This window comes from Akebia trifoliata, chromosome 12, assembly GCF_017979445.1.
Source record: "Akebia trifoliata isolate Shusen 1 chromosome 12, ASM1797944v1, whole genome shotgun sequence".
Lineage (NCBI taxonomy): Eukaryota > Viridiplantae > Streptophyta > Magnoliopsida > Ranunculales > Lardizabalaceae > Akebia > Akebia trifoliata.
Window position 1 is genome coordinate 11631233 of NC_141386.1, and position 61504 is coordinate 11692736.

Consider the following 61504-nt stretch of genomic DNA (forward strand, 5'->3'; position numbering starts at 1 on the left):
CATTTATCCGGCTCAGACTGGCCGTTGACCAAGAACCCAATACTGAGTTCAACTAACGGTGAGGTCGACCGTTTGACGACTACAGACTAAAAGTGATCACTAACTAGCCCAGGAGACCCCCGCGTCGTCGAAGCCTATTAAGAGGCAATGCATGTGAACCCCGCCTATCTCTACACTATACAGAGACCGTCTTTACACACAACGTTCCCCAGAAAATAAGTAGGAGAAATTCCCGGATTTCATAAGCTGTAATATGCTCTAAGGTATCCCATACTACCGAAGAGCATATGACATCTAGTGTTATCCTAGATTGACTCGCCGCTTCCGGATACACAGCAACGCGTCACTCTTTATGGGTTTTCTAGAAACCTTTACTGGTAAACAAAATAATTTATTTTGTATATAATATATCATTTCTTTTTAATCAAAAATACAAACAAAGTCTGGTAGTACCCTCCAGTGACAGTTATCTGTCATTTCCATCCATCAACCATCTCATCCCTCTATCTATCTATCACGTTTTACGTGGCATGGCCACTACGTAGAACTGGAGGCACTGTCCCATCAATCAGTCGAGAACATACGTTCTCTCTATCCATCCATCAATTAAATCGATCAATCTATCATCTAATTTCCTACATATCTATTAAAGTAATTTTACTTTTAAAGCAATTCGAAATCCATAAAGCATCAACCAATTTCATTCGATGGTTTTGATTGAGTCGAGAGACTCGAAAACAAAGATAAAACCATAAGCTGAAAATCTATGAAAATTTAACTAAGTGTTGAAAAATAATTTTTTTTTCAAAGTCGAAATTGAAAACTAACTATTTATTTATTTATTAAAGAACTTAAAGTAATACTTAATTAGTTTTAATGAAATAAATGTAGGAAATGGGTATACATACTATATGGAAGCAACACAAAATAAATTAGAACCAAACTCAACATTCGGATACTTTTCCGAATTGCTGATTTTTCGTTATTTTTCGGTTGAAACTCAACCAAAATCGATTCAAATATTATACTAACTATAAAATGATTATATTATATCAAATGAACTAAAACCAATCATAAATAAGCATGCAAACATGATTCAAATCATTCAAATATGTATAAACTTAATTAAACAATCGATTTATCAACAATCATATGGATTTTCTATGAAATTATCGCATAACTAGAAGGTAGAAAGGAAGGCAACCTACCTCAAGCTAATTTCAACGGTTGAACGAACTTTAAAATCGCCTCCGGCCAATCTCTAAAATTTTCTTCCGGCGAAAATCAGATTTCTTTGCGTCTACGCGTAACCGTCGGCGAGAGGAACAACTTTCCTTCTTGCGCCTAAGCTCGGATCGTTCTCGTTTAGTGTAGATCTGAGTTTCAAATATTGAAGGAAAAGAGTTGAGATTTGTTTGGAGAGGAGAATAAGAAAAATCTGATTTTTCTAATAGAATTTAGATATTTATATCACTTAAGTTGGGACATACTTGTCATTTTGAGAATTGTTTTTCCCGAATACCGAATTGGACAAACTTATACTCTATTTTGGATGATTTTTCGACACGAATCTAATGGTATGATCGGTTTCTTCAAATTACGTCTCTAAGGTGTCGTTTACCTATTGAAAAAATATCTAATGCGAAACTCGAGGATTTGATAACTTTTAAATCAATGCACGGATCTAAAATTCTTTCCTCGAGATACATTTTAGGATTTCAGGTCATTACATGAGTACTGCTGATCGATGTAATGTGAGTTTTAAAATGTTTAGTTGCTCATCCCTGGCTATATGTACCAGTTAATCGTAGTTTTCTTCTGTAAAATTTTGTTTATTTTAAAATGATTCAGTATGTTTATTCGTTCATGTTAGGAGAGGTTATTGACAGAAATTGTTGCTTCCTTACTGGGTAACCCTTGTTACTCACCCTTTCCTTCTCTATTTTTTAGTTTCAGATCTAAAGCTTGGCGAGACAAGTATAGAGCACGAGTGAGAATCATCTGGTGGGTCAAATAGATAGCCAGACTTTGTCACTTGGTGAGTATTGGGGCTACACCCCTCTAATGGTGTTAGTTTGTCTAGGTAGTATTATAGATGTTGTTCTGAGCGTTAGGACTTTTGTTAGAGTGAGAAAATCTCTGTATAATCCTGTATATAAATTTTCTTCTTCCGCACTCTGATTTATCGTACGATATTAGATGTATATAGGCTTCCGCTCGTTATTACATTATGTATGTAAATGCAGGATTGTATGTCGTTTATCAGGTGCAGATTGAACGCCTTGGAATGCTAACATAAACAAAGGAAACCATGTCGAAATTTCGAGGTGCTACATAATACCTCGAGATCTGACATGGGGATTTGTGTTAGCGTTTGGCAGGGCGCCACACTATCTCCCCCAAACCTCTAAACTAGAAATTTAAAAAACTACATTAAAAAGCATGAAAGTAAACTAAATAGAAAAAAATGATTGAAAATAAAAAAATGGGAGAGTGAAAGAAGGAATATTAGATGTGGAATGGAGGGCTTGAACCCCTCCTTGGTCTTCTTCTTCCTTTTTTTTCTAATTTTTTTTATTCTTGAATTTATCTTCTAGGGATTTTGAGAGAATAGAAAAACTGACAGAAGTTTGGAAAAGATTTGGATAGAATATTGGATCATCAAATGAGTTCTTCCATTTTCCTTAGAAAGATCTATTTATAGGATTCTAAGAGGCCATTGGAAATAAATTTGTCTTAAATATTCAAGTTTCCAATAATTTCACTAAAACCTTCATGAAAAACATCAATTACACCTTCCAATGTTGGCCTTGATGATCATTATCCTCTTGCTAGGTCTAACCAATCTTAATCACTAATGGATAGGATGGTAAAAACCTAAAAATTCTAAAGAATTCTTAATGAGGTTAAAATGGTCCGAAGACCTTGGCTTTGAGTCAATTTTGAGGGAACCAAGCCAAATGGCATGTAATTAGATAATAGATTTTTGGTCTCTTTAGTCACTACACTTGAAAGAATCTCCAACAAACCAGGAATTAAAAGGTTATCAGGCACCAATTCTAGAGAATTCTCTAGGGAGGACAATGTAGTCATGTGCTTTAGAAGATAATCAATTTACTTTCAATACCATGAAAGCTCCTTGATTTTTGAAGAAGGTTAGAAGGGTAGAAGAGGGATTTGCTTTTGACAAGTCCCAACAAACCAAGGTTAAAGGAGGTCATTCGCCTTAAGTAGGACCAAGCAAGACCTTGGGTCAAGATTAGGAGAATGAGTGGTTTACTAAAAGACCCTAGGTCTAAGAAATTATGAGGATTTTAACGTGGGTAAAAGTGAAATTAAGAAAGGATTAGGAAATAATTTTTCTTGTGAAAATTCAAGCATAAATGGGATTTGGATGTACGCTAGGTACGGTCAAGGAAAATTAAACCTAAGCATCACCAAAATCAAGGTTAGAACAAAAAATGGCCTGACCATATGTATCAAACCTCTAGGATATTTTTATATTTGGCCATTTGATAGGTATGACTGAGCAAAACCCAATTTTTTTTATTAAATATTATTTTCTTGATTGGTTTGATTTGGGTCCAGTTGATTACTCGAAATTCTCTTAATTTGACCCTCAATACTTGATTCGAACAAATTCTTGGACTCGTTCATTCAAATTGGGGTGTCTATAGTTTCTATTGTTTAAAACAAGATCTACGACTTTTAATCATCAAATCATACCTGAAACAATTTAAAAAAAAGTCCTAAATCAAAATCATAATCAAGATCATAGATCAAAATGAATTTCTATAAAAAAAAATTATACAATTGGAAGGTAAAAGGGAAGAGATCCTACCTAGTTGTGTCTTCTATTAAGGATTGACTCCAAACGATCACCTTTAATTTGTTCGATCTCAAACATTTTTTTTTATCAAAACGTATTTTTTCTTGGATTGATGTGAAGTCTTCGACAAGACGAATTTTTTCTTCTCTTTTGTCGAGCCTTAAATCCCACATTATGATCTTCAAATCATGGTTGCTAGTTCTAAAGAGGTTAGGATTAAAGTTTTAGTCTGAAAAAGATGTTTAAAAAAATCTGTAAATTTTCTCAAACTTTGGTATTTATAGTGACCTAAGAACGTAAAGGTCAGTTTCAAATTTATTCTATTTTATTTAAAAAGTGAATGTCCCGGAATTCAAATTTTGCAAACTTATAGTCTATTTTAGATAATTTTTTTATACAAACCTAATGGTATTCTCGGATTTTCAAGAATCATTTTCTAAATTGATGAAGAGAAATTTGAGAGATTAAGCTAGTTAGGATTTCATCTTCCTCCTCAATTTTCCATAATTTTCTATAATTTGAGAGAGAGAGAGAGAGAAATATTGTCCTTGAATTGCAAATCAACGGAGTTTATCTTTAATTGTCTTTCTTATTCCCTCCTTTATCTTGCAATAATAGTTGGCTAGATCCTTCCATTAAAGAGGTTGATGAAGCCAAGCGCAAGAATGTTTTAAGTTTAGTTTCTTCTATTTCAAGTTCTTCTGAAATAATTTTAAAGGTTTATTTGCTTTCCCTCTTGCTTGCTTATGTTTTTCCTTACTAGTTATGCTTAACCTAGATGAATTAATATTAAGATAAGTTCAAGTTAATTCATGCTTAATATTGATATCTAGTTTGAAAACTAAGCGATCTATGGTTAGAAACATGGCTTGTTCTTTAATGGAAACCTACAAGGATTTATTTTTCGACCCAAGAGCATTAAGTTGCCAAGATAGATTGAGAAAAGAGAAGACCTAAAATGGTTTGGAAATTATAACTTAAATTCTTTTGTTCTTGGTGGATTTACCTTCTCTAATGACTTGCTTTAATTTATAGTTTTTCCAAAATTTAATTTTGTTATTATCATTTTGTAATCCAACAACTCTTCTAAATTTGTTTTAAATTCTTTTGAAACTTGAAACTTAACTATGTCTAATGTTTAGAGTGTTCCGCACCGTCCCTCTGGATTCAACCCTTACTTGTCAAAGCACCTAAAGTTTAATTTTATTTGTTCTTCTTCTAGACATTGTGATCGTTGAGACACTAAAATCTAGAATTAATAGTAGGGTTCTACACTAATGAAGTATTGGGACAAACGTTGCACCTCGACCGAGGAAGTAGTAAATCAGTCATGTTTGTCAAGCCCTTATGGTTACACCATCATATTCGTATTATTTATTTTCTTCATGTGTTATGATTGTTGTTGGATTTCAGGAAAAATGGATAATTGCTTATTTACATACCCACATTTTTGTTCTTAATGCTAACAACGGCTCTACTTATGTTTTTCACTTATTTTTGGAAGCTGGCAAAAACTTTAGTATGATTAATTATGCAACATTTGACCAACTGTTGACCATCTTATTTCTATTGGCTAACTCCCTTGTTAGTCATCTTTTCTACAGTATCAGCTGTAGTGCCCAAATAATTGTTTGGTGAGGTGTTAAATATAGAAGATGCGGTTGAGGAGGACCAGCCTCTCGAATAGTCTGGGTAGGATAGGCGTGAAGGGCAATGTAATGTACTTTTTCTTAATGAGATTTTGACGCAGTGAGTGATGTTTTTTTATTTTCTTTTGGGCCTATAACATCGATAGTATAATAGCTTTTGGGTGTCGTTAATGGTTAGTCTTTATCGTTGTGAATCTCTGATTTGCGAACTCTGGATTTGTGTGTACCAAGGTGGGTCGTGACTGACAATTTCAGTATCCACTTACCGAACGTATTTTAAAATATTTGGTAAGACCCTACCGAATGGTACTGAAATTTTCTTACTAATTATCATCCTTCTTTTTTTTTTTTTGTTCAATGAGTGTATATTCTCCATTTATTAATAAATTATTTATGGATGCCATGCATAAATTTTTTCTTCATTTAAGGATCTTTTTGCTCACAAGTTCTTGAGCCTCGCAACTGACAAGAAAAATTCTTGTACAAAAATGAAGAACTTAATTGACTACAAGAGGGCTTGAGCGAGTGAAGAGAGCTTAAACAACAAGTGACGAAGATGGGTTGATCAACATGATAGAGATGAGAGAGTATTCGTTTTTCTTGTTTTTTTAAATAAATATAGGTGGGTGAAACCAGTAAATGGCTGAGACGAGCAAAAGAGTTTGGTGCAGTTTTTGGAATGTCAGTCAATTTAATAATTTGGTCAAGTAAATTTATTTACTTTTTTTGATCTTTAATAAAAAAGGAAGAGACCTGATATCTTTAACTGTTCTTCTAGGGTTTCAAAAAGTTTGGTTTTAGACTTGTAGCATTTTTCTATAAAATACATACTAGAGTTCATTTGTGCGTACGACACCAGCATCCTCTTTGACGATAGGGGGTAAAAAAAAAATTTGAAAAAAAGAAAGATAAAAGATGAAAAATAGCAAAATTAAAAGAATATTATAGAAAAAGAGGGAGGAGGAGAGAAAAGACAATAAAGATGAAGAAGTTAAGAGGAATGGGGTGGGTTAATGTGGATCCCACTCTAAAAGTGTATCGGAGGGGACGTTTATCCCCCATAATTGTAATTTGAGACGAACCTAACTACTTTATTGAATATATATTAAAATTTGTTCGTGCGACACAAGCATCCTCGATAGAGTTAAGGGTGTAAAAGTGAAAAATAATAAAAGTTGGAGGAATATTATAAAAAAATATTTGAAGTTAAAGAGGTAAAAGAGAAAAGATAGTAAAGTTAGAAGGGTATTATTGAAAAGGGGAGGAGAAGAAAACTAATAAAATTGATGAAGTATTATAGAGAAAGGAGAAAAAAGGCAAGGTCATCTTTTTTAGGATTCAGGGATAAAAGAGGAAAGAAAGTGACATTAAAAGGGTATTATTGAAAGGCAATTGTAAAATTGGAGTGGGATCCACTGTTGTGTTTTATTATATAGATTGTCTATTTATAAAAGACCATCCTCACAAGATGTAAACCAAATATTTCACTAAAACTTTACTTTAATTTAAAGAATTTAAACTATTCAATTAAATTATTATTTTAATATACAATTTTAGTGTTATGGAGGTACTGATAGCGTAGTTGGTAAAGTTTTTGGGTGATGATACCAGAGACCTGGGTTTAAATCTTGGTAGCACCAAGTTACTAAATTCATTAAACACAAATTTACCAATAAAAAAAATAGTGTGATGGAAATAAATTACATCAAATTTAAATCGAACATGTCGAATCTTAAATAAGAATACAACTCGATAAGAGAGACCTGATCTAACCATAATATTGAAACGATTCGAAATGACATAGGTATAATCTTAGATTTGAATAAGAGAAAATTAAAATTGGTAAACCTAGGCAGGTCAACCCACCTGAGACAAATACTTGATCTTGAGTCTAAAAATCATATGATCCTCAACATAATTACTAATTCACGAATTATGCCCAATTTTGTTTTAATGATACTAGAGAAGAATAAAATTTCCATCCAATTCAACATCTTGAAAAAATTCACGCTTTTTTTTATCTTTTTTGAATTTTTCACGATTCATTTTTCTTAAATTATAAAAATCAAGAAAACTTTCTGTAAATGAGTAAAAACACGCATTAACCCTTGTTTTCATATATAAAAAAATTTAATTTCAATAGAGCGTGACAATATGTTCATTGTTCTTTCTTTACACTTAGAGGCTTCATCATTAGACAATAACTAACTATGGTTCATTATCAAATTTCAAGATTATTGATGAAAAAGTTAGTTTTGTTCACTCCTTCTATCTCTTTTCTATTCTCTCCCTACATTTTTTTGAAGAAGAGTCATGGTGACTAGTTAATAAAGAGAGTATTATTAATTATTTTTGTTCACATTAATGAAGATTTGTGTTAATAGTACTATTAATAGTACAATGAGAGTTCATCTCACACAGTGATTTTAGGATTCTGGGACTGCTTTTCCTTTGGTCGAAGATGAGTAAAGATTTTGAGGGACTGTGCTTCCAAGATTTTGTGTTTAATTGGGAAGCTATTTGTGAGTAGTACTTTTTCTCCATTGGGAGTGTATTTGTTTTCTCTCTTTTTTCTTCTTTTTGTTTTTGCCTTGTATTTGGGGGCTAACTCAGCCTCCTCTTCTCAGTTTCTTTATTTATATAATTTATAATTTTCAAAAAAAACTAATACTATTAATCTTTAAAAAAAATAATTATGTTCCTAGTTTAAATTTGTTCTATGTTATTTTAGAATAAGAATAGAAATATTTGATAAATGTGTAGAGATGTGCAAGTGTTATTTCTTTATAATAAGACTTAAACGTTTGAGAAACATGCATTGAAGTATCAGGTGTCATTGATTTTTAGGAGAACTTTATATATTTCAATTGTGCTCTTTAGCTTATGTTCAAAATTAAGATGTTTATTCATATCTCAAGTCAATCATAAAGCATATAGTTCATCAACATGTGAACACGAAAGTGGACAATAATTGCACAAGTATAGACAAAAAATAGATTGACCACATAAATGTTAGAAAACTTGAATTACAACAAGATAAATTAAAGATGGACGCTAATGGTATGCTTTTGAAAAATGAGATATAAAAATAATGTCTTAAATATATTAGGGAGTTCTCTAAATATGCAGATATGGGTGTAAAGAATTTAATATGTATACACAAAAATTTAAAATAAAATAAAAATTCTAGAGTGTTGAACATGAATTATTCCCGAACGATTCTCGTGTAACCATTTTGACCAAATTTTGAACGAATTGCTAAATGTATATTCTAAATCATACACAAATGAATCCCATAAGTCTAAAGATTACCCATAGCCTGAGCTCATTACAAGAGTTGGGAGATGTCCCAAGCAGGGTTACCCAATTCGTTGGTGAGGAATCGAATCCGAATGAGTTAGCTGTATGATTCGCTTTCGGTTCGTCAAATGCAGGAGAACAAAGGAACTGCAGTTTACTTCAATTTTTTTATCCCCCAACATGTTTTATAATATTTGAGATAACCCCCTAAAATTTCAAACTGATATCATGCCTCTTTGACCTTGGTCTTTTTCAATAGGCTGATGAAAAATGACTAAATTTTTCTTTTCAAAATTTAGAATTGGGTTTATTCTCAAGTGGCAAACCATGAACATTTGAAGTGAGGGAACCACGATTCAGGTAACATAGGTCCCTAGCGTTACACGTGAAAGAAATTGAGGTTTCCAGTAGAGTGACACAGCTAGCAATTGAGGCACTGATTACCCTAAGCAATGTGATGAATTTCAACAAGTGGGGAGGCCATGCAATGAAGATTAGATATTTTATGTACTATATAGATAAAGGTTCTATGGACAAGAATGGGTGAAAAATATTACATGTAATTGTAACAACAATCAACTCTGGTAAATTTGGCTCCCAAGCCTGAGAGTTATTTGATTGTATGCAATTAATTAAACATAATTTCTACAGAAAATCGTAAGTAATGGACGACTGCCCCTAAAGTCTATTCTGTTAGTAATACTAATGATTCTTGGCAACAATGATAATCATGTTATTGACTTTTAATGTACACAGTTAGATTACCCCCCAAATGTTTTACACAATGTTGTCCTCCTTGCTTGGCACAAAAAATAAATAAACCCTTATTAACAGCACAGTGAGGGTCTAACATTCGTTCAAGTTAAAGACTTTTTAAGTCCGACCCATTCCAAACCCAATCCCTATGGGAAAACAAGGGTTGGCCTTGGCCTATACGGGTCCAATATGATGTCCCTGATACTTTTTAGTCATTTGCTTCCCTTTGCTGTCAAATATTTTTGTTCTTCATGAAAATTGGCGTATAATGTATAATCCAAAGGAAAAAAAAAATCAATCATCCATTTAACTAACACATTATTATTCCCTGAAATTTAGATAGTCTCATTACAAAAAACTTTTTTCATCTTACGAGAGCAATTACAAGGGCAGAGGTTGCACTAGAAATATCTATACTAACAAAGGAGCTTGGACCCATACAGCTCAATTGGTTAATGAATTGCAATACAACTCCAATGTCTTGGGCTCATGTCCAATTTACCAGTCCCAAAAAAATCTCTATAGTAGCAAACAAAATCCAAATAATAGGTTTGGGTTTGGAGTGAAAGATTCCAGGGGTAGAGCCTGAAGCTTAGTTCATTCCTTGAAATCATCCTTATCGTCGGCTGGAATTGGTCTGTTCCTCCAAAACACAGAAAGAGCACTACCACCAAGCTTCAAAAAAAGAAGATGATGATAGAGTAGAGGGAACATTAATTTTTTTTAGAGGGAAAATTAATCACACTCCAAGCTTTAGAAACTAGCACAAGGACACTAGGAAAGAGAAGAATTGTGGATTTGACGTATTAGTTAGGAAGTCATACCACCATGCAAACAACACTGACTGCCGAAGGGACTGCAACCAGGGGATTTGTGAAGTGTTTCTGAGCAAGTAAAAACCCGAGTGCAGAGCTCTGTGGAAACAAGTGAATAAACAACAATACCAAGCATTTTGAAACTTTGAATCCAAAGTTCATGAACATATGGGACCCAAGCAAACACATATGTAACAGTCACATCCATTGTTTTAAAAGGGTAAGTGAAGTCTAGTGTTGGATTCTGACACTTCATGGACCCCAATGTGATGTTTCCATTATTTTTTCTTTATTGTGGGATATTGATTTGCATTTATTATAGATTTCATAACGTATCCTTCTCAAATAGTAATTTTCTCTGTAACAAATATAACGTTAGATGTGTGTATTCTCTTTTCTATAAGTATATTATGTGATCGACATAACATATCAAAAGATGAGTTCCATCACATAAGCGACCATTCATATTCTTATTATAGAAACATATTACTTTTTCTAAATTATTCAAAGCATAGTCACAAGTCCATGGATCCTATTTTTCACACTTTGTTGAATCCAACACTACTACATACCTACGTAAGGCTTGACACCATATCAGTATCAATGCAACAATAGCTAAAACCGTAGGATTTTAGGAACGTGCCTGTTAAACGCAGCAGAGATCGGAAACCTAGAGTTGTGTCAAATTTGTCGTTCGCCAGAGATTGGAAAGTCAAAACACCCGTTACGTAAACACTACTAGAGCAGTCACGAAGCTTCCACGCCTTAAACCTCTGGGGTCCTTGATAGAAACCCAAAAACTTATAGAGCTTCGAGAGGAGAAAAATAGAGAGATTTTTTTTCTGATTTCATTTTGGGCTGTGTATCACGTGCGAGTCTCTTCTCCTATTTATAGGAATAATAGATTTGTAGATCGCAGTCTCCTAATCAAATAGGGATTAAATCTCACTATGACTCCCAAAGGAGTCCTAGTGTGCGTGTATTACAGAATGGGCCCACATGGACACCCAAAATAACCAACATCTTTGACTCGTCCATAGTGGGGCTCAATAATAATCTCAAGCTATGCAAGTATTCTCTTCATACAAAGGATTAAAGTGTGCGACCAATGGGAGTTTGTCTTCAAGAAAGTATTATGCCAAGTTTCTATATACCTGACAAAACACATCTCATCTCTTATAATTTACACATGCCCCAAACTTATTTGACCACATTGGACTGAGCATTTTCCAAACCCCTCATGAGACTAAGCTCAGAATAATGCTCAACCCTGTACACAATACACAAGCTTCTTTTCAAAACAAAATAATTTGTAAATCTATACATGTGGTTGAATATACAATAGTATAGAAAAGCTTTTTGAAAATAGAAATATATGTACCGACACAAGCTCCAGTCATTGTGGATAATTTATCATCAGAATGTGATGCTAAATAATCTTCCTCTAGTCCTCACGTTTCTTAATTTTGGTTAAGTTACTTTCTCAGTCATGTTCCATTAGACCTTATTGATCCTAGTCATAGGTAACATGCTAGAATTAATAATCATTGACCTCTACTTCACAACATAGTTATTAGTTACTAAGGGCACAATGATTACCTACTTATTCAATATACGTAAGGAAACAAGGAATCATTCACTTACTCAAGTAAATAAAAAAAAAAAGTCGAAATAAATAGCACATGTACTATGACCTATATGTTATAATGGAGCTCCTCAAGAGTTCGTCAGCCTCAACACCATATGGATCTGAGTCTAGTCGCACTGTAAGCACCTAACCTGAACTTCTCAATCGAATTATTTACCAAAACACTTGATTAAAGTTCACATCCGACTTCCTCAGGCTATATGATTTTGTTAGTTTACGAATCATGTTCGATTCCTATGAATCTCATCTCGACAACATTTGAGGCGATACCAATGTAAGGATTTTAGGAGCGTACCTATTAAATGCATTGGAGATCGAAAACCTAGAGTCGTGTCACGTTTGTCACTCACTGAAGATGGGAATGCCAAAATACATGTCACATCGACACTACTAGAGTAGTCACGATGCTTCCATGCCTTAAACCCTTAGGGTCCTTGATAGAAACCCAAAAACTCATAGAAATTAAAGAAGAGAAAAATAGAGAGATTTTTTTTCTGATTTTGTTTTGGGGTGTGTATCACATACGAGTCTCTACTCCTATTCATTAGAACAATAGCTTTGTAGATTGCAATCTCCTAATCAAATAGGGACTCAATCTCACTAGGACTCTAACTCCCAAAAGAGTCCTAGTGTGCGTGTATTACAGAATGGGCCCACATATACACTACCTTAAGAGTGAATTCTTTACTTACTAAATGTGAGTTTGTCATCTAAGTTACCATAGTCGTCCAAGCAAAAAAGAAAAAGGTTGAGGAATTAGTGGTGTAAAATATCAGAATGGATACTACATAAGGTACCACAGAGTCAAAACTGTAAATCATGTCCCTGTGAGAAAAATCGAGTACCAAAAATTCTCAATATGTAAGGAATGATCCAAGTCACCCAAGGCTAGCTCAAGCATAAGGCCACTAAGGCCCCACGATGATAAAAGGCCCCAAAAAAATTTCCCCCTAATTTTCTCTTAATAAACTGTATTGCTGAGATTCCCTAAAAAAAAAATTTGTTTAAATAAACCCTCTACATTCTAACTTCTATGTTGCAGTCTATAGGGTGTCCTATTCTAAAGCAACATATGGTGTCAACATGGCTTGTTTTAATTGAAGACTAAATAAATCAAACTGCTTGCTACTTTAAATATTTTGGTTAAGAGTCCTATGTGTTTTAAAGTGAAATCAAAATCAGCCACAAAGACATCATTCTTATTCTATAGGATGGAAATTTCTTCCAAAAAAGCAATTTTCTTTTTACCGTCTTCGAATCTTGGAATTAGGGTTATATATGATTAGATCTCCTATGGATTCTCAAAATGCCAGTTCCAAAAAACCACAAACTCTTTTAAGTACTCATCCACTCCCACCACACATTGAAACATCCAAGATTTTAAAAAAAAAATTGAATGTCCCTTTTAGGTTAAAAAATAAAATAAAAAATGACTCAAATACTATCCAAGTTGGAGGTCTCCCAAAAAAAGTTGTGTTAGTTTCCAAAATTTTAAAAAGTCTAGATCCACTTTTAAGATTTAAAATATATATATCCTGAAGCCCCTTCTACATTAGAAGTTCAAAAATTGAATATAATTTCTTCTGGTTTTACATTATCTCCTCTCTCAAGTTCTCACCCTCATCTCTCAAATCTCAAATACAAACTTCACTTTCTCTTATATCCCTTTTCATAAACAATTAAAAGAGCTATTTAGATATTGCATTTTATCCAGATCATTAAGGCAAAAATAAGGCATTCTTATAGATGTAAATTTAATATTTAAATTATTTTTTATATTTATTTTTTCATCATCGTTTTGCGTAATCCCTAGATTCAAATGTGTGGTAATACTATTTATAAGACATACTCTGATTGGGGTTTTTTTATAAGATAGTAGGTGATAAAGAATTTTTAATGAAATCTCGTATCTATGAAAATAAAATAATGATTTTAACAAAATAGAAAATACCCATTATTTCATTCATAAGAAAATATGGAAAAAATTTGTAGAATTTTTTTGAATTTTGAAAATATATTTATTATTTATTATTATACTTTTGAATATTAAAACAATTAAATAATATTAGACATTATCTATTAAAAATGATATATTAGCCATACTTGAATATAAAAGCTTAATTTGTACTTTTATATCTCAAAAATTAGAAAAATAAATTTTCAATAGTTTTTTTTTATTACTAATTGGTATTATTTATATTAATATACTAAATAATAAAAAAAGGCCTTGTTTGAGGTTTTGCCTTAGGCCTCAACTTGTATCTAGCCGGCCCTAGGTTCATAGTCAATTAAGTTATGATATTGAGATTTTAATCTTTGTTCACACATATCTATCTACACCCTTCTCCTATAGTATTCTCTGTGCAGGAAATAATGGTGAACCACCTTGAATTCCTAGGTTATCCCGAAAAGGATAAATAGGTGCTATTGGCACCCCAACTTTTACTTATTACACCCCAATTAAAAATTAAGAAAATAAGTGAATGGTTGAGAATAAGTAAAAGTTGGGTGCCAATAAAAGCTCTCTGGTTTTTCTTGTTGGCTAGATTTTTATTTTTTGTTTTGGGTTTAGGATTTTATATGAACCCAATCATAATTGTAAACAACTACTGAAATTGTTTGAACGAGTGTCATAATATTTTGTAATGTTGAGATTATAATTTGAGCCAAACCTTTGTAATGTTTAAAGAGTGTTTTAATCTTTAATTGGGCGGTGATAAATAATTTAACAAATTGGGTGTAATAAGTAAAAGTTGGGGTGCCAATAGCAGCCTTCAAATAATAGAACATAAATACTGCAAAGAAATAACTATATGGTTCACACAAAATATTGTTGTGTAAAGATACCATGAATTTGTGAACTAGATATAACATAAAATTGAAGTAAGATTCATTTGATCCTGATTAAGAATGGAATTTCGATGTTTATTCAGAGAAAAGACAAATAAAATACCTGCATTCCACATTCTATGGAAATAGTACGAGAAGTGGATTCACTGAACGATAATTTTGAGATCCAATAACCAAGAGAAAATGCAGCAGCATGAAGGAGAGCAACTGGACCTATTAGTTGCAACCCTTGAGTCTTTAAGACATCTGAAACTTGACCAATCTTCAGATATTTACAAGCCAGCGTTAGGTATTTAATATTGTATGAGCTACTGTACCAAATAATAAATTGGATTAGCATCATAAGTACAAAATAATTTAAACTATAAATTACTTCATTCTCAACTTCGTGAACTTACCGGGCTCGCACAAAGTAGGGTAGTCAAGATAATACCAATTAATGGCGTGACTGTGATTATTTTCTCGGTGAACTTGGGGAAATACTCGTTTGCCAAAACTGGAAAATAAACAAAAAGTTAATATTTTTACATATACCCATTTCAGTACTCTTTATGATAAGCAATGATGTGTTTTAGATGAATGCTGATTTTCTCAAGAACTTCAAGCATAATTCTACTAATAGTCTAAAACAACTTCAACTTACCTCCAACAACAGTTGGCACCAAAACAACCTGAAAAGTGCTGATAGAAAGACCCTGCAGAGATAACAATGCTTAGTTTTAGTCAGTGGGTGGTAGGCTGGGATCAGAGTGCTTTGGTAGTTTGCCCTTAAGAGTGGTTTTCTAGGAGAGATTCTATTGCCAAGCCAACTTTTGCTAATGACACCCCAATTAATCACCAAAGAATTAGCACACATCTTGGGGTGGCATTAGCAAAAGTTGGTGGGGCAATAGAAGCTCTCTTTTCTAATGGTAAGTTGGACTTAACCACATAAAAATGCTCTAGATAAGTTTTGAACCCACAACTTCAGTTATAAAGGAAGAACCAAAACCTTAGAGCCTAGTAAACAAGTATTTAGGTTCTTCAATTTTTTAGTTTCATGTGAGACAAAAATCAAAGACAATTCATTTATAAATGAAATATTATGTATCAGATGTACTTACTGCTGCATCGACTGGAACAAGTTGACCAGCAAGAAGTTTAGTAAGGAGTGGTGTCATAATAATAGCACCAATTGTTGAACAACTACAAAACTCCAAAACAACAGAAAGAGTAGCAATGAGTGCCCTAAAGACAATTAGAAGGAATCACACTTTATAAAGAAATCAATCAGAGGAGAAGGAAAACTTTAAAGCATTGACCTTGGTAAATATATTGTGATCATAGAAGCTTAAAAAGTTATAATGCTTTAGTCAAAAGTGTTGGAGATTTTCTCCATATCAAGCTGAACAAGAAAATGGATCTAGGATTTGAATATCAAATAAAACATTAACCTAATGAACAATAATAAACAACATAAATACATGGATATGTTTTTCCAATCGTAGTTTCTTATTATGGTAACTTCGATCATAATCTATGCGAATAGGTGCTATACCTAGACTCTCGATAGGGTGGTAATGTGTACCTAACTGGAAGACTTATATTATAGTTCCTGCATTTTGTACTTTACAGCGCAAATCTTATAAGATCATGTACTAAGAAGTGACCATCTTTAACAACAATAAATAGACAATGGTGTAAATAGGTCAACATGATACCAGGAGCACTCAATGTTAAAAAAGCTCATAATTATATCACAACTATCATATAACTGATTCTATTATCAAGCAAAACACTATAAGTTTATAGCTACAAATTAGTTGTAATTTATGTCCACAAGTTGAATATGCCAATGTCACCATCATCAAATCCTTATCAGCTTGTCCCAAAAAAATTCTGTCATACATGTCTCTGACACTTTATCCTGCATATTTTGACAAGTAGAAAAAACCTTATTTTTCTTTTGTCATTCTTTCTATTGGCATTTAACATAATACTTACATTGTTCACATTGGAGTTTGCTCTAATTCTCAAATCCAATTAAGAAAAGAATTTTGTTGGCCGATTGGCCGGTGGACAATGGATTATACCTGGATTTTCTTGAAATCAAAGTTGCAAAGGTTTTCCTTGTTTCTTAGGGACCAGTTTTCAGTTTCACTCTATAAATAAAGGGGTTGGGACAAGAGGGAACCCGAGTACTCCAAGATATTGTAAAACTACCTACAGGAGAGAGATTCCATTGGGAATCATTAATGCTCTTTAGTTGAGTGAAGGGGTTTTAAAGGATTAGGACGGTTTCTATGTCTTGTATTTTGCTCAATTTGCATAGTGGAAGTTCTTGATTGCCAGAGCTCATGGATGAGACCTTGTGGTTAGTCTTTTCACTATTTTCTCAATTTCTCTACTATTATTTTATTTTGGAGTCTTGGTGTTATTTTGTTGTGTTGTGATGGGTTTCCAAAACTGGTATCAAAGGCCAGGTGAACAAGAAATCAAAGTGAGGTTTTGATATGGTGTCTATCGAAGCTTGGTAAGACCTTTGAGAGGATCACATGGTTTGCCTTTTCAGGTTTTAAAAATTCAGAATGGTTGCAAAGGTTTTGAGTGAAAGGTTCAAGGTGGAGGACACCAGTCAAGCTAGTGTTAACCTAGAAGGACTTACACATATAGAAAGATAATTGGAAGGAAAAAAGTTAGGGAGCAAGAATCAACCCACAAGAGAAAAAGGAGATAAGAAACAAGGAGAGGAGGGGAGGAGAGAGAGGGTTGAACTTAAATTAGTTCGGCCCCTCATATTATAAAAGCATGTGAGGTCCGCTTAAACTTAAGTAAAGACGTGAGCCCACGATTAAAAAAAAAAAACTCTAACACTCCCCCTCAAGCTGGAGCATACACATCATAGATGCCTAACTTGGAACAAAAAAGAAGAAAAAAGTACATGAGATAAAGGCTTAGTAAAAAAAATCTGCCAACTTATCACTAGACTTCACATAGGGTTTGATAATTTGTTTCGGCATGAGTAAAACCCAAACAAAGTGACAATCAACTTCGATATGCTTTTTGCGCTCATGAAATACAAGGTTGCTAGTGATAAAGATGACCGCTTGGTTGTTACAATACATCTGTATAGGTAATGGAGCATCAGCACCCAGGTCGCGAAGAAGAGAATGAACTCACAATATCTCAAAAGCAGTGTAGGCCATTGCACGATACTCAGCTTCAATACTAGAGCGGACCACCACATTTTTCTTCTTACTACGCAAGTAACAAGATTTCCACCAACAAATGTGCAATAACTAGAGATGGACCGGCGATCAAAACAACTCTCAACCCAGTTAGCATTAGAGTATCCAGAAATAGTCAACCACATTTTGCTTCTTACTACCCACCAACAAATGTGCAATAATCAGAGGTGGACTGGCGATCAGAATGACTCCCAGTCCAATCAGCATCAAAATATCCAGAAATAGTCAATGAAAAGGAAGGACGGTACAAGAGACCCTTTCTAGGAGCACCCTTTAGATAGTGGAGAATACGACTGACAACTTTCCTATGAAACCATCAAGGGGTATGCATAAACTAATTGACCACTCCCACAGCATAAGTAATGTCAAGACGAGTAACTATAAGATAAATAAGTTTGCCAATCAACCATCTGTACCTCCCAGCATCCTAAAAAATTTCTCCATGTTCAGCATTAAGCTTAACAGAAGGATCCATGGAAGTATAACCAAGACGAGATCCCAGAGTACCCATCTCAGATAAATGAGTCCAACACGTACTTGCATTGACACAAAGTAAGACCTTCCTTGGAATGTGCAATCACAATCCCAAGGAAATAACAAAGAAGGCCCTTAAGTCTTTTGCGTACAATTGAGTACCCAAATGAGTCTTCAACTGAGCAATACTCATAGAGTCACTGCCAATGACAATGATATCATCCACATAGATACACAGGGTAAAATGACGAGAAAATACAAAATGATAAGTAGAACATTGAAACCAATATCAAATCAGCACAAAACTAAATTTATCAAACTAAACATGCTAAGACTGTTTCAGGCCATACAACGATTTCTTCAACCTACACATCACACGTTTTTTCCCTTCAACAACATAACCTAGGGGATGATCCATATACTTCCTCTTGTAAATCATCATGAAGAAATGCATTTTTTGATATCGAGTTGGTATAATGGCCAATTAGAAATTATTGTGACCGATAGAAGAATTTTAACAGAATTTCGTCAAGCAACAAGTGAAAAAGTCTCACAATAATCCACACCATAAGTCTGAATGTACCCTCTAACCAACTATCGAGCCTTAAGTCGATCAATAGATCCATCCGGTTGATACTTCACTGTATACACCTAATGACAATCAATAGTGATTTTCCTAGAAGGAGGAAGAGTAAATTCCCATGTCTGATTCAAATAAAGTGTATGCATCTCGTCATTCATAGTAAGTTTCTTTCTAGAAGAAGTCAGAGCTTGACAATAAAAACTAGAGACGGAAACAGTGGACAACAAAAATGCAAAGGAAACATATATGAAAGGCGATGGAAAAAATACAAAATTTGATACAGGATGCTTTGTGCTAGAACGAATATCTTTCCGCAATGCAATAGGATGACAAGGGAGTTGTGCGAGGAGGTGGGAGGTCCTCAGGAGAGTCAAGTGATAGGGTCGGAAGGTCTTCAGTAGAGTCAGGTGATGGTGTGGTTGCGATTGGACTATATGATACAATTGGGCAATGTTGAGAACGCTGATAAACCTGCAAATGTGAAGATGACATTGAAAGAGGAACTGTAAGCAAAACTAACACCCTCGGGTAAAGAGACGCAATCAAAATCAAATTGACAACCTAAAGTAGAGAAGAAGGGAGTGGACTCAAAAAAAGTAACATCAACACTAGTATAATACCGACGTCCTACAGGATCATAACAACGATAACTCTTTTGAATTCTAAAGTACCCAAGAATGTAGATGAAGGAATACACCCAAAGACACGTGGAACAATAGGGAAGGGCTTGACATTAGGATGAAACTAGGAAATAAGAGTCTAGCCACCCAAGACAGGTGTGGGAACCCGATTAATAAGGTAACAAGCAGTAAGAACTGTATCTACCCAATAAGGTTTAGGAACATACATATAAAACAATAAGGTACGAGTGACATCCCAAAAAAGATGAAGCTTACGCTCAGCAATACCATTCTATTGGGAAGTGTGGGCAAATAGTCTGATGGATAATACCATGGTCTCCACAAAAATTAGACATACAGTTTTGGGCATACTCAAGGGCATTGTCAAAATGGAAAATTTTAACATGTCATTCAAATTGAACAAATATTTCATTATAAAATGTTAAAAAGATTTTGGGTAGTTTAGAACGATCCTTCATTAAAAATATCCAAGTCCCTCGAGAATAATCGTCCACAAAAATGACTAAATAAGAAAAATCAAAAGTACTCTTTATCTTTTTAAGACCCCAAATGTATGAATGGACTACATCAAAAGGACTCAACTGACGACTCTCTAAACTAGGGAGAAACTACTACGGTGATGTTTGCCTAACTGACAAGCCTCACATTCCAAAACTAAAATAAAACTCAACATGGGAACAACTTGACATAATTTATGCAATGACGAGTGACCCAAGCGATACTACCACTGTAAAGGAGAGACTACAAAACTCAAAGTAGGAATTAATTGATCATGGTCTAGAAAATACACTCCATTATGCTCATGCCTGGAACCAATCACCTTCTTTATCCTGAGGTCCTGAAAAACATAGGAGGTAAGAGAAAATATTACAGAACAATGCAGTGATTTTGTTAGCTGACTCACAAAAAACAAGATTAAATGAAAACTAAGGAACAAATAAGCTAGAAGTTGGTGTCATGAAATTGGTGGAATGACCAATTTCAAGCACTAGTCGAGAAGAACTATCAACTAAGACAATATGAAATTTAGAGGAACGAAAATTAGAAAAGATTGAAATACCATACATGTGAGAACTAGCTCCAAAATCAATAACCCAAGATAAAGGGGATTAAGCAGTTAGACAAGCAGATTTACCTGTATTGGCCATGGTTGCGGTTGGAGCAAATGAAGGAGAGGGTAGACCTAACAACTTCTGGAGGATTTGATTGAGCTAAGCGTTAATGTTGTCTTGAGATGCAGAATCGGTAACCATGGTCTTGGGAGCAGAGGGTTGAGGAATGGAGACTGAAGACATATCAATAGATACTTGGTGGGCATAACCAGGACTTCAAATTTTCCCAATAGTAATCCTCTGTATGCCCAATCTTTCCACAATAGTTTCACTTTCATCTGGGTTTATCATTACCATGGCTAAAGCCACCACCCCCACCATTATGTGTGCCACTACGGCCACTACGATTACCACCCATGGGAACTTGGGCATCTATGGGAGCAGCCCTCTATGTGTACTAAAAGGCAAGTCGAGAAACTACCCAACAATCAAGAACCACCAGCACTAATAATCCACAAAAAACTGCGCAAAAACCCTGTAGAAAAAAAAATACCTCCGCTAAAAGTCAAAGAGCGAAGAGATTTGACAAAAAAAAAATACCGTAACACATCAAAGAGCAAAAACACTGTTAAAATAGTAACAATAAGTGTAGAAAATAACTATGAGAGGGCGGCAATGGTAGATTACAAACCCAAACTGCAATTTTTAAGAAAATCAAAAATCCCAAAAAGAGTCAAGAAACAACCTAAACACCACCAAACACAGAAAATATATCTGTAAAACTCCCAAAACTGATCATGAAGCCCAAACAAACCAACCACAACATATCACAACCACCAACAAGACACTAGATATGTCACGCCCCGAAATCCCAACACGAATCCCTATGATTCATCGGTTAGAATCTCGAAGTGTGAGGTAATCAATCACACAATCTGACAGAACATTCATAAATAATAATACTTATGAAAAGAAAATATACGCAGCGGAAAAAACATTTAACTAACATCTATACGAGAGTCTAGAGTAAGCAGAAAAAATCGACAAACACTGATATAAGTCAAGATCTTTAATCTCATAATTCATTAGATTACAAAAATTTCTAAACTAACATGTTTCTTATCTACAACCAAAAACCGCTAGGATCCTCTACTAGTCCTCAAAGACATGGCGGCGGCAAGACATCAATCTGATCCTCCTCAAGGACCTCCTCAAAAGACTCCTCAAAGAACAGTTCTTCAAAAGTTGAATAATCTGAAAGGGGAAGGATAGGGTGAGTAACAGGGGAATGTTACTCAGCAGGATGAACGCCGTTCTAACAACGAGTCATACATGCACGAGTAATCAGTTGAACAGTTAAATAATGTAAGTTTTTCATAATGTAACATACGATAAATGTCTAAGCATATTCAATAAACAGTTAAATAATTTCAACCTATCATTTCCATCATTTAAAGTAACCTATGCATCTTTCAAATAAAAACATCTATCAAGCATCACAAAATAAGAAAAGATACATAATAAGAACACGGCGGTGTAATCGATAAGGGAGCAGAGGAACACGCCGATATAACCGCCTCGGCTATGGCAATACGATATTCCAAACTTAACCTCCGATGTGGAATCCCCTCGTTATAATCTGATTTTGTGGCCGGTCTAACATACCACGGTTGGATGACCATTTATCCGGCTCAGACTGGCCGTTGACCAAGAACCCAATACTGAGTTCAACTAACGGTGAGGTCGACCGTTTGACGACTACAGACTAATAGTGATCACTAACTAGCCCAGGAGACCCCTCGCGTCGAAACCTATCAAGAGGCAATGCATGTGAACCCCACCTAGCTCTACACTATACAGAGACCGCCTTTACACACAACGTTTCCCAGGAAATAAGTAGGAGAAATTCCCGGATTTCATAAGCTGTAATATGCTCTAAGGTATCCCATACTACCGAAGAGCATATGACATCTAGTGTTATCCTAGATTGACTCGCCGCTTCTGGATACATAGCAACGCGTCACTCTTTATGGGTTTTCTACAAATCTTTACTGGTAAACAAAATAATTTATTTTGTATATAATATATCATTTCTTTTAATAGAAAATACAAACAAAATCTGGTAGTACCCTCCAGTGACAGTTATCTGTCATATCCATCCATCAACCATCTCATCCCTCTATCCATCTATCACGTTTTACGTGGCATGGCCACTACGTAAAACTGGAGGCACTGTCCCATCAATCAGTCGAGAACATACGTTCTCTTATCCATCCATCGATTAAATCAATCAATCTATCATCTATTTCCATCACTATTCTAATAATTTCCTACATATCTATTAAAGTAATTTTACTTTTAAAGCAATTCGAAATCCATAAAGCATCAACCAATTCCATTCGATGGTTTTGGTTGAGTCGAGAGACTCGAAAACAAAGATAAAACCATAAGACATAAAAGCTGAAAATCTATGAAAATTTAACTAAGTGTTGAAAATTAATTTTTCAAAGTCGAAATTGAAAACGAACTATTTATTTATTTATTAAAGAACTTAAAGTAATACTTAATTGTTTTTAATGAAATAAATGTAGGAAATGGGTATACATACTATATGGAAGCAACACAAAACAAATTTGAACCAAACTCAACATTCGGATACTTTTCCGAATTGCTGATTTTTCGTCGAAACTCGACCAAACTCGATCCAAATATCATATTAACTATAAAATGCTTATATTACATCAAATGAACTAAAACCAATCATAAATAAGCATGTAAACATGATTCAAATCGTTCAAATATGTATAAACTTAATGAAATAATCGATTTATCAACAATCATATGGATTTTCTATGAAATTATCGCATAACTAGAAGGTAGAAGGGAAGGCAACCTACTTCAAGCTATTTTCAACGGTTGAATGGACTTTAAAATCGCCTCCGGCCAATCTCCAAAATTTTCTTCCGGCGAAAATCGGATTTCTTTGCGTCCACACGTAACCCTCGGCGAGAGGAACAACTTTCCTTCTTGCGCCTAAGCTCGGATCGTTCTCGTTTGGCGTAGATCTGAGTTTCAAATATTGAAGGAAAATGGTTGAGATTTGTTTAGAGAGGAGAATAAGAAAAATCTGATTTTTCTAATAGAATTTAGATATTTATATCACTTAAGTTGGGACATACTTGTCATTTTGGGAATTGTTTTTCCCAAATGCCGAATTGGACAAACTTATACTCTATTTCGGGTGATTTTTCGACACGAATCTAATGATATGATCGGTTTCCTCAAATTACGTCTCTAAGGTGTCATTTACCTATTGTAAAATATCTAACGCGAAACTCGAGGATTTGATAACTTTTAAATCAATGCACAGATCTAAAATTCTTTCCTCGAGATACATTTTAGGATTTTCAGGTCATTACATCCTCCTCCCCTTAATAAGAATTTCGTCCTCGAAATTAAACATACCTCAATCGAAGAATAATTCTGGAAATTGAGCACGCATCTCCGTTTCTTTCTCCCAAGTCGCTTCCTCGACATTGTGATGTCTCCAAAGCACCTTAACCAACGGAATAGCTCGTGACCTCAACATTTTCTCTTTACGGTAAAGAATCTGCACTGGCCCCTCTTCATACGATATGTCTTCCTCTAGATTCAAGGACTGCCAGTCAATGACGTGGGATGGGTCCGGTTCATACTTTCTCAACATCGATATATGAAATACATTATGAACCCTTTCTAACTGAGCAGGTAAAGCCAACTTGTATGCAACCGTGCCAACTCTGTCTATGATTTCCAACGGTCCTACATACCTCGGCTTTAGTTTACCCTTAATCCCAAACCTACTGATTCCTCTTCTTGGAGAAACCTTTAAGAACACAAAATCACCGATTACGAACTCTAACAGTCGTCGACGATGATCTGCATAACTTTTCTGCCTGCTCTGTGCTACCCGCAACCTTTCTCGAACTGTCTTAATCTTCTCAGTAGTCTCCGAGACGATGTTGGGTCCCAACAGAATATTATCTCCGACTTCTGCCCAACAATTTGGCGATCTGCATGGCCTGCCATACAACGCTTCAAACGGTGCCATGCCTATACTAGATTGGTAACTATTGTTATAGGCAAATTCAGCTATTGCCAAGTGATTCTTCCAGTTACCTCCAAAATCTAGTACACAAGCCCTCAACATGTCTTCCAATATCTGAATAACACGTTCTGACTGCCCAAGTCTGTGGGTGGAATGCTGTACTCATCTTCAACTTCGTACCAAATGCAACTTGAAAACTCTGCCAGAATTGAGATGTAAAACGTGGATCCCTATCAGATACAATAGAAACTAGGACTCCATGTAACTTCACAATCTCTGAGACATAAATCCTGCTCAGCTTATCCACAGTGTAAGTCATCTTGATAGGTAGAAAATGAGCAGACTTAGTAAGTCTATCTACAACCACCCATACAGCATCAATCCCATCACTGGCCTTCGGCAACCCACTAACAAAATCCATAGTTACGTGCTCCCATTTCCATTCTGGAATAGGAAGTGGTTGCAATAACCCTGCAGGTCTCCTATGCTCAGCCTTTACTTGCTGACATATCATACAACGACTCACATACTGGGCAATGTGCTTTTTCATTCCTGGCCACCAAAAATTTCTTTTCATGTCCTGATACATCTTGGTACTCCCTGGATGAATAGAAAAATGCGACTTATGGGCTTCATCCATTATGTCCTTCCTCAACAAGGCGTTGAGGAACCCAAAGTCTACTATTGAACCGTATACTACCATCATCATGAATCCTCCAACTCTGCTCACCAAAGTCCTCTGCTTTCTCCTGGTACCCTTCCAATTCCGTATCAATCTTCTGCGCTTCAATAACCCTTTCAACAATCTGGGGTTGTACTCTCATGTGAGCTACATAGGATTTCTGCTCATCTGTTTCTGAGGGAATGTTGAATGCATAATCGGTTGCAGTTTCTAGCATTTTCCATTCCTCAATCTTTATGTGAGCAAACACCCCATCTTTCTTACGACTTAAAGCGTCTGCTACTACATTGGCCTTACCAGGATGGTAATGCAATGTAAAGTCATCTTTCAGGTATTCCATCCATCGCCTCTGCCTCATATTCAATTCCTTCTGCGAGAATAAATACTTGAGACTCTTGTGATCTGAATACACTTCGAAGGTCTCCCCATACAAATAGTGTCTCCAAACCTTGAGTGCGTGCACTATAGCCGCCAACTCTAAATCATGGGTCGGATAGTTCTTCTCGTGGATCTTCAACTGTCTCGATGCGTAAGCAATTACTTGACCATCCTGCATTAATACACACCCAAGTCCCGTATGAGAAGCATCAGCATAAATGATATATTTTTCTCCTGGCTTAGGGACTATCAAAACGGGTGCCGTGGTTAGTCGAGTCTTCAACTCCTGGAATGCTGTTTCGCAACTATCGGTCCATTCAAACTTGACCCCTTTCTAAGTTAACTTCGTTAATGACGAAGCTATCTTCGAGAAGCCTTCTACAAACCTACGGTAGTATCCCGCAAGTCCAAGAAAACTCCTGATCTCAGTAACTGTAGTAGGTCTCTGCCAGTTCATAACCGCTTCAATCTTCGACGGGTCCACCGATATCCCATTCTTGGAAACCACATGACCCAAGAACTTCACTTCATCTAACCAGAATTCGCACTTGGAGAATTTAGCATACAACTTTTCTTGGCGCAACCTGTGAAGTGTGACATTCAAATGATCCTCATGCTCAAATTCCGTCTTCGAATAAATCAAGATATCGTCAATGAAGATGATAATGAAGACATTCAAGAAATCCCAAAACACTCGCTGCATGAGATCCATAAACACCGCAGGTGCATTAGTCAAACCGAATGACATTACTAGGTACTCAAAGTGCCCTAACCGAGTTCGGAATGCTGTCTTCGAAACATCCTCCTCTTTGATCCTCAACTGGTGGTATCCCGATCTTAGATCAATTTTTGAGAAGTACTTGGCACCTCTTAGTTGATCAAACAGATCATCAATCCTGGGGAGTGGATACTTGTTCTTTATCGTCACTTGGTTCAGTTTTCGATAGTCAATGCATAATCTCATTGACCCATCCTTCTTCTTTACGAACAAAACTGGAGCACCCCAAGGCGAGCTGCTCGGACGAATGAAACCCAAGCCTGTCAACTCTTCCAATTGACTTTTTAGCTCCTTCATTTCTGCTGGGGCCATTCGATAAGGTGGAATCGATATGGGTCTAGTTCCTGGAATCAGTTCGATTGAGAAGTCAATCTTCCTGATTGGGGGTAACCCAGGTAACTCTGCAGGAAAGACATCGGAATAGTCGCATACTATTCGGATTGCTTCCACCTTTAGTGACTCTTCATTCACCTCACTAACGGTAGTATTCATGCTATACAAACTATCCCAATCAGTCCCATTCCTAGATGGTTCTATCACTCGGATTACACGATTCCGAATTCCCTTAAACTTGAATTTGAACTCTGGCTGTCCCGGCACACCAAACTTAACTGTCTTGGCATAACAATCTATAACCGCATGGTATGCAGCTAACCAGTCCATGCCTAAGATGATGTCGAAATCTCGAAGTTCTAAGACTATCAAGTTCAGTTCAAATGAACTATCTCCTATCTTGAGAATGCACGAGTTACACACTCGATGTGGCATTGTTTTGTTTCCCAGGGGAGTCATCAACGAAAGTGTCCTATTGGTGTCTGTTGTAGAAAGTTCTAACTTTTCTACCATGCTAGAAGATACAAATGAATGTGTGGAACCTGAATCCATCAATACATGTGCTAAACAGTTATATAACATAATTATACCTTCCACCACATCCTCTGAAGCTGTAGCGTCAGCTTGCGTCATAGCATAGACCCTAGCCTGAGTCATCGAATCACGGGTCTGCTGGGGGATTTTGGGGCACTGTCTCCTCAGATGTCCCAACTCTCCACACTCATAACATCTAATCGGCTCTCTACTGGCCTGACCCGTAGGTGCCCTCTGACGGTAGTGGAGGTCTAGCAGTCTGAACCTGAGGCCTCGAAGTCTGTCCCTGGCCTCTAGTCATCTGACTCTGCGAACGAGTAGCCTGACCCCTGCCCTGCACTGGTGCTACTGTCCTCTGTGGAAACTGGCCTGTAGATACTGGGGGTCGGAAACTGCTCTGACCCTGTGGTTGGCTGGTCCACTGCTGCCCTGAACTACTGGGCCTGTAAATCATCTGTCTCTTGGCTGGTGGGGGTACCGTCCTCATCCCAACACTCTGCTCGTGAATGACCTCATCTGCCCGCTCTAGCCTTTGGGCTCTTGTGACCACTTCGGAGTAGCTAGTAACCTCGAAGGCTGCCATCCTACTCCTGAAAGTGACTTTCAACCCTCTAACAAACTTCTCTGCTTTCATCTGGTTGGTGGAAATCAGCTCGGGAGCATAACGAGCCAATTGGGTAAAGCGGGACTCATACTGGTCCACGGACATGTTACCCTGTGCCAACCTATCAAACTCCATCCTCTTTCTGTCCCGGGAGCTAGCGGGAACATACTTCTCTAAGAACACTTTCTGAAAGATCGTCCAGTTGTTCTGAATCTCTGGTTGGTTGTCTTTCACAGAAGTCCACCAATGTGCTGCACCCCTCTGAAGCATAAAAGAGGCACACAGAACCTTCTGAGTGTCTGAACACTCCATAGTGCACAAGTATTTATCAGACTCCTCCAACCATTCTTCCGCCATTACGGGGTCCGCAGCTCCATCAAAGCTGGGTGGCCTCATACTCCTATACTCTCTCAAGAGAGCACCCGCAAGACCCTGATATGGTGGTCGCACCAACTGCACGTCTCGGTATCTGTGCTGGTGGAGGTGGGGGTATACCCTGATCAGGTGTGGAGTCAGGGGTGTGCTCCGGAGCAACCTCAGGTATATGTGCACCTGACTGGTTCTGGCCCCCTATCATCCCAGTCAACTGTCTCATCAAGACTGCCTGATCCTCTATCATTTTCATCTGCCTTTCTTGTATTCTTTCCTGGTTCTGGGACATCGCAGTTATGGCTTGCATCATCAATTCCATCTCTGTTGGTTGTCTAGCCTCAGATGTCCCTGCATCTGTGGGTTGCGGCCTCTTGCCTGGCCTACCTCTGCCTGCCATCTAATCAAATCTGCAATTGAAAATCTTTATAATTTCTCCAAATCAAAAGACATTTCATCAAACTTTAGGCAGAGTACTAATTACACATCAACATTTATGCATTCAAACATATTCCATTTAATACTACTTAGTCCATTAATTCATCAAATATATTGTCTCATACTTCATATCCTTAAGGAATTTCCTATTATTCCTAATCCTATCTCCAATCTAGACTCTAACAGACTTCTAGACACAGAAGAGCTCTCGTCCCATCCGGAACTAGTATTGAGCTCTGATACCACGCTGTCACGCCCCGAAATCCCAACACGAATCCCTATGATTCATCGGTTAGAATCTCGAGGTGTGAGGTAATCAATCACACAATCTGACAGAACATTCATAAATAATAATACTTATGAAAAGAAAATATACGCAGCGGAAAAAACATTTAACTAACATCTATACGAGAGTCTAGAGTAAGCAGAAGAAATCGACAAACACTGATATAAGTCAAGATCTTTAATCTCATAATTCATCAGATTACAAAAATTTCTAAACTAACATGTTTCTTATCTACAACCAAAAACCGCTAAGATCCTCTACTAGTCCTCAAAGACATGGCGGCGGCAAGACATCAATCTGATCCTCCTCAAGGACCTCCTCAAAAGACTCCTCAAAGAACGGTTCTTCAAAAGTTGAATAATCTGAAAGGGGAAGGATAGGGTGAGTAACAGGGGAATGTTACTCAGCAGGATGAACGCCGTTCTAACGAGTCATACATGCACGAGTAATCAGTTGAACAGTTAAATAATGTAAGTTTTTCATAATGTAACATACGATAAATGTCTAAGCATATTCAATAAACAGTTAATAATTTCAACCTATCATTTCTATCATTTAAAGTAACCTATGCATCTTTCAAATAAAAACATCTATCAAACATCACAAAATAAGAAAAGATACATAATAAGAACACGGCGGTGTAATCGATAAGAGAGCAGAGGAACACGCCGATATAACCGCCTCGGCTATGGCAATACGATATTCCAAACTTAACCTCCGATGTGGAATCCCATCGTTATAATCTGATTTTGTGGCCGGTCTAGCATACCACGGTTGGATGACCATTTATCCGGCTCAGACTGGCCGTTGACCAAGAACCCAATACTGAGTTCAACTAACGGTGAGGTCGACCGTTTGACGACTACAGACTAATAGTGATCACTAACTAGCCCAGGAGACCCCTCGCGTCGAAACCTATCAAGAGGCAATGCATGTGAACCCCGCCTAGCTCTACACTATACAGAGACCGCCTTTACACACAACGTTTCCCAGGAAATAAGTAGGAGAAATTCCCGGATTTCATAAGCTGTAATATGCTCTAAGGTATCCCATACTACCGAAGAGCATATGACATCTAGTGTTATCCTAGATTGACTCGCCGCTTCTGGATACATAGCAACGCGTCACTCTTTATGGATTTTCTACAAATCTTTACTGGTAAACAAAATAATTTATTTTGTATATATAATATATCATTTCTTTTAATCGAAAATACAAACAAAATCTGGTAGTACCCTCCAGTGACAGTTATCTGTCATATCCATCCATCAACCATCTCATCCCTCTATCCATCTATCACGTTTTACGTGGCATGGCCACTACGTAAAACTGGAGGCACTGTCCCATCAATCAGTCGAGAACATACGTTCTCTTTATCCATCCATCGATTAAATCAATCAATCTATCATCTAATTTCCTACATATCTATTAAAGTAATTTTACTTTTAAAGCAATTCGAAATCCATAAAGCATCAACCAATTCCATTCGATGGTTTTGGTTGAGTCGAGAGACTCGAAAACAAAGATAAAACCATAAGACATAAAAGCTAAAAATCTATGAAAATTTAACTAAGTGTTGAAAAATAATTTTTCAAAGTCGAAATTGAAAACAAACTATTTATTTATTTATTAAAGAACTTAAAGTAATACTTAATTGTTTTTAATGAAATAAATGTAGGAAATGGGTATACATACTATATGGAAGCAACACAAAACAAATTTGAACCAAACTCAACATTCGGATACTTTTCCGAATTGCTGATTTTTCGTCGAAACTCGACCAAACTCGATCCAAATATCATATTAACTATAAAATGTTTATATTACATCAAATGAACTAAAACCAATCATAAATAAGCATGTAAACATGATTCAAATCGTTCAAATATGTATAAACTTAATGAAATAATCGATTTATCAACAATCATATGGATTTTCTATGAAATTATCGCATAACTAGAAGGTAGAAGGGAAGGCAACCTACTTCAAGCTATTTTCAACGGTTGAATGGACTTTAAAATCGCCTCCGGCCAATCTCCAAAATTCTTCCTCCGGCGAAAATCGGATTTCTTTGCGTCCACACGTAACCCTCGGCGAGAGGAACAACTTTCCTTCTTGCGCCTAAGCTCGGATCGTTCTCGTTTGGCGTAGATCTGAGTTTCAAATATTGAAGGAAAATGTTGAGATTTGTTTAGAGAGGAGAATAAGAAAAATCTGATTTTTCTAATAGAATTTAGATATTTATATCACTTAAGTTGGGACATACTTGTCATTTTGGGAATTATTTTCCCAAATGCCGAATTGGACAAACTTATACTCTATTTCGGGTGATTTTTCGACACGAATCTAATGATATGATCGGTTTCCTCAAATTACGTCTCTAAGGTGTCATTTACCTATTGTAAAATATCTAACGCGAAACTCGAGGATTTGATAACTTTTAAATCAATGCACGGATCTAAAATTCTTTCCTCGAGATACATTTTAGGATTTTCAGGTCATTACAAGATACGCATCTAGGATTTCACTTGTAACACAACTAAGGATTAAAACCCTTTTTAATCTCTGTTTTTTTTTTATTTGCAAAAATAACTATTCACGGTACTGATCACACGACATTATTCTCAAGTATTGTTCACATAATACTATTCATAGATTTTTTCTAAAAACTAAATTTTGGGACTTCAAAACTACAACACGGACTTCACAATAATCGACAAACCATAATCAAATCAAAAAATTACACCCTAGATACACATCTAGGTGTAAAAAACTTCAAACGAAAACTCCTAAGTTGTGTTTTGTACCAAGGCCCTAGGGTTTGAAAAATCCATATTGAAAAGAGAAGAAGAAAAATAGGAAGTCGAGGACGAATGGATTAATCTAAGAGCAGAGATGCTCTAAGACCAAGTTAGATAATTTCTTGTCAAGATGAATATTCCATGATCCGATATGATAGCTCTCTGATCTGTTTTCTGCCAAGGATTGGTATTGCTTAGAAGTAAGATTCCATCTATAATCCATCGATGTGATGGGTCCCTTTTTGTTTCTCTTTTTGATGATAAATGACCTACTTAACCCAGTGGTTAGAGTATTGCTTTCATACGGCAGGAGTCATTGGTTCAAATCCAATAGTAGGTATTAGAGATGCTCTAATACCAAGTTAGAGACTAAGAATCAATCCATAAGAGAAAAAGGAGAGAAGAAACAAGGAGGGGAGAGAGGGTCGAACTTGAATTAGTTCGGCCCTTCCTCTTCTCTATTTATATTATAAAAGCATGTGGGGCCCACTTACACTTAATAAAGATGTGGGCCTACCAATAAAAAAATAACTCTAACCGAAAAGAAATGACCAATCTTGACCAATAGCTCCAACTTGGTTAAAGGAAATAAGTACTAAAGAATGGCCTCTATCCAAGTAGAAGAATGGTTTTCATCGTCTTGAGGATGGTTTCGTCTTAATGGCTAGTTGTGATCAATATTGGATACTTGATATGGTGCAAAACAACATAAGTACTTGCATAAATCATGGTCCAATAACCATGTATGATGTGAGGGTGGAAAGATGTCAATTGGAAATGACTCTAAAAGATTTAAAAGGTAGTTGGTTTTGTTCGCATGAAGATGTATGACGAGATTATTCAAACATGTGGGAGTAATCTACATGGATCGAGGTTAAAGAGGAATATAATTTCTTATTGTTGTAAGTTCATCAACTAAGGTGGTGTTGGGAGAGAGATTTAGTGTTCATGAATAGTGTTCTAGCTGACCCAAGGAACATAGATTGAGGTAGTGAGAACAAATATGAACATACTTGAATTAACAGAAAACATGACTTTAGAAATTATTGAATGAAGCAATAGAATAAGCTCTGCTAGCCCCACTTTTTCGGTATAAGGCTTTGATTATGATGAAAAGAGGTCTAGCTGGGGCTGGTACAAACTATTGGGTATACAATAGTTGATAGAATGGATAAAACTTTCGAAAAATCAAGTTCGAGAACGGCTTGGAATTAGTCAATTGTCTGCATGAATAATTGGATACCGTAGGTTCAGGAAGATAGCAGTTCAAGTGTATCCATTTGACGAGCATTTTCAAAGGAGTGTTCACAGGAGAACATGTTTGCAAATTTGATCCAAGGTAGAAATTGTTGGAGTGAGTTTGCCTCAAATTCCCAAATACAACTACGTAAAAGATTTTTGTTGGGATCAGATGTTAAATAGTTGACCAATCATTGAACAGAGCATAGTACTTACGTTTACTTGAAGTCTGAGCTAGACAGGTTTCATGTGCTTCTTAAAGGCTAATTTGTGTTTCTCTCTACAAAAAAATGGGTCGGGAAAAGGCAAAGGCATCCCAGGAACAATACAAAGTTATACAAAGGTCATTCTTGGGGGACTCTGGTTATTCTTGGCATGGTGAGTAGTGCAAGTTATTGAAAGATTATCTCTAGAGATTGAAGATAGCTTCAACTGAGGATCCATTACAATTTGTGAGTTGTGAGTGAAGGGGTTTTTAGAGGATCAAGAAAATTGCAACGTTTATATTTTGCTTGTTCTGTGCAATTGAAGTTCTCAATCACTGCCATCCGTGGATGTAACCTTAGCAATGAATACAATATAGTGTTTCTTGTGTGTTATTTTTTCTTTTTGTTGTTCTTTTCTTTTCTTCTGCTTTCTATTTGCTCAAATTAATTCTTGGGGGTTCTTGGTTTTAACAATTGGTATTAGACTTTGACGCTGGCTTAAGACTCTAATATCATAACAATATGAATGCAATTTTATTATTCAAATTCATTTTCCAAATCTCATGAATTTCTGAAAATTATTAAGCAGGCAAGTGTGGTTTCCCAAGATTTTGATGTTTGGCACCAATACACGGGTGTGTTTAATTTGAATATTAGATTAATTGGGGGTAGAAGATGAACAAAGGGATATTTTAAATATATAGAACCAAGTTATCATGTAAAAGGACCTTCTAAATTTTTTGAAAAAAACAAAAAAACTATTACCATTAAAGGATTATAATTATGACTGATATCATTAGCAAGAATTCCAAAATAGAATTGGCAAGAGGAAAAAGGCAAACACTGTTGAATAATTTTAGCAAATTACATGATAAGGTTGGCCGTGTCCACTCTACCTGACTAGTACAGGTAAGACTTACGTTGTCATTAGAACTGAAAGTGCCACATTTCCCTTAGATATATAGGTTGCCACATTTGATGCCTGGCCTCCAGGACAGCATGAGACCAGAATAAGACCAGTTGCAAGAGGAGCAGACAGTTTCAGACTCTGTAAATTAAAGAGATTAGATTTAGCAATAGCAACCAGACTCACATCCATGCAAATTACAACAACCAAGATTGTACATTTTGAATTTTGGACTAGCATGCACATAAAACACTAACATTCAGAAGCGATTCAAGCCTTAATGAGATTACAATATTAAGTTTAGTACTGGGGATAGGTCTCAAACAGCATTTTGGAAGGATCCATGGTTGGAGGGTGGATCTTTGATCGCTCAATTTGGAAAAACCTCAATTTTCCAAATGAGTAGTAATCCAAATGCTAAAGTTTCTGATTTCGCAGGAAACCATGGTTGGAACGGTGTCGGGTGGAAGAGGGTTTATATGCTTGCAGTAGATATGCAAATTGGTTAGAGATCATCACCATCCTCGGCTGAACAAAAGGGTATGAGAGTTTGGACTCGCACAGCTTCAGGTTTGTTCACTTACTGGGAATCAATTAGAAGTGCCAATGATCAAGTTGTGTGGCATAAAATAGTTTGGAACAAGAAAGAATTCCTAGACAATCATTTGCATGGGAAGCCATGAGACGAAGCCTCAAAACTATAGAAAATCTGAAAGAAAAAAAAAAGGAAAAGGAAAAGTGAGGGGGGGTCTTATATATCATGGTTTCTCCTTGTGTTCTGTGTTGCAAAGCTTGTGAAGTCAATGAGCACACATTTTCTTTAAACGTGACTATAGAAGCCATCTATGGAAGGAAGTCCTTAACAGGTTTGGAGTTAACAAATCACAAGTGGGTTCAATTCAGACAGAAGTAGAAGCTTTGATCTTGTTAAAGCCAGCATCTACGACCATAAGATACATGCTGAATGTTGCTTTTTGCTCCACAATCTACAACATATGGAGAGAGAAAGAGAGAGAGAGAGAGAGGAACTGAGAAACTTTGAGAACGAGAAGCAAGACCTGACCACTCATTCTTATCATTCAAAATGATTTGCTGAATGTTATATCCGCGGAATGACATTGTCTAAGGTCTTCATTCTAACAATATTAAAGACCTACGCGAATATAAACATGATTCATAATTTCTTTCAAATCCAATGAATAAAGAATGACTAATTAGGCTGATTTTTTGGGCCAAATGTTCATGGTTCAATGGACCCAAAAGAATATTCCATGTGGCATGCAAAAGGAGATGGGAAGTTGGGTACACAGCCTGCACTTTCATCCATTACAAATTATGTCCAAGTCTTATCCAAAAAAATTGGGTCAGATAAATGGGTCATGTTCCAGATCAATAATGTATTAATGTCAAAGCCATCTATTCAATAATTGCAATCCATCTTCAAGAAGCATCCAAGCATCTACAAACTTGATAGAGATTTTATTAATTAAACGAGTGTATATTTGCATCCTATTCTTACTCCTTGTTCATACTTTGCTTTGTTTATTAGATAACGTTTTGGAAGATTCAACCGTACATTTGAGTCATTCTCAACATGATCATTGTTTCCAAAAATCAGTCTAATCTCACATTACTAACTATACAAAAATGTTTATATTAATGAATTTAAATGAACATTCCAGATTTTTCAAATTCAAGGAAAAAAGTCCAGTGATGTTAGGCCAAAAATGGATTGAAATTTTGTGAGGATCGTCTTCAAGATATGTATAATTCACCGTACAGTTGGATCATCTAACATTATATCAAAATGGGCCCTACAAATAGTGAATAAGTATAGTACAACCTTCTGATCAGACTAACTAATGTTAATTTTCAGAAGATTCTCCAAAGCAATATACATAAAATGAAAAGAACTCTGAAAAATCTAGTTTCACTAAGGGTTTTGTTAAGATGTGCCCTAAGGGCACACAATTAGGTGCAACAAATACAACTTGGAAATTGAATTTCCCACCAAAAATGCCCACAAAAGATTCTTTTATACCAGAAATACTCTCAAATGCTTATTTACAAGGTGTATTTATTGCACCTTAACGTGTGCCCTTAGGGCACATGCTAACAAAACCCTTTTACTAGTTATTAAGTCTGAACTTGAGGTTTGAACTAATTTCCTAGAATCCAGAGGAAAGGAACATACAGAAAAATCTAATTTGAGAGGGTCCAACCTCAGAAACCAGAAAAAAGAAAAAAAAAAGGAATAATAATGCTAAAATTAAGCTAGTAAAGTCATACCATCGCAATAAAGAAGCCTAACATGGGTTTGATTATGTACTGAGCAAGAAATCCTACACCGATCTGCAAAGAGAAGAATCGACTAGTTCTTGAATACGTAGTATAAAATGAGTTGAACTTGAGAATGTCAAGTCAATGTGCCTATTAGCTTCAATACTAGAGTGTTTCATCCATAGGTCCACAAAAGGAGGTTGTTTCTTACTGTCCATGGGTTTCGCAAACAGCGTCTGAAATCATCAAATGTCAATGTCAATCCCATCGACAGCATGAGGAAACCCAACCCAACAGTGAAAAGGTCTGTTTCTAACCATGTAACCTGTACGAGGACCAAATCACAAGTGATTAAGAAACTGGGACCAACATGGACTTTTAAGCCCAATATTAGTCGATAATTTATCAAATAAGTAGAGTTAGACTGACAACAGTACCGCAGATGGCTTGTATATACCAATAATTGTGCCTAATATAATCTGTCAAAATAAATAAATTATAATTGAGGAAGATTGTCCATAGAAAACAGTTGTTCTAAATACAAAAGGAATCAAATTCCTTCCCAAGGGTTTCAAGAAAATGTTGAGTAAAACATACCCACAGGGGAAACAGAGTTGTTAAAATTTCAATTATTCTCTCGTACTGGGTTAGTCCATCAGGGGTGCTGCTAGGAACATTGCCAGATACATTAGCTTCTGCTTTGCACAAAAGGTGACCACTTCTGAAGATAGAATACAAAAAATTAATAATTGGAATAGAATGGATATTGAAACTATATTTTGAAACATAAAAAATCATCACTTTTAATTAAAGATGAGCAAAGATCTGCGAAGCAGTAATGCACAAAACATGTGTTGGATATCATTATCAGCTATATGACGACAAAATGTAACAAACTATAACCTTTCCTGCTCCCATTTAAGAGCTAAAACTTAGGAAAAAAAATTCACAAGAAGAATCATAATTCACAAGCATTAACATTAAAGAAAACTAGAATGTGGCATGTGCACGTGATTCAAAAGGCTTATTTGTAATTTAAAATGTTGATTAAAGGGGTTTTGAAGATTACATAGTAAAGAAAGGATACTTTTGTAATTTTGGAACTATGTAACGTGAAGGTTTCAAATTTCTTGGTTTTTTACCAAAGTGACCTTGATTATATTAAATTTATATATAAAATTGGGGGCATTTATGACTACTCAAATTTTGGTGTCTAACAACTTCTAGGTCCACCATAAATGGAACAAAGAAGGGCCCGCACTAGAGATACAAACAACTAGAATGGGATCGAAGTAAACCTGCAATATAATAACTTAAGAACAACATGTAATGAAATAACATTAAAGATAAAGAAAATAGACAACCTTAGTGTTGAGCTAGTTTTCTAAAAGGAGAAAATTGCAACCTCCTACCTGGCATCAATCTAGCTCTGGCATGCTTCCTATGCTCTTTCATCTTCTTCCCTTAATCTTCTTCTCTATTCTAAATCCATGTTGGAAATCCTACTAGTTGATCCTAATGGGTCAACAGCTCCTCACAGTTGACCTGTCTTTCCCTAATGAGTTCAAAGGTGTTTTTTTTAAGGTTTTGTTTTTAGGTGGGAGTTTGTGTGCTCCAGGTAGTTTCTCTCGTGTTATTCGCTTTTCATTTCTTTTAGGTCGGTCATCTCAAATGCCCTGTACGTTCTCTTCTTCAGTTATAAATTTATACTTATCAAAAAAAAATTAAAAATACTATCAAAATCTCTTTATCTATCTAAAATTATTTATCTTTTTATATAGTAATGCGAACAATATGTTTTGTGCTAGTCTGTTAGTTCTTAATGTTCTCTCAATTTCTTCTTGCTAGTCATCTCTACTAATTTAACCAACACAATCCCTCACCATTTGATCAGCAGCATCTTTTACATAACTATATTCCTTATAGTATGAAATGGTCTTCCTAGCTCTTATCTCTCTATGTTTCATCCATTTGTTCTAAAATCGCCCAACAATCACCCAACAGAGAAACTTAAAAAAAGACACATTATTAAAAAAGGGTTTTGTGAATGTGTGCCCTAAGGGCACACATTAAAGTGCACTAAATACACTTTGGAAATTGGAATCTGAGGATATTTTAGTAAAAAATAAATTTTTAAGGGTATTTTCAGTATAAAATTTAATTTCCAAAGTGCATTTATTGCGCTTTAACGTTAACAAGACCCATTAAAAAAATTAGAAGTGCACAGAATATAAATATAGAGTCGTGCAGGGTTTACACAAATGGAAACACAAAGGTGACAAAATGATGTGGTGTCATGCACATTACCGTAGATGCTTTTCCGCGAGATACGAGTAAAAAGCATCTACGGTTATGTGCGCGCCACCACATCATTTTTGTCACCTTTGTGTCTCCGTTTGTGTCAATCCAGCATTTTCCATAAATTTATCATAGTTGTTATTAAGATTCCCCTTTTAATTTTAAATCTTCAGTTAGTCTTGGTATAATATATATATAAATATATAATAAAATAAAAGAGATTCTATTAATCCAGCAATCCATTTCCAAACATACCGTGAAGCATGAATGATCAACAACGAACGGACTGAAAAAGAAACGATCGGATTCCCATCACTGTATTGTACTTTGTTTCTTCTATCTCTTGAAACCAAAAACCCACTTCTCATATCTACTTTTCCTATCATTTAATTTAAACCAGTGAAGAAAAATTAGTTCATGGAATTAATTGATGCTATACGGAAAAATCAAATGGTTTAATTTGTAACAAACACAGATTACAAACAAGCAAACAAACAGAACCCAAAATTTTCATTCCTAACCTAATATGATAACTAATTTGCAGACAAGTATACAAATAGAAACAACCCATTTATCAGGAAAAAACACACACACACACACACATTTAAAAGAGCAGAAACCAACATACCCAGAATAGTTTGAAGCGTTGGGGAAGGAGAACAAGAGGTTGGTCTGTAAAGGCGAGTGCATGCCTGTAAACAACCATCTTTGTGCACAAATCTAGACATGGACGCCATTGAAGAAGCCATGAGAAGAAAAAAGGATGGAAAAGATGATTAAATGAATGCTGGGTCTCTCACATAAATGAAGAAATCATTGTTTCGTTGTGAGAAAATGAAGGATTGAAGAGGAAGAGTGAAGCGCGAGCGACTAATGGTGTCAAAATTCCAAAATAGCGTGGATATTTCCGTCTGACGTGGAAACCAATGAGCAACAGATTGGGTTGAGCTTTAGGCCATCCATTGTAGTAATGGTCTTTGTCAACGCCTTGGGTTGAGTCTTAGCCCATCTGTCAACGCTTAAGGATTAGGCAAGTCTGCTGGTTTTTATTTTTTTTAAATTATAAAAAAAATTAATTCGTAAAAAAGTATCAAATTTGTGGAAATTATCGATAAGAACCCATTTCGATCGTTAAAGGGAAGAAAATTTATTTTAAACTAAAATATATATATATATATAAGGAATGGTTCATCGGCCCTAAAGTTTAACAAGTTCCGTACCACATTTTTCCAACCGTTAGATCTCCACGCATCCCACAGTTCTGATATAAAAACACGGTTTTAACATTAAAAATCACGTTTTTAACTGATGTCCCCTCAAACATCTTTGTATTCTATTAGAGGCCCTCTCCCTTAACAGGAACCCTCTCTTCTTCGACTCTCTTCTTTCTTCGTTCAGAAACGAAATATGTGCAGAGACCTAACGAATCCCTCTCGTTACAAATCGAAACCCCCCTCCCATCTCTCTCTCTCTCTCTCTCTCTCTCTCTCTAGCTCTCTCTCTCTCAAGAGAATCCAGTTCGAACGACCCTAGATCTTGCCATTGTCTGTTTTAAGTCCCTCACAAATCCCTTTTTTCTTCCTTTATTCAGAAACAAAATACGAGGAGAGACCCTAACGAATCCCTCTCTCTCTCTCTCTCTCTCTCTCTGTTTTTAGTTCTAAATTTGTAAATTTGGGGGGAAAACTATGGAAGTTAGCGGATGCATAACTTGTGGCTGAAGATAGTTCCTTGTGGAGAGCCAAGTCGTTTGGTAAGAGAATTTTGTGTAAGATTTGTGATAATTTTTAGTGTTTTTTAACTAAAATTTTGGATTTTTTTTATTGAGAACGAGGTTAGGGTTCTATCTTGATGGTTTAGTTCTTTAACAACTCCAACTGTATTTTCCACCAATCTGTGGTGGCTAATGTGCTATAACACTTGCAAAGTAAACACGAGCATATTATTTAGGGCATGTAGTTCTGTCCTGTTTTTGTTGTTTTTGTTAGTGATCTACTCTAATTGCTACTTTATTTCTTAATTGCTACAATTCTTTCAAAGGAGAACCATTTGTTCTTTCACAGATGTGAGCAGGTAATCAATCACCTACCATTTCAAGTCTTGTTTATATGCATTCACACGTATTTTTCGACAAGATAGTGTGCACTTGATATTTCGATTTCATGACCTATGTTTGGCATTGAGCATTATTCACTTGGTGAGCATTATTTAATATGATGATCTCTTGATGTCAAACAAGTTCATCGCCACCGGTTGCCACATTGTATTTAACAAGGACATAGATACTTGTGTTGTTGCCATATTGATATAATGAGAAGGAAAATCGATTGTTTTGTTTTGTTTTGTTTTGTTTTGTTTTGTTTTTTGTTTGTTGATTGTAGAACTTGAAAGATAATGTGTTAGTACCATGTTTTGTCAATTCCAAGATTAGTCGTATGTTGTCATGTTGTAACTACTGGAAGATATTATTCAAAACAAATGAAAAATAATCAGCATGCATTACATCAACGATAAATCCGTAGTGTATCAAAACCAACCAAGGACAAGGGACATCATCACTCAGGGAGCATCAGAACAAGTTATTATCGGAGCATATTTTGAGTGTTTTAAGTTCATCCCAAAACCAGCTCAATCTCAAGGAAAATAGAGGCTGTCGACAGGAGTGAAGGATCCACCGTCAGCCACCGACAGAACAGAGTGGAACTCAAGGTATCGGTGGCAGAAGCATAATCTTGACGGTTCCACCGACAGAATGGTTATCAGTTCCACCGATAAACAACTTGTCGGTCCCACCGCCATTCACCGACAGAACAAAGTGGAACTCAAGGTATCGGTGATAGAAGCTTAATCTTGTCGATTCCACCGATGAACAACTTGTCTGTCCCACCGACATCCACTGTCAGAACAAAATGAGAAAACATCTATCGGTGGCAGAAGCATGGTTCTACCGGTTCCACCGTTATAATGCTCATCGGTCCCACTGATAACTCTTGGAGGTTCCACCGACAGAGCTACCGATAGTGTTCAACGGTAACAATTTCGACCGCTAAGTTTGGTCGGTGCCACCGATGGGATACAGGTGCCACTGACAGGAAGCCATTGAGTGCAGCTTCTATAAAATAGAAGCTCTAGGCATCATTGTTCCTTTGATCAACAACTTCTGAGTTAAGCCCAAGCAAATAAGAACATTTCAAAAGACTTAACAAAGTAAGAAGAATAGTTAGGTGAAGTCGAAACCATGCACATCATGCTACTTCATCTGAGTTGATCAAGCTTCACTAACTTCATCATTCAAGCAGTTACATTCTAACATCGAGCTAGGCGATAAGCCAAAGATGAAGGAAGTAGTGAAGAACCAAAGATTAACAAACTCACCTCATTCATCATAATTGTGAGTTTGTTTGTTTTGCTTTAACTTCAAAATACTCTTGTAATAGTTTCCTTGATTTCCTCTTCAAAATCAAGCACTTGATTGAGTTGCGGACTCAAGTTGAATGATAAAGGTTGCTGAGTTACCGAAGCATAAAACTCAGACATTTTGAGTGGATGTTGTTCACTCAATCTTAGGGTCGCATAATTAACCCAGGAAAAAATTCTATGTGTGGTTTAAGGTGGATCAAAAACCTCAGTTTTAGTAAACACCGAAGAACCATCGATTGGGATTCTCTTGGGAGTGGACGTAGGCACAGTTGTTGAACCACTATAAATTGCGTGTCTTGTGTTTCTCTCTAATTTCCTTATCTTCATGCAAATCTGAACGTATATCATGATTTGCATGCATAAATATTTTGTTCTATGGATGATTTGGTGAATGCTTCAATAGAACGAATTCATTAAAAATTCAGCCACACTTAAGTGTTCACATTTAGAAGAATTTTTAATTAGTCCTATTCACCCCCCCTCTAGGTCTATACATTATCAAAGCCTATAATTTCAATTGGTATCAAAGCGGGTTACTCTAGGAAGGTCTAACAACCCTGAGTGATCCGTGGTTTTGCGTCATGTCTAGAGTAAATAAATGGTCCTCGACTCGTCCACCTATGTTCGAAGGTATCAAGTATGCCTTCTGAAAAAACAAAATGATGATATATATCAACTCTCTAAGTAGGGATGTGTGGAAAATGATTGAGGAAGGTTGGGAACCTCCCGTTGACATCATCGAGGTAGATGGTGTCACTACCTCTGTTCCGAGACCATCAAAAAAATGGACAGAACAGGATAAAATAGACAGTAGCAATAATTACAAGGCTCTTAATGCCATTACTAGTGTCATTTCTGATGATGAGTATCAACGGATATGCACGTGTCAGTCGGCCAAGCAAGCATGGAAAATTCTAGAGGTTGCTCACGAAGGCATAAGTATAGTAAAAAAATCTAAACTTCAACTCCTCCGCACTCAATTTGAAAACATCAAAATGGAGGAAAGCGAAATTGTCCAAGAGTTTTACGCATGTCTAAGTGACATTTGCAACTCTATGCTTTATGTAGGGAAGATTGTCCCTCAGGGTAGGATTTGTGCAAAAATCCTAAGATCCCTACCTAAGAGATTTGCCTCTAAGGTTACATCAATTGAGGAGTACCGAGATGTGGAAACAATGACTGTTGAGGAACTTATGGGCTCTCTCACCACCTTCGAACTCCATCTCGAAGGTCCTCCCTCAAAAGGGAAGACTCAGACCCTGAAGACATCATCTTCAAAGACCACATCAAAGCGAACATCTCGTATCGGGTCTCAATCCTCCTCCCATGACCATAAGAAGATATTGATTGAAGAGGATAAGGAGACTGAATCAGATGAGGAAGACTTAGCTTTATTAGCTTCAAGGTTTCAAAACTTCTTCAAAAGAAGAGGACCTGGTAACACTAGTAAATGTAATCATCCAGTAAATAGACATGCGCTTATAGGTAGAACCTTATCTAAACCAAGGGAAGATACTGAGTGTTACACATGTAGTGGTCGTGGTCATTACTCGAATGTGTGCCCCACTAAACCCAAGTCTAAAGGTCTCTCTAGATATAAGATTAAAGGCAGAACAATGGCTGCTAAGGCTACGTGGGATGACTCAGATGAGTTAGAGGGTGAAAAAGAGCTAGATACTTCTTCAGATACTGAAAACCAAAACACTCTTCGGATCCTTATGGTAGCCACCACGGTCTGTATCCCAGATGGGGATGAAATTGAAGAGGAACTAGATTCTGAAAGTCAGAATCACTATTTAGTCACCTCTTCTTCTGATGAAGAAGGAAAAGACGAGGATAACGATGAACTTGAGCTTCAATCTGCATTTGACCAAATGTTCGTCAGTCATGTAAAACTGACAAAAAAACACAGTCAAGAAAAACTCCGAAAGGAACAGTGGCATGCTAAATATAAGCAAGTCTGTGAGGAAAAACTCTCCATAGGTCTTCAATTAGAAGACATTAAGATCTAACTCTCAACAGCCTTAGAAAGACAGTCTAGCATGCTCTCTGCATCTGAGACAGCCTTGATTGAGAAAGATGAGATGATAAAAAATCTTCAACAACTCAAGAACCTTCTTTCAATGGCCAACTCCACAATAACTCGTCAAAACTTAGAATTAGTAAATCTTCGTGATGAAAACAAAGTTCTTAAGTTTGACATCAATGAACTGTAAAAGCAAAAGATTAGACTTGAGCGTAACTACACTCAAGGAAGCTTGGAGTTACAAAAACTTCTTGGAGTTTAAAAAACCTTTGGTGATAAAGGAGGCTTAGGCTATGATAGGTATACTTCTACATCGCCTCTATCTCCTACTGTGTTTGTGCATGGAGAGTCATCAAACACTAAGAAAAATTCCAAGAAAGTTATCACATGCAACTTCTGTGGTGGAACGGGTCACATGAAATTTGAATGCATCGAGTTCAAAACCATCTACCACACAACCTCACAGATCCCTGTTGGTAAATCTTTATCAGTTGAAAAGAAGAAGCATGATGAAGGAAAGTATCCACTACAAAATAAAGTCGAAAAAGCAAAGTCTCTAAAGTGGAAGGGAGTAAAGAATTCATCTCTTCCTAAACAAAACAACAATATTGGGGAACTATTCAAACAGATTGCTTACTTGAACCTAAAAGCTAAAGCACTTGCTGAATCAAGTAGAGAAAATTAAGGTGGAAAAAGGTATCCAAAGAAAAATTCTCCTTCAAGATCACCCAAGAAGGGTAGGTCCCCTAAGAAGAGCTCATCTATTAAGGAGAACTCTCCTCCTAAATGTAATCTTCAACCCCCCAAGACGACTCTACAATGGAAAGTCAAAACTAGGGATAACAAGTGCCTTATAATTCACACAGCGCTCAAGGATGGAAATTTTTCGCTATGGTACCTTGATAGCGGTTGTTCTAGACACATGACGGGTGACCGAAGTCAATTTAGCCACTTGGTTGATTTTGACAGAGGGTCAGTCACTTTTGGTGATGGCAGCACCGCTAAGATTATTGGGTGAGGATCTGTCAATGGTCTTGGATTGCCCATAGTAGAAAATGTATTGTGCATAGATGGTTTGAAACATAACGTTCTTAGCATATCCCAAATTTGTGACAAGGATCACTGAATGAGTTTCAATCGTGAAGTTTGCAAAATCTCCACTTCTACTGAAAAAATTATCATGAGAGGTCTTCGCACTTCTGATAACTGTTATGTTATCGAAAACACAGGAGAGACCACTATCCCTTGTGTAAACAACATGGATCAAATTGATGAAGTCCAGTTATGGCATCAACGTCTAGGTCATGTTCACTACAAGAACATGTTTCGACTTGCCTCAAAGGGCTTAGTTAGAGGATTACCCAAGTTGGGAAAACAAGCAAGAAATGTCTGTGGAAAGTACCAAATTGGTAAACAAATTCAAAGTACCCACAAAAAGACAACCACTCTTGCAACCTCAAAACCCCTAGCATTTTTACACATGGACCTTGTGGGTCCGACTAAAATACAAAGTCTAGGTGGAAAGAGACATTTCTTGGTAATTGTTGATGATTACTATAGATTTACCTGGGTCGCATTTCTAAGAGAAAAATCTGATACTTTTGATGAATTCAAAAAGATTATAAAGCGTATCCAAACAGAAAATGAATCTGTCATTGGTAGAATAAGAAGTGACTACAGTGGAGAATTTGAGGATAGTCGATTCACACAATTCTGCGATGAAAATGGAATTTGACATGAATTCTCGGCTCCGAAGACCCCTCAGCAGAATGGAGGTGCTGAGAGAAAGAATCGCGTTATTTAGGAAATGGTCACAGTCATGCTACGTAGTAAGAATCTTCCCAAAAGTCTGTGAGCCGAAGCTGTTAATACTGCTTGTCACATCATCAATTGAGTATATCTTCGAACAAGTTTAAACAAAACAGCGTATGATTATGAAACAACAAAATTCTCAGTGTCAAACACTTCAAGGTCTTCGGTAGCAAGTGTTATATCTTAAGAGATCGGGAACATTGGGAAAAGTTTGATTCGAAAAGCGACCAAGCAATCTTTCTGGGATATTCTTTGAACAGTCGTGATTTTTGAGTTTTTAATCAGAGGACCTCCTCCATTCAAGAATCCATAAATGTGGTGATCGATGATCAACCCATTAAGGAGAATGGTCCCTCTGACCCCGAGGCTGAGGACGAGGGAGTGTTCCCCCCTACATCCATACCATCCCCAACGTCTCAAGTCCCAGAAACACTACATGTTGTTAAGGATCATCCTGCCAGTCAAATCCTTGGAGATCCTCATATCGGAGTGAAAACCTGACGACAACTTGAGATGTTGAATAGGCATCTCTACTTCACATCCAAATTGGAGCCCAAAATATTGATGAAGCCCTTCAATTTACTCGGAATCAAGTGTGGCATCTTGTACCAAGACCATCTAATAAAAATGTCATCGGGACAAAATGGATTTACAAGAACAAATCTGATGAACTTGGTAATGTTGTCCGAAATAAAGCTCGTCTAGTTGCCTATGGATACTTTCAAATTGAGGGGATTGACTTTGATGAAACTTTCGTCCCAGTAGCAAGACTTGAGTCAATTCGGATTTTGATGTCCATTGCATGTGTTATGAAATTCAAACTGTTTCAAATGGATTTTAAGAGTGCTTTTCTAAATGGCCTATTGGATGAGGAAGTGTATGTGAACAACCAAAAGGCTTTGTTGATTCTAAACATCCTCACCAAGTCTTCAGACTGAAAAAAGCTCTCTACAGCCTTAAATAAGCCCCCCGTGCTTGGTATGAAAGATTGACTCAATTTCTGATCAGTCATAAATTTGTAAGGGGGAGCGTTAATAAAACTCTGTTTGTTCAAAAGGTTGGAGGTCACACTCTTATTGCTCAAATCTATGTGGACGACATTGTGTTCGGGTCCACTGCTGAAGGATTGGCTAACAAATTCGCCCACCTTATGCAATCTGAATTCGAAATGAGCATGGTTGGTAAACTTAGCTTCTTTTTGGGATTGCAAATTAAACAACTCAAGAATGTCATGTTCATTTCCCAGACTAAATATGCTCGAGACTTGGTAGATCGATTTGGCTTAAAGTCTGGACGAACTCACCATACACCTATGAACACCACTCTCAAGCTCTTTAAAGATCCTTCAGGTAAGAGTGTGGATCAACATTTCTACAGGAGTATGATTGGTAGCCTTCTCTATCTTACAGCCAGTAGACCCGACATTTTTTACAGTGTAGGAACCTGTGCCCATTTTCAAGCTGATCCTAAGGAGTCTCATCTCCTAGCTGTTAAAAGAATCATCAGGTATGTAGCAGGTACTACTGAGAATGGTCTTTGGTATCCGTTTGATTCCTCGTCCATCATAACCGGGCATTCAAATGCTGATTGGGCCGGTAACATGGATGATAGAAAATCCACTAGTGGCGGGTGTTTCTACATCGGGAACTGCTTAGTTGCATGGCATAGTAAGAAGCAGAGTTCCATATCCCTTTCTACCGCTGAGGCTAAGTACATTGCAACTGAAAGTTGTTGTGCGCAACTTCTATGGATGAAGCAGATGCTTGTGGACTATGGGATATCTCAAGATATGATGAACATCTTATGTGATAACACCAGTGCCATCAATATCTCAAAGAATCTGGTCCAACACTCTCGAACTAAACACATTGATATTTGGCATCACTTCATTTGTGAACTCGTTGAAGAACACATAATTAGGCTGGAATATGTTTCGACTGAAAGTCAACTTACTGATATTCTTACTAAGCCATTAGATTCCCTAAGGTTTGATCACGTTCAGAAATCCATTGGGGTCTGCTCTTTATGAGCAGGGTTCTTCCGACATAATGGAAGAGTGCCTGCATGCACTTGGAATGCAGGATTGCTTCCCATTCCCGATCATTATATGAACTTATTGGAAAATTTGAGGAATGTTAGTCTCACAAAATTGAAAAAAAATGGGGAAATCTGTCGGTGGCAGAATGGGCATTCTGTCGGTTCCACCGCCAGATTACTCATCGACAGATGTTGGTGGAACCGACAGAATCTGACGGTCCGACCGACAGCACGCGATTTCGTCATTTTTAAAGCCTTTTCGCTTATTTTTTCTTTCGTGCCTTTTCATATCTCCCACTGTTCCATTGCCTCTTCCTCTTATCTCTTCTTTCGTCTCTCTCTCTCTCTCTGTATTCCCTCTCTTGTCCCTCGCCATCATGATGATTCTCTCGGTTTTACTTGCCTTGATCTCCGTGGTCAGTCTCATTGCTCACCATCGCCAAGCCAGACTCCAACGGCCCGACAGAATGTTAGAAGAAAGCGTTCTTCTACCTCATATGCATGCCCCTCATCCTCCTCTTCCTCTTTCGCTAACGAAGAAGACGATGATGAAGAGGAAGTTGATCTGCCTCCTTCCTAGGGTTCTCGCCATCCTCCAACCCCTGCTTCAGATATGGGCATCGATGATGATCAGCGCATTTATATAGATCGATTGCAGTTCCTTCGAGACCGCAAGATTGTATGTGAACGTCGCATTAACATCGTAGTAGTGCACCCATTTGGCATCCTTGATTTACTTCATCAAATGGGCTAGAAAGCTCTTCTTGAATTTGGAAGTGATGTCTTCCCCTCTCGCGTTCGTCGATTTTATGCCAGCATTGTGGACTCTCGCAACTTCCCTCCTTCCCTCGATGTGGTGGCCTTCGACACGCCTGATCAGGTCAGCACCCATGTTACTACCGCCACCATTGCGTTCATCCTGGGCATCACTTGCACTCATGTCGGACATCCTGATCCCATTTCTGACTTTGGGACTCGCTGCAACGCATATATGGATGTCCTTTGTGGTCGTCGGGACATCCAGTGGGTCAAGGATAATGCTATTCGTGGCACAGATCTTCTTCCGCAGTATAGAATTCTCCACAAACTTTTCACCTCCAATCTCTATCCACGTGCGGGGAACAAGATCGATGTTGCAATGCATATGGCCGATACCCTGTATTGTGTTGCAACCAGACAGGCTATGTGTCTTGCAACGTACCTACTCCATACGATTGTTGGATTTGCCTGCTCCGGTCGCACTTCAGGCAATTTGCCCTATGGCCATCTTACTTCTCAAATGGCAGTTTTCTGTGGCCTTCCGGCTGATACAAGTCCGGTAATTCATGAAGAGCTTTTCATTGCCTCCACGCTCTCTAAGATGCGGATTGATCTTCCAGCAGCACCACCCCCACTGTGGCGCCCCACCGAACGCTAACACAAATCTCTATGTCAGATCTCGAGGTATTATGTAGCACCTCGAAATTTCGGCATGGTCTCCTCTGTTTATGTTAGCATTCCAAGGCGTTCAACCTGCACCTGATAAACGACATACAATCCTGCATACATATACGAAATATAATACTAGCGGAAGCTTATATATATGTCTAATATCGCACGATATATCAGAGTGCGGAAGAAGAAAACTTATATACAGGATTATACAGAGATTCCTCACTCTAACAAAAGTCCTAACGCTCATAACAGAATCTATAATATTACCTAGACAAACTAACACCACTAGACGGATGTAGCCCCAATACTCACCAAGTGACGAACTCTGGCTGTCTATCTGACTCACCAGATGATTCTCACTGATGCTCTATACCTGTCTCGTCAAACTTCAGATCTGAAACTAAAAAAATAGAGAAGGAAAGGGTGAGTAACAAGGGTTACCCAGTAAGGAAGCAACAATTTCTGCCAATAACCTCTCCTAACATGAACGAATAAACATACTGAATCATTTTAAAATAACAAAATTTTACAGAAGAAAACTACGATTAACTGGTACATATAGCCAGGGATGAGCAACTAAACATTTTAAAACTCACATTACATCGATCAGCAGTACTCACTATAACATTCTCTTTTTATACAAATCTAATTGATCAAATGGAAACAATAAACATTCATTTCATCTTATATATCAAAATAAGCAACAGATACATAATACACACTGGTGGAGTATTGGAATTAGAGAGTTGGGATTCACGACTGGATCGCTCCCAGTCGGGACATGATGTTACAATTCTTCTCGGGCTTTTAGTTCCTGATTTTGTGGCTGGTCGCTGTTTACCACGCTTGTTTGACCATTTATCCGGCTCAGCCTGGCCGTTTGACGTGACCGTAAGCAATGGGTCTCTTTTCGATGTGTCAGAACGTTCGACTACTATAGATTGTTAGTGATCACTGACCAATCATCTTCGTCTATGCCTATCAGGCGTATATGTGATTCCCAAATATACAAACCATTCGTATACGACCACCTTTACATTACAAGTTCACTGGTAAAGATAAAGAAGAATAAACCCGGATTCCAGTTGTGACTCCATTCTCATACGCGTCCCATACCACGTATGAGTTTGGTGGTCCCTACCGTACATCCCAGGATAGTACACCACTTCGGATGATATGATGCACTATCCCTTCAGGCATTCACAAACTTTTTAACAGCTCACAAAATAGCTACTTATATATATTATTTTCATTTGAAAACAAAAGAGAAATTAACAATACAAGGTTGAGAATAGATATCCAGTTTCCTACCATGCAAGTGTGGCCACCCGGCCTAAAATAAATAACATAACAGAGCACCTCGCGCTAACAGAAAGTAAATAAACATGCAACCAGTAACATTATCCCTGGATATCCGTTCACCAACCTGCATACAACACAATAACGTAAAATGCAGACATCACCCCTCGGGTGTGACTCTGACATTTTACCGTTTCATACCCTTTTTCCCTTTTTTCGACTTTTACAGTTTTCAATCTCTTCATAAAATATCCATTTTCTGATATTCATCAACTCAATATGAGTTCATTGAATATTAAATCACATTTTTCAACTATAGAATTTATTTCTATCAATAATATTGAAAAAAAATACAAATTTCATATCAAAACGGGGTCCGAGCAGTGCACAAGACCCAATTTATGGCAACAACCCGTTAAAACACCCTACTCACGTATAATTTATTAAAAATACAATTAAACATATCAAACATGCAATTTCTGGCGTGAATTTTTGAAATAACAAAATAATTCTATATTTTAAAAATACATCCAAATTTTTCGATAAAATCCTAAATGCAATTTTCACAATCTAGATTACTAATAGAAATTGAGAGTTCCTTACTATCTCTAGGCGAAAGGATCAAAGCGTGTGCGCGAAAATCGAGACGGACCGAACTTCGAAGCGGCTGATTTTTGAAATCGACCTGGTGGTTTTGAAGATCTCGATGTGCTCGTCTCTTCTCCCTTCTACGGCGAAAGGCGGTTTGACCCCGAAACCGATGAAAATCGAGGTCGAAGTTACGAAAATCTCCGTATAAAAATACGGCTGATTTTTGACTATACGGGGTGAAAAATACGAGAAAATGGAAGGAATTTGGTTGGGTTATGTAGAGAATGAGGCTGCGGGCGTTTCTCCCTTCTGCGTCGAAAGACGGTTTGACCCCGAAACGGACGAAATCCGAGGTCAAAGTTTCGAAATTTCCGTATCCAAATACGGCTGATTTTTGACGATATTGGATGAAATAGAAAGTGAAACGAAGAAAGGTTGGGTGGGTTTTGTAGAGAACGTAGCTGCGGACCTTTTTCTCTTCTGCGGCGATCGTCGAAAATGGACCGTTTGCGAGAGATCTAAAGTGGAAAAATCGGAGAAAAAAAACAAATTTTCATTTTATATGTCTCGGCCATATGACGCGTTGGGGAAGATGAGTTATATAAAAAAAAAATTAAATTTTTTTTTTTTATAAAAGTTAGGACGAAATCGGTATTTCGCCTATTGTTTTGATCGACGATAACTTGGTCATTCGGTCTCCAAAACTGACAAACGAATATACTATTTCGCCTAATTTTTCGTTCCGGATCTAATGGTATAGTCAATTTTTACAAATTATGTCTCCATCAAAAATTTACATTTTTGGCCTGACGTGACCCCTAAACTTGATGTCGTTTTCATTTTTGGCGATAATTCGACTTCCTAATCTCCAAAAATGACAAATAAATAGTCTATGTTGAATAATTTTTCGTTATGAACCCAATGGTATGATCGAATTTTAAAAATTATTCCTCTAACAAAAAGTCACTGTTTTAGCCTGATCCGATCCGGTAATCGAGGATTTTGCAACTTTTATATTCGGACTCGCATTTGAGCGTGCTTACATGCTAAACTATGTTTTTCGATCATTTTGAATCTAATGGTGAGGTCCGATTCCATTAAAATGATTAAAAACATCCTAAAGTTTTACTCCTAAATCCCACTTTCAAGATTTTCTTAAAATTTCACTATTTATTTTTTCCTCGAGATACGAATTAAAATTTTGGGGTGTTACATTCTCCCCCCCTTAATAAAAATTTCGTCCTCGAAATTGAAATCATACCTTATTGAGCTTTGTCGCGATTCCACTAACACGACATAAATAAGAGACAACGCTTATTTTCGATTACCATCTATTGTTAGTCCCAAATCAATCTGATTTATAACTCGTAGACTTATGTCTCCCATATTCCGTCAACCCAACACATTCATTAATTAATCACTTTAATTCAAACTTATACTCCAACTAAACCATTATTTATATAACCACAAGATAACAATCAATTCACATTGTATCACTTCCCCACCAATATCTATCAACCACAATCCTTTCACATTTTCTTTATTCTTCATCTTTACTTCTCTCATTAATTACATCGTCTATTATGTTTTACTCATAATTGTTATGAATATTACTCCCCCATTGCATAATCTTACTGCAACACACCACTGTCTGTATATTCGATTCAATATACATTTCTACTTATAGCGATATTTCCTCAAAACCTCTGTCATAACCTTTATAATTTAAGATCTTACTCGAGGGGATAAATCATACATCTATTTTCTCACAATTCCATTAAGTCCTCATTAATGCAACATTTTCACAAGATTATTCTTTCTCACATTTTACATCGACCCACTTCCTTACTTATACTCTACTAAATCTTTTTAGGATGGATGTGGCACAGGTAGGTGGTAGTCGCTGCTTCTATGGAATCATTATCTTTATTTATAACGCTTTCGTTTCGAGGAGTGAAAAGGAGTCACGATCGGAGTCTCGAAGTGAGTGCTTGTCTGTAGAAAGAGTTGATCACGTAACGAGAACAATAATAATTAATTCTTTTACTGGAAAGCGATCGTGAAAAGAGAAAGCAAAAGAAGAGTTAGAATCGACACCGAGGATAGAAAGATAAAAGGAAAAAAGACGATCTATCTTTTCAAAGGAGGAGAATCGATTCAAGAAGTTGTAAAGCAAGAGCTGCTTTATCTAATAGTTCAGTCGTTAGGCCTCCCAAAGTTAAGCCATCTTCAATCGAAAAGAGAGATACGCTACTTCCTGTGTTGATATTCGAAGAAGTAGCTCTTGATATGAAGGATATATAAGAAACACCTACTTATCTACTAGCGTAATAAATGAGTAATTGACTAGACTATTGATATAAAGACTAACGTACCAGCTGAACATCACTTGACTTTTCACACTTTACAATTATTCTAATACCTATTTTGCAAGTTCTTAAATGATCTTCCAAAAATCTTATTCTTTCTTCGCAAGGCCTCTCAATGGTATAAATAATTTCATTACTCGATTCGTGTCAGTAGTTTCTAACTTTAGCAAGTGTGCAAACTCTCAGTGGAATTATATGATCTAGAGGAACTAGTGTTGAATATAACTCCACTTTTTAATATTATAATTAAAAATCATTACTTCCAAAACTTCGTCGGAAATAGGTACTTTCTCCTAGGTCATAGCTCTTACTTGCGCCTGTGATAGAGGACATTCTTTCTTGATATGTCCCACCTGATCAAACGCGTAACAATGTCAATGATCTTGTCTTCATAGATCTCTGTGGAGTAAGTAGTTGGAAGACTAGGGTCTTTAGGCTCTAAACCTGCTTTGTTGATTCCTTTGGCCCTGTTGGCATCATTGGAGCTTCAACTGCTCTCTAACTCAGTGATGGGAAAACTCTACAACTCAGTAATGGAGGAGTTATATATTATGGATACCTTGATTCGGAGGAGATTGGCCTTGAATACATCGACCTCTTGGTCATATTTGATTTGGGAGGAAAAGAAGTCTAAGGTCGACTAATTTGCCCCTTGGAGGTCTGTAACTCTATCTCTTCTCGTTTTATCTTTTACGTTCGATTTATCGTATCTCTTTAATTGGTAGTCTCAATCATTGACCTCCTGGCCCTTAGGTAGGGTTATAGTCCACTAAAGAATCTACGGGCCTTTTGCAAATCTGTTTGGATAAGTTCAGGCGCATATCATGACAACCTAATGAATATCATATTATATTCGGCAATCGATAGATTACCCTGCACTAATCTCAAAAACTCCTAGTTTTTGATTTCTCGAGCAATCTCAAATATAAATCTATCAACAAATATCCTCTCAAATTCTACCCACTCAAACGATCCATCTTCCAATATATTCCTCTCAAACGTTACTAATGACTGGCATCCCCATCCAACTAGAATATAGTCACCATCATCCACTGATTTCTTGGGTACTACATGACATTGAAAATCTTTCAAATCTTCAAAACCAGTCATTGACCTCAACCAGTTGGAAAAGTTCCCAAATCTCGATAGACGTAATCGTTGAAAATTATACAACCACATCCTTGGATTTACCTGTCCTTTGGGCTGGGGAATTCTCTTATTCTTCAAAGGCACGACTTTGTGGTAATGGTCTCTAAGGTTGAATAGTATTTCCATTTTGCAAAGAAGTCCAGTGCTTCCTCATTTCTTGGATTTAGTGGTGTGCCTTACAATCGTGGTAAGTCTTGTACCATCTCTCACTTTCGATTGCTAGTCTTGTCTGTTCGGGATGGCACGAATATGTTATCAACTTTATTTAAATCTGGTGGCCTTATTGTTCTTTCAATTGGTTTGTCTAACATCTTTTGAGGCACACATCCTTAATCGATTGATATCAACCCGAACATTATTCTCCTTTATATCCCAATTTACCACATTCGTAATATATCACAATTCTTCTTTTCAACTGATTTAGTGGTATATGTTGTTTCTTATAAATTTCTTCCATCCATTGAGTGGGTATGTCTATCATCTCGCTCCTCAAGTATGATTATTTTTCCTATGAATTTGCTAGTTTCGTAATTATTTGTCTCTTATTAGATACTAATTGTCTTCCTTCTATTTGACTTCGAGGTGGTGATGGTTGTGTTATTCATATTTCTTCTCTAAACTTGTCATGAGACTCAGCCACCTGTCCGATGAATGACATTAGCTGTGCCATCGGCTCAGTGGTCTGATCTAGAATTTGTCTTGTCTTCGTTACATTTCGGCCTCTACCTTGTCTATTCCTCTCGCTTGTGTTTATCCGTAATAAGGCACGTATCAGAATAAGGCCAAAACCACTCTTACGTAACTATGAATTTGTACCGTAGTTTGAAATTTAGTAATGGACCCCATTTCCATTACTAACAGAACAAATCAAGAATCCTATCCTAGGCTTACTAAGCTCTATAGACTTCTAGACACAGAAGAACTCGTAATTCCAATACGGAACTACTAATGAGCTCGGATACCGAATTCCTAGTGACACTCTATGATTATCACTCTATTATCTGTGGTATCAGCTAACTCTTCAAAACATAGCAGATCAGTATCCCATACGGATCTAATACTATGCTCTGATACCATCTGTGGCGCCCCGCCGAACGCTAACACAAATCTCTATGTCAGATCTCGAGGTATTATGTAGCACCTCGAAATTTCGGCATGGTCTCCTCTGTTTATGTTAGCATTCCAAGGCGTTCAACCTGCACCTGATAAACGACATACAATCCTGCATACATATACGAAATATAATACTAGCGGAAGCTTATATATATGTCTAATATCGCACGATATATCAGAGTGCGGAAGAAGAAAACTTATATACAGGATTATACAGAGATTCCTCACTCTAACAAAAGTCCTAACGCTCATAACAGAATCTATAATATACCTAGACAAACTAAACCACTAGACGGATGTAGTGTAGCCCCAATACTCACAAGTGACGAACTCTGGCTGTCTATCTGACTCACCAGATGATTCTCACTGATGCTCTATACCTGTCTCGTCAAACTTCAGATCTGAAACTAAAAAAATAGAGAAGGAAAGGGTGAGTAACAAGGGTTACTCAGTAAGGAAGCAACAATTTCTGCCAATAACCTCTCCTAACATGAACGAATAAACATATTGAATCATTTTAAAATAAACAAAATTTTACAGAAGAAAACTACGATTAACTGGTACATATAGCCAGGGATGAGCAACTAAACATTTTAAAACTCACATTACATCGATCAGCAGTACTCACTATAACATTCTCTTTTTATACAAATCTAATTGATCAAATGGAAACAATAAACATTCATTTCATCTTATATATCAAAATAAGCAACAGATACATAATACACACTGGTGGAGTATTGGAATTAGAGAGTTGGGATTCACGACTGGATCGCTCCCAGTCGGGACATGATGTTACAATTCTTCTCGGGCTTTTAGTTCCTGATTTTGTGGCTGGTCGCTGTTACCACCACGCTTGTTTGACCATTTATCCGGCTCAGCCTGGCCGTTTGACGTGACCGTAAGCAATGGGTCTCTTTTCGATGTGTCAGAACGTTCGACTACTATAGATTGTTAGTGATCACTGACCAATCATCTTCGTCTATGCCTATCAGGCGTATATGTGATTCCCAAATATACAAACCATTCGTATACGACCACCTTTACATTACAAGTTCACTGGTAAAGATAAGAAGAATAAACCCGGATTCCAGTTGTGACTCCATTCTCATACGCGTCCCATACCACGTATGAGTTTGGTGGTCCCTACCGTACATCCCAGGATAGTACACCACTTCGGATGATATGATGCACTATCCCTTCAGGCATTCACAAACTTTTTAACAGCTCACAAAATAGGTACATATATATATTATTTTCATTTGAAAACAAAAAGAAAATTAACAATACAAGGTTGAGAATAGATATCCAGTTTCCTACCATGCAAGTGTGGCCACCCGGCCTAAAATAATAACATAACAGAGCACCTCGCGCTAACAGAAAGTAAATAAACATGCAACCAGTAACATTATCCCTGGATATCCGTTCACCAACCTGCATACAACACAATAACGTAAAATGCAGACATCACCCCTCGGGTGTGACTCTGACATTTTACCGTTTCATACCCTTTTTCCCTTTTTTCGACTTTTACAGTTTTCAATCTCTTCATAAAATATCCATTTTCTGATATTCATCAACTCAATATGAGTTCATTGAATATTAAATCACATTTTCAACTATAGAATTTATTTCTATCAATAATATTGAAAAAAAATACAAATTTCATATCAAAACGGGGTCCGAGCAGTGCACAAGACCCAATTTTTGGCAACAACCCGTTAAAACACCCTACTCACGTATAATTATTAAAAATACAATAAACATATCAAACATGCAATTTCTGGCGTGAATTTTTGAAATAACAAAATAATTCTATATTTTAAAAAAACACATCCAAATTTTTCGATAAAATCCTAAATGCAATTTTCACAATCTAGATTACTAATAGAAATTGAGAGTTCCTTACTATCTCTAGGCGAAAGGATCAAAGCGTGTGCACGAAAATCGAGGCGATCAACGCGGAAATCGAGACGGACCGAACTTCGAAATGGCTGATTTTTGAAATCGACCTGGTGGTTTTGAAGATCTCGATGTGCTCGTCTCTTCTCCCTTCTACGGCGAAAGGCGGTTTGACCCCGAAACCGATGAAAATCGAGGTCGAAGTTACGAAAATCTCCGTATAAAAATACGGCTGATTTTTGACTATACGGGGTGAAAAATACGAGAAAACGGAAGGAATTTGGTTGGGTTATGTAGAGAATGAGGCTGCGGGCGTTTCTCCCTTCTGCGTCGAAAGACGGTTTGACCCCGAAACGGACGAAATCCGAGGTCAAAGTTTCGAAATTTCCGTATCCAAATACGGCTGATTTTTGACGATATTGGATGAAATAGAAAGTGAAACGAAGAAAGGTTGGGTGGGTTTTGTAGAGAACGTAGCTGCGGACCTTTTTCTCTTCTGCGGCGATCGTCGAAAATGGACCGTTTGCGAGAGATCTAAAGTGAAAAAATCGGAGAAAAAAAAACAAATTTTCGTTTTATATGTCTCGGCCATATGACGCGTTGGGGAAGATGAGTTATATAAAAAAAAATTAAATTTTTTTTTTTTTATAAAAGTTAGGACGAAATCGGTATTTCGCCTATTGTTTTGATCGACGATAACTTGGTCATTCGGTCTCCAAAACTGACAAACGAATATACTATTTCGCCTAATTTTTCGTTCCGGATCTAATGGTGTAGTCAATTTCTACAAATTATGTCTCCATCAAAAATTTACATTTTTGGCCTGACGTGACCCCTAAACTTGATGTCGTTTTCATTTTTGGCGATAATTCGACTTCATGATCTCCAAAAATGACAAATAAATAGTCTATGTTGAATAATTTTTCGTTATGAACCCAATGGTATGATCGAATTTTAAAAATTATTCCTCTAACAAAAAGTCACTATTTTAGCCTGGTCCGATCCGGTAATCGAGGATTTTGCAACTTTTATATTCGGACTCGCATTTGAGCGTGCTTACATGCTAAACTATGTTTTTCGATCATTTTGAATCTAATGGTGAGGTTCGATTCCATTAAAATGATTAAAAACATCCTAAAGTTTTACTCCTAAATCCCACTTTCAAGATTTTCTTAAAATTTCACTATTTATTTTTTCCTCGAGATACGAATTAAAATTTTGGGGTGTTACACCCACCTCGCCTAGCCCGTCGGGTCCATACCCCACCTCTTTCGGATGCACCCACTCCTCCTTCGGTTGCCCCCTTCAACCTTGAGTTTCGGTTGACTGCGCTGGAAGTAGGTCAGCTCCATCTGCTACAAGGGCAAACTCGTCTGGAGTCGCGCCTTAAGAAGATGAACTGGTACCTCAAGACTCTTATTCGGGCCTGTGTACCAGGGCACGCCACCTCAGATGACAGCTCGGGTAGTGCTTAGTCTTTATAGTTGAATTCTACAGCTGTTTTCTTACTTTGTTGTGTTTTGTCGGGTTTCTTAAGTCATGAATTGTATTTATCTATCTTCAATGCTTTGTACTGTTTATAATGAATCTATGTTTAATTTCATGATCTACTTTTCCCTTATCACTGCTATATGCACCCTCATTCTTGGCATATTTACTTTTGTGCATCTTTGTTTCTGTTCACCCTGCTATGTTTCTTGTTATTTGTCTTCATTATGTGTTGGCTTTCGGGTGATTCCCCCTTTGTCAACGACTGACAAAAAGGGGGAGAAGGCATCCCACCTGTGACCCAATGTTTTAATACATGCATATATGAATAATGCAAGGAGTAAGGGGGAGATATCTGATGTCTTACATCCTCTATCTGAAAATGTATCTATAATCATTTAAGAGTCTTACTATTTTGTTTTTGTATATCTTGTGTAAGACCTTGTTGGGCTCTATATGTACTTGATTACTTTTACAAATGGTTTACAGTTGGTAGTCTAGGATTGATTTTATCTCGTAATTGACAAAGGGGGAGATTGTTAGTACCATATTTTGTCAATTCCAAGATTAGTCGTATGTTGTCATGTTGTAACTACTAGAAGATATTGTTCAAATCAAATGAAGAGTAATCAGCATGCATTACATCAACGACAAATCCGTAGTATATCAAAACCAACCAAGGACAAGGGACATCATCACTCGTGGAGCATCAGAACAAGTTATTATCGAAGCATCTTTTGAGTGTTCTAAGTTCATCCCAAAACCAGCTCAATCTCAAGGAAAATAGAGGCTGTTGGCAGGAGTGAATGATCTACCGTTAGCCACCGATAAAACAGAGTGGAACTCAAGGTATCGGTGGCAGAAGCATAATCTTGACGGTTCCACCGATAGTATGGTCATTGGTTCCACCAATGAACAACTTGTCGATCCCATCGACATCCACCAATAGAATAAAGTGGAACTCAAGGTATCGGTGGCAGAAGCTTAATCTTGTCGGTTCCACCGACAGAATAGTCATCAGTTCCACCGATGAACAACTTGTCGGTCCCACTGACATCCACAGCCAGAACAAAATGAGAAAATATCTATCGGTGGCAGAAGCATGGTTCTGTCGGTTTCACCGTTATAATATTCATCGGTCCCACCGATAACTCTTGGAGGTTCCACTGATAGAGCTACCGATAGTGTTCAACGATAACAATTTCGACCGTTAAGTTTGGTCGGTGCCATCGATGGGATACAGGTGCCACTGACTGGAAGCCGTTGAGTACAGTTTCTATAAAATAGAAGCTCTAGGCTTCATTGTTCCTTTGATCAACAACTTTTGAGTTAAACCCAAGCAAATAAGTACATTTCAAAAGACTTAACAAATTAAGAATAATTGTTAGGTGAAGTTGAAACCATGCACATCATGTTACTTCATCTGAGTTGATCAAGCTTCACTAACTTCATCCTTCAAGTAGTTACATTCTAACATCGAGCTAGGCGATGAGCTAAAGATGAAGGAAGTAGTGAAGAACCAAAGATTAACAAACTCACCTCATTCATCATAATTGTGAGTTTGTTTGTTTTGCTTTAACTTCAAAATACTCTTGTAATAGTTTTCTTGATTTCCTCTTCAAAATCAAACACTTGATTGAGTTGCGGACTCAAGTTGAGTGATAAAGGTTGCTGAGTTCCCGAATCATAAAACTCAGACATTTTGAGTGGATGTGGTTCACTCAATCTTAGGATTGCAGAATTAACCCGGAAAAAAATTCTGTGTGGTTTAAGGTGAACAAAAAACCTCAGTTTTAGTAAACACCGAAGAACCATCGATT

The 61504-nt window shown here is 36.9% G+C and overlaps 1 protein-coding gene across 2 annotated transcripts; it reads right to left on the reverse strand.

Moving 5' to 3' along the window:
* Window positions 1–9817: 9817 nt before the first annotated feature.
* Window positions 9818–40030, reverse strand: BASS2 (Sodium Bile acid symporter family). 2 transcript variants are annotated; one of them, XM_086418785.1, is made up of 13 exons: window positions 39673–40030; window positions 39300–39423; window positions 37344–37467; window positions 37184–37225; window positions 36958–37071; window positions 36756–36818; window positions 34480–34607; window positions 15951–16032; window positions 15491–15542; window positions 15246–15343; window positions 14951–15109; window positions 10359–10448; window positions 9818–10209 (listed from the first exon to the last, which is right to left on the reverse strand). In XM_086418785.1, the coding sequence occupies exons 1-13, from the start codon at window positions 39791–39793 to the stop codon at window positions 10132–10134; spliced, it is 1275 nt and encodes a 424-aa protein (XP_086274911.1). In that variant the 5' UTR covers window positions 39794–40030; the 3' UTR covers window positions 9818–10131. The 2 variants fall into 2 exon arrangements, with proteins under 2 accessions (XP_086274911.1, XP_086274912.1); XM_086418786.1 differs by lacking the exon at window positions 39300–39423.
* Window positions 40031–61504: the final 21474 nt, after the last annotated feature.

Excerpts from the sequence above, each read along its gene's own strand:
- BASS2 (XM_086418785.1), bottom strand. The coding sequence starts at position 39,793 with ATGGCTTCTTCAATGGCGTCCATGTCTAGATTTGTGCACAAAGATGGT. Across the intron at positions 16,033-34,479 it reads CTTTCAGTTCTAATGACAAC|TTGTTCAACAATTGGTGCTA; the intron begins GTAAGTCTTACC and ends GGAGTTTTGTAG. Across the intron at positions 15,110-15,245 it reads CCCTACTTTGTGCGAGCCCG|ATTGGTCAAGTTTCAGATGT; the intron begins GTAAGTTCACGA and ends AAATATCTGAAG.